Source organism: Trichosurus vulpecula, chromosome 9 (genome assembly GCF_011100635.1).
Source record: "Trichosurus vulpecula isolate mTriVul1 chromosome 9, mTriVul1.pri, whole genome shotgun sequence".
Lineage (NCBI taxonomy): Eukaryota > Metazoa > Chordata > Mammalia > Diprotodontia > Phalangeridae > Trichosurus > Trichosurus vulpecula.
Window position 1 is genome coordinate 200,357,451 of NC_050581.1, and position 72,089 is coordinate 200,429,539.

The following is a 72,089-nucleotide window of genomic DNA, read 5'->3' on the forward strand; positions in this document are numbered from 1 at the left end:
ACAACAGCTAGCAGCAGCAGCAGCAGCAGCAGCAGTGGAACAACTTTTCAGAAACAGGTTACAAGGGATTTAGCAGTGTCTATGGCAAAGGAGCAGATTGCTGTGAATATGATACTCCAGGAGGCAAAGGAGCTAGGATTACAACCAAGAGTAACCTACCCAGTGAAAGTGAGTAATATCTGACATGGGAAAAAATAAATATTTAATGAAATAGAGGACTTCCAAGCTTTCCTAATGAAAAGAACAGAGCTGAATGAAAAATTTGACATTCAAACACATGAATCAAGAGACGCATAAAAAGATAAAATATGAAAGAGTAATCATAAAGGACTCAATAATTTTTAAACCATTTGCATTTATATATGGGAACATGGTACATGTAACTTAAAAACTTTGTCATTATTAAGGTAGTTAAAAGGAGTTTACATAGACAGAGGGCATGGATGTGGGTTGATAATATAGGGATGATCCAAAAAAAATGAAGGAGTGAGAAAGAGGGAGGTACTGGGAGAAGGTGGAAGGGAGAGGTAGAATAGCGGAAATTTTTTCACATAAAAGAGGCGCATAAAGAACAAGTGTTGCCATGATGAGCTTAATGATCTTAGAACAACATGGACTAATTTGCATGAAATAATGAAGAAAGAAATTAACAGAAGCAAGAGAACATTGCGTATAATAACAGCAATACTGTTTTATGAACAACTTTGAGCAAATAATTCATTTGACTATTATAAATACCCAAATTAACTGCAAAGGATATGTGAAAGAAGATGTTATCTGCCTCCAGAGAAAGAACTGATAAATAAATGTTTGTATAAAATTCCATATTACATATACATGCATATTTACATGCATACATCTCTCTCTCTCTCTCTCTCTCTCTCTCTCTCTCTCTCTCTCTCTCTCTCTCTCTTACTGTGTGTGTGTGTGTGTGTGTGTGTGTGTGTGTGTGTGTGTGTGTGGTGTGTATGTCTAATGGGGGCAGAGAAGAGAAGAAGAAAAGGAAAAAAATACATAATAACTTTATTATATATTTAAAAGGAATAGAAAATTGTACATAATAGATTTGCAGTTTCATGCGTAATTATCTTTTTTTTAAATTTACCATGTTATGGAAATGCTTATTTTATTCCATAAATTAAGAATAAAATAAATTAAAAAAACTTTTTAAAGTTAAAAAAAGAAGTCAAAGCAATCTGTAGTCATATTAAAAAAATTCTCTAACTCACTGTTGATTAGCGAGAGGCAAATTAAAACAACACTGAGACACCACCTCACACCTATCAGAAATGACAAATGATGTCGGGGATGAGGGTAAAATGGGTACACTTATGAATTGTCAGTGGAGTAGTGAACTGGTCTAACCATTCTGAGGAGCAAATTGGAACTAGTCCAAAGGGCTATAAAATAGGACATACCCTTTGAAAAGCAATAGCTCTGCTAGATCTTTATTCCCAAAGACATCAAAGAAAAAGTAAAAGGACCCATGTGTACAAAAATATCTATAGCAGCTCTTTTCATGGTGGCAAAAAGTAGGAAATTGAGGGGATGCTCATCAACTGGGAAATGACTGAATAAGCTGTGGCATGATATTGGTGGAACCCTATTGTGTTTTGGGAAATGATGAGGGGGGTTGTTTCACAAAAATATGGCAAGACCTATATGAACTGATGCAAAGTTCAGTGAGAAGAACTAGAAGATCATTGTGTGCAGTAAAAGCAATGTTGTAATGATGATCATTTGTGAAAGATTTGGCTCCTCTGATCAATACCATTATCCAAGACAATTCCAAAGGACGCATGATGAAAAAAATGTAATCCACCTCCAGAGAGAGAACTGAAAAATTCTGAGTGCAAATTGATGTATAATTTTCTCTATTTTCTTGTTTTTTCAAAAATATCACTAATAAGGAAATAAGGTTTTCTATTATAATGGGTGGGAGAGAGGAAGATATTTTGGAACTCAAAATTTAAAAAGAAAAGAATGGTAAAAATAAGTAAATTTTTTAAAAAATATATGTTCAAAAATAAATGCAATTTAAAATTAAAAAATAAGATAAAATTATAAAAGAGAACTATTTTTCCATTTCTAATGTTAGTGCTTAATTTAATATAAATTAGTTTATCATCTGAAGAATGGTCTTTTCATTTCTATGATGTTTCTGATTTTTATTACTTTGCTTTTTAGAGTTTTAACATAAATGAGGCCTATGTTGTATTGAAGGCCTTTTCTTGCAGTGTTTTTAATTATTTAATTTGGTTCAATTACGTGGATTCTCTGTTTTTTTATTGCTGTTATTTATTATGCTAATTAATGTTCTAATGTTGAATCATTCTTTGATTCATGGTGGAAATTCAAGTTGGTCAAAATGAATAATTTTCATTATTCTGCTTTAATCTCTTATTACTATTTTATTGAATACTTTTGCATCCATGATCACTGGTTATATTAGTTTAAGTTTTTCTTTCTTTACTTTTCTTCAATCTGGTTTGTGAATCAAAGCTATGCTTCTCTTACAAGAATAGCTTTGTAGAGTTGTGAGAATTTATGCAGCATAGAGCTTATTTATTCTTTAAATGCTTAGTGGCATCAATCTATCTAGGCCTAGAGTTTGCCACCCTCTTCCAAAGGAGTTGATGGTGGCTTATAGAATTTGTTTTTTCTTTAGGTGGCTATCTATTCCTTGTTTTGCTGATTTTTATATTATCCCAGCACTTAGCCCAGTGCCTGGTACTTAGTAGGGACTTAGTAAATGAAGATTGAGTGATTGGTACTAACCCATTTCACTCCACTTCTTAGTTTATTGACATATTACTTGGCATAACAGTTTATCATCTTAAAAAAATAAAATTATTCATTTTAATGCTGTTTTCATTTTAATTTGACTGACTTTTACTTTTTTGATGAAGTATTTTGCTAGTATTTTGAAAAGGCCATTAAAATAAAATCTATTTCATATGTAATTTCTAAGATAGTCTCTTGGGTGGTCTTTGGGAATTATTAATTTGTGAGTTTTATGCATTTTAATTTGTGTGTTCTTTTAGTTATCTCTTTTTCTTTCTTACTAGCAGAAGTGCTTAGAGATAGAAAATATCAGTTAAGGATTGATATTTTATTTTTTGTTTCATTTTGTCTAGCTTTTTCTTTTAAGGACTTGGTTACTATGGCTTTTAGTGAAGATAGATTCAATGTTCATTTTTTTATTACCTATAATGTTTTCATCATTTTGTTGCCTTTCTGTTCAACTCTCTTGGTGGTATCTATAATGTCCTAATTTGAAGTTGTGATGGTTTCTCCTGCTTTTGGGGGACTCAGAGCTTAATAGATTCTATTCTAGCCCAGTTTTTGTAAACTGAATATCTAATATTCCTTGTAAGCAGCAAATTATTTGGTTTTGTTTTTGGATCAGTTTTATAATTGTCCCCTTTTTATTGTTTAATTGTTTAATTATATTGTTTAACTTAGTCCATTAACATTCAAATTTTGATTTTCTTCCATTATCACCTTCTTTTATTATCATGAGGTACTGTACTACCTTTAGTTTTTAATAGTCTAAACTTATCTCCTATCCTAAGGCAACCTCCCTTTGGCTCACATTGTATCTAATTTTGTACAAATTGCACATTATCTTCCTTTGTAATAACATCAAAGGATATTCCTTTAATCCTACTTTTACAAATATAATCCTGTGTTAGTTTTCTTTATACCATGTAGCACAATAATTCTTTCTGTTCTGCTTCCCACCCCTGTAAGGAAGGAATGCAGTGATAAAAAAGCTACAAAATGTTTTGTTATTGTTGTTATGATACATAGCTTTCCTCCCAACCTCATTTTATTAACAACTTTAACATTATTGATTTCATTTTTAGAGGAAAGAGATATTTTGTAGTAATAATGCTACCTTTCCTTGCTTCCCCCATCCGTCCATATCTTTTAAAAATCCAAGTTGGTTGAGAACTTCTCCATGAATTCATACTGATCTCTTTAGACAACTCTTCTTCTTTCTCCTCATTTGTTGGTTTCCATTCTTCCCCTTGTTTTCATTGCTTCTCAATAATTTCTTCTCTGGTATGTCTTGGTAAGTATTATTTGGATTTTTTTTCTGTCTTCTTGGTGATCAGCAATTCTCAGATTTTCTCACCAAGTTCCATTGCTTGTTTTATAGAGATCTGAAGTCTTCCAGGCTTGCCAAGTGGTTAAAAAAGTTTTGTTATGTGTCTTTAATTCATTAATTAAAAAAAATCTCCTTAGCCAGTCTGTCCTTGGAAAGGCCATTGATATATTTTTTGGTGTGATTTTACATTGTCTCTTCTACATTGGTCATTCTAATTCTGATGTCCATCTTCTGGTTTTCTTCCTTCAACAGCTTTTAAAATAATCTCATTGGTGCTAGATCTTTATTAATTGCTGCATTGAGATCCTCAAATGCCATGGAGGTTTTTGCCATGTGTCCCTTCTCTCCTCTAGAGACTCAACTGCATCTCCAATATTATTCTTCCCTTATAGAGATTTCTATATGCTTTCTTCATCCCTGAGTATTTGTTCTGTATGTTGGGATCTCTTTTATTTATTCATTTTTTAGTCTTGCTGTTGGTTTTCCTGTTTTTTTTTCCTATAGCAATTTCTTTCTCTTTCTCTTTTTATTGTGTTCTTTCATTACCTTTGGTGCATTTATCTCTGCTTTATTTTGAGGTGGCAAAGGGGAGCTGGGCTTAGCCATGAGCCCACACTCAGTCAGCTTGCCAAAACCCTCTGATCATCACCATTTCCTATAGAAATTATCTGATGTAAAACAGTCACTTCAGCAAGGAGGCCAGCGGAGCTGAGAAACCACCTCAGCCAGCCAGCATTGGATCTCTTTGCCACCAGAGAGGTGTGGCAGCCAATGGGAGGATCCGCATAGAATGCAGTCTTCATCCCAAACATTTCAAAAGAGGATATTAGAAGATTAGGTGCTAGATTGCCTCCCCAGAGGAAGAAGCAGTGAAGGAGAAAGTGAGCATGCAGAAAATCTGGTTTTAGTTAAACCTGATGACCTGGTGGAATTGGGAAGTAGAAAATCCACGTGCAATAGGCAGGTCTTCCAACAATTCTCTAGTGGTCTCCTCTGATCATTGGTACCAGGAGATCCAACATCTCTGTACTCAACACCTCAGTCAGTCCCTTCTACACTATGGTGTGTATGGTCTAGGTGTGGCATGAAAGATGAAGAAATCAGGAAGAAAGCTGGAGAGTACCAAATACAGATGGAAGAAATCCATATTGAAGTGGAATAAGGAAAATTAAAGATTACTTTCCAAGACATCCCAATGAGAGCAAGATTATAACAGTATGGAAATCATTATGCTGAGGTAGCTAGGTCATACAATGATAAAGTCTTGGATCTAGAAACAGAACAGTGATTTTTTCAGTCATATCTGAACATTTATGACCTCATCTTGGATTTTCTTGGCAAAGATATTGGAGTGATTTGCCATTTCTTTCTCTTTTTACATATGAGGAAACTGAGGCAAACAGGGTTATGTGACTTGCCCAGGTCACACAGCTAGTAAGTTTCTGAGGCTAGATTTGAACTCATGAAAAGGAGTTTTGCTGACTCCAGACATAGCACTCTTATCCACTGAACCATCTAGCTGCTCTAGAATCTAGATATTCTGAGATCAAATCCTGCTTTGGATAATTAATGGTGCTCATTAAGTCACTTGACCTCTTTTTGCCTCAGTTTGTTCATCTGTAGCCTGGGGGTGGGGATCATAGACTTACAACAAGGGTTTTTTTTTGAGCTGGATATTATTTTTTTAAGTGAGAAAGAAAATAGCAGTAACTGCTAAATGATACCTCCACTTTCCAAGTCCTATAGAATCTCCATAAGACAGGTCCACACATACTCTATTTGTGGCAAACTTGACAAAAATATAAGACCCATTTTCTTTGAATTTGAAAATCATCAAGTACCATGAACATTTCTATATACAAAGAAGGCCAGGAAAAAGAGGATTGTATGTAACACTGTGGCTCTGTTTCATTCAGCTTATTTTAAACATCCATTAAATTGAATATAAGAGTACTAACATTGCCTGGCTTGACTGCATCTCCTTCCTGATTTCTTTCCCTTCTCTTTTGTGCATTTTTAAATGTTTAATTGATGAAAAGTTGAGGAAAGAAGTTCTAGGCAAGTTTAATGATTATTTGGTTAACATTGCCACTGGAGTCAGGGAACCTGGCTTCTGAGCCCAACTGTGATGCTGATGATTTGGGGAACTTGGGCTGGGTAATTTAAGCTGCCTGAGTCCAAACTTCCTCATCTGAAAACAGGGTGGGAGGCAAATTAGATTGCCTCTGCAGCCCCTGCTACTCCAGGGCCGTAGTCCTACAGTATAGAAAGTTGTGTGCCTCTCCCTCTCTCTCTCTCTCTCTCTCTCTCTCTCTCTCTCTCTCTCTCTCTCTCCCCCCCCCCCTCTGTCGTCTGTCTGTATGTTTGTCTCTGTCTCTATCTTTGTCTCTCCCCTGTATGTATGTACATACATACAGGACATGCATGTACATATGGTACAAGACATTGAGGTCCTTTGTTTATCTGAATTACCAAGCATTCAGATTCTACTGAAGAGAGCCCACCTCCAATGGGCTGGCCACATTATTGAAATGCCAAACACATGATGACCTAAACGACTTATTTTACAAAGAACTCACACAAGGCAAGTGTTCACATGGCAGTCAGAAGAAGTGATACAAGGACACTCTCAATGTTTCCCTGGTGAACTTTGGAACCAACTGTGAGACATGGGAGATGCTGGCACAGGACCACCCAGCATGGCCTGCCCCTATCAAAGAAGGTGCTGTGCTCTCTGAGCAAAGCAGAATCACAGCAGGAAGGAAATGTGCTATGTACAAATCTAGAGACAACTTTATCCTAGATGTTCAAAAAGACTATTTGTGCTTGACCTGCGGTAGAGCCTTTTGAGCTGGTATTGGTCTGATCAGTCAAACACACTCTACCTTGACCCCAACGTGGTGATGTCATTGGTTCTCTTCCATTATGAAGAATGAACAACTATATGTACTATATTGTATGTATATATTATATACATAATAGGTATATATATATATATAAAGATCTCATTATATACAATTGTATTGTATATAATCTCTACATAAATATGTCTATTTCTAGAGATTTTATATATATTGTATTTATATACATATATTATGTCATATGTCAATATATAAAAAGAGATTATATATAATGTGTATATGTGTATATGTATATTTATATTATACATACACACACAGAGACAGAGAGACAGTGACAGAGAGTATGTATATCATTTGCTCATCTTCCAAATTCCAGGGGTGTTAGTTACTATCTCCATTTTTTATATGGGAAAACAGAGGTTTTGAGATAATATATGGTATGGCCACACCTAAGGAACATCAGAAGTGAGATCTGATCCCAGGTTTCTCTAGGCTCCAAGGCCAGCCCTCTTTCCCCTACACCACTTTGCCTTTCTGAGGACCCTCTTTGCATCTGTACAGTGATAATAATGGGCCATACACAGGGTCAGAAACCTAGAAATTGATCCTCTCCTCTCTGATCCATCATGGTGTTGGTTTGATGGGAGAGAGAGACCTATAAAAATCCTCTTGGCAGCCATATCTGGTTCCAGCTGGCCATCCTGGCAGAGGTTCTCCAAGTCATAGCCATTCAACGACCTTGCTACTCAGTCTCTTCCTGGAGGTTTGGCTTAAGTATGGGCAATATGGCACAGTGAGGCATGTCATGTATGTTTGAAAATATTAGGAAAAAATATGCAACATCTGGCTAAGGCAGGTCTACTAGAATTTTAGGAAAAGGAGAGTCATTGGTGTGCCTGCTGGTGGTATAGGAAGGCCTACAAAGAAGGTCAAGGAGAGGAGTTGTGGATTTCACTGGTTAAATGAACTCACAAATGAGGAAACTACCTTTATCAATATAGGTCGTCACCTTCTTTGCAATTTATGGTCTTTGAGAGTTGTCTAAAATAGGTCCTCAAGAGGTGATATGATGTGCCGAGGGTCAGGCAGTTAGTAAATGTCAGAGGCAGAGGCTTTGAAGCCAAGCTCTGAGGCTGCTCTCTAACCACTATTGCTCGCTGTGGTCAAAAATGAACAGAACCAGGAAACAGCAAGTGGAGCTCAGGCTGACTTGGCTTCAGACGCTGCAGGGGGGCATTTGAAGAGGCAGTGAGAATGAGCAATGGGACAGTGTTGCAATAAAGCCCAGCCATGAAATTCAGCCTCGTTCTTCCTTGGCTGCTCATCAGCTCCTCTGACAACCCAGAGATCTCTGTAGTTGGCCCTTGGTGAGGGCTAATGCCTCCTCCCCCAAGGATGACCCGTGCCTTCTGAAGCCAGATCCTTTCATTTGTCTCAGACTTCTGGAGGCAGGGTGTGCCTGGACCATGTGCACAGACACGTGTGATGCCTGTTTCGCCTCTTATTGACCAACCCAGATTCCACTGCTTGAGGGAAGCCACATTCCAAACCTTACTGGAAAGTGGGTCTATTAACAAAACATTCCTTTGTCCTTTTATGTGCACATCCCATCCCCATTAAAGACAAACCCACATGAGACAATTAACAAATGAGATTGCTTAGTGCAGTAAAGAGAGCCTGTCCCCACCCACCACTCCATCTTGCCTACACTTAGGCCAAACCTCCAGGAAGAGTCTGAGCAGTGAGATCACTGAGTGGCTGTGACCTAGAGAGACATTGCCAGGTTGGCCAGGACAGGCACCAAAGACTATGACTACACAAGGGATGTGGATGACTGGGAATACTCATCATGGAAAAGGGACAGAACTTTTCCAAAGATTTGGGCCACAGGTGCTAGAGAAGGCCCTCATGTGAGTTAAGAGACACTTGGGAAAAGATGATGACTTTTATTGACTGGATTATTTCTATACCCCATTTGGATGGATACTTTAAAGCTTTTTCATTGGAAGATGACACTCTGGAACCTATTTCTTTCTTTAAAAATATACATACATATATATATATATATATATATATATATATATATATATATGTATATATTCATGGGTTGTGGACAAAGAAATTGGGATGGGGATCAGGAAAACTGTCCTGACTTGTCTCAGAAACATTGAGGCTCTGTGACCTTGGGCAATACATTAAGTAATAGGTAAGTCCAGGACTTCTCATGGATGGATGCATGGGTCTGTTTACATACATAGTGCTTAAAACTTGCACATATGTGCATGTATTCATATCCAAATTTCTATGTGATTTACAACATATATTATGTATGTATGCATGTGTATCTGTCATGTGTGCACATTTGTGGTATGCTCATATGCACATGAATCGTGTGTATATATAGGCATTTGTGAATAATACAGACATATATGTGCAGAATCAAAATATATGTATAATCTACAGAGAGATGTCAATGGATGTGTGTGTGTGTGTGTGTGTGTGTGTGATATGGACAGAACAGCATCCCTATGAGGAGAGTCTGAGTCAAGACGACCTGGATTCCAGTGCCACGTCTGATGTATCCTTTTTCTGTGATCCTGAGCAGAATGTGTATCCTCTCTGAGCTCTGGAAAAATGTTAAGATTGTAATTTGCAGAGAAAACTCCAACCTGCATTGTTAGAGATTCCTCAATGGGATTCACTCATACAATTGAAACCTCCCATCTAGACTCAATATCCACAGATGTATAAGCAGATTGATTGCTTGCACAGAGACAGCAGGTATATTGCCTATGAGGATAATGAACCCATCTGTGAATCTTGGAAGTGCCAGGGACCTCAGGGATCATCTCATCTCACTTGCACTGGAATATAAAGCTCCTCCTCAAGCAGCCCAAGTAGACAGGCTTTTACTCATGGACTTCTCATAATGGGAAGCCTGCTACTTCTGGATGGAGCCCATCCTGCTTAAGGAGAGTTTTCATTGTATAAATTACATATTCTTTGAAAATCCTACCCATCTTCCCTCTGGGACCCACCAGAACAAGCATGAAACCCTTTCCAGTTGGCAAGCTTTCATTGAACTTCAAGACAATTATCCTGTTCTGAGAGGCTTTGAGGGCCCATGGAAAGACTTCTAGGGGAGGAGTCAGACAACTTGTCAATGTCCTTCCCAGATTGTGGTACCCCAAAGACACCCCAAATATCTAGATGTGGCCAAGAATTGCAGTGGCTTGTGATGACACAAAGTCCAGAGGGATGTGAAGGCACAAAGCCTCAATATCCTTAGACACTGCCACTTGGCATCAGCAAAACAGAGCCTGTCACCCTATTCCCAACCAGTTTTACACCTAAAACTCTGCTTTGGGCCAGAGGTCATTCCTTACAAGCATAATGTATCCATCATTCTACCTGCCCTGTTCCTTATCCATAGAGAAAATATGGTTTCCTGGAGCAAAATTATGTCTTCCAAAGACTGATTCCAGAGAGTCATTTTATTGTGATGCTTTAGTCTTCAGACCTAAAATGCTTGGAACTGTTCTGTGGGCCATGTGTCTGATTGTTAGCTGGTGCATGTCAGCTAGCAGCATGTAATCACCAGAAATTCTAGGTTAACCTTCTTTTTCGGTGAAAGGCCATTCCCTTTCATGGTACTGCTGAAGTGGAAGCTGAGATCCATTAAAATAGAAGGCTGTGGTCAGAGTTGACACCTTCCCCAATTGGATATAACCCAGTTCTTTAAGAAGAGAGTGTACTGATGTCAGGCTCTCAGTCAAAGAGTACTTAGCACTTACTATGTGCCAGACACTGTGGTACAAGTCAGGGACATGGAGAAAGGCAAAAAAAAAAATAGTCCCTGCCCTCAAGGAGCTGGAGACAACAAGACAATTGAACCATTGGAAGTAAATAGAAATATTCTTACTGAAATAATACTCAATCTAGAACAAGAGGATCTGGGAATCCCTGACTCCATATGTGACACTGGAAGAGCCTTTTCTCTTAGGGTTTCCATTTCCTCTTCCGTAGGATTTGGAAAGGGGAGAAGATGATATTGAAGTCCCTTTCCAGCTCTGGATTTGAGAAGCCAGGTACATGATTGACACACTTGTTGGCAATTATAAAGGACGTTAAGGTTGACAGATCCCTTTAGGTACATTATCTCTTTGGATCATAACAACACTATTATTGTCCCCACTTTACAGATGTTGCAACAATTTGGCTAACAGCTGCTGTGGGGGTGAAAGACCAACACAAGCCCAACAGCAAGAATGCTGCCAGCACAGGTTCTTTTGATCTGCTTGACTAAGGAAAGCAACGTTAAGGGATTAACAATCTCAGTTTAATAGAACATACAAATATCATTCACTTAGTTCAGGGGAAAAAGCCAGCACCCTGAACTTCAGAGCAAATACAAAGAAATTACAAACATCAACAGATGGACCTTGTCTAATTCAAATCTCAATGCATAGTTACCAGAGTTTAACAAAGTCCCAACATTCAGGTTTGCAAGCTGGAGGGCTCTTAACTGCAGCTGCCCAGAGTTTCCACATGAGCAGTCGGCCAAGAGTGAGATTCCCAAGCAAATAGCTCTGTTCTCTCTTTTTATACACTCTTTAGCCATCATCAAACATCATCTGAGTGACCAGAACTCAGGCTCCTACTATTGGCTCTGGTCTTAGCAACTCCCCTTAGGACCCTGAAGGCTTCACACTCACATAGGCTTAGAACCTAGTAGTTAGGGGTTTGGGCCTGGGGCTTTGCACCTAGTAAAGGCTCAATCTTACACTTAATTAATCATTCTAAAACAGTAAGAAAGTCCCAACTTAATTGCCAATACAACGGATGAGAAACCTGATTCCCAGACAGGTGACGTGTCCTTTGTCACCTAATGAAAGATCAAAAGTAATTATAAAAAATTGACTTAAACTGATTTTAGGAGTGCTGAAAATGACTTTTCAAGAAGTTCAAACTGCTACCATCAATTAACACATGTGGCCTGCCCATTTAGGGACTTATGAATATGTGGCCACTTAGTGAAAATTGGGGAGCTCCTCCTCCTCACAAGCCTGGGCCCAACCTACCAGAATGAGGTGTCAAAGAGGCATAGAGCTCATTGGAAACATCATGGAACTCGGAGTAACTGGGACCTGAGTCAGAATCCTGGTTCTGCCACTCATTGCTTGGGCAACCTTGGGCGAGGCACTGTACCTCTCTTGGCCTCACTTTCCTCATTTGCGAAATGAAGCTGATGGACTAGGCCCCTGAGGTACCTATCTGCTCAGCATCTGTGCTCATGTGATCATATTCATAAGACTGATACGTTCTCCCTATGCTAAGCACTTCTCACTGGAATGATAACAGCCTTTACTCCAGGTTTAGGGAAATAACTTTTATTTCTATTTTCTGAAGGAGGATGTAGTGAGATAAGGAGGACTCCCTCAAATCTCAACTTTTCATTCTAACTATGCAAATGCTTCAGCAACAGCTCCAGAGCACTAGATTAAAATGTTATTTGAATCGGCCATTATTCCCATATTTGGGAAAAGAGAACATTTCCACTGGATGCCCAAAACTCTGCGTTTCAGCAGGAATTAAGGTTAGGTCCTATTGGTGAGGTGGCCACTGCATAGACATCAGATTCTTGAGATCCCCAGTCAAAGTCCTTTATTCTGACAGAATTGTAAGGATGGAAAGACAAAGTCAACATGCCTGCTGATGGATATCCAAAATCTTCTGGCATGCACAAAACATCACTGGTGCCTCCAACCAGTAATAATGGTATTCAAGTAACTATTTTTTTCCATTGGACCTGTAGAAGAGGGAGTGATATATCATATATTTTTATAATCTCCCATCACCATCAGTACACTAGTGAGTAGAATGGAAAAGACCAGAAGACTGTTTGTGTCTGTTGCTTTTTTTCTAAATTGCCTCCTCTCTCCTTTCCATCTTCCATCTTTCCATCTTCAGGTGTTCACTGAAATCTCATTTTCTCCTGAAGGTGGCCCCTCTCCAAGGCTGTCTGCTCCTTTTCTCACACTCCCTGTCTAGGGCCAGGGAGAGGAATGGATGCTTCGAGACCATTCCTCCTTTGCCATCCCTCAGCAGCCACCTCTTCCTCTTCAAAAGTTCCTCCAATATAGTGGGAACACAGACACGCTAATGCATTGTTAGTGGAGGTGTAAATTGATAGAGTCATTCTAGAAAGCAATTTAGAAATATTTTTTTAAAAGTCTCCAAAATGTGCATGCTCATTTGACAAAAAACTACTGGGAAAACTGGAAAATAGTATGGCAGAAACTAAGCATAGACCAACATCTTACACCATATACTAAGATAAGGTCAAGACAGGTACAGGATTTAAACATAAAGAATGATACCATAAGCAAATTAGGATAGCAAGAAATAGTTTACCTGTCAGACTTATGGAGAAGGGCAGAACTTATGACCAATCCAGAGGTAGAGAACATTATGAAATGCAAAACATATAATTTTGATTACATTAAATTGAACAGTTTTTGCACAAAGTCAATACAGTCAAGATTGGAAGGGAAGCAGAAATCTGGGGAATGATTTTTACAGCCAGTGTCTCTGATAAAGGCCTCATTTCTAAAACAGATAGAGAACAGAGTAAAATTTATAAGAATACAAGTCATTCACCAATTGATAATTGGTTAAAGGATATGAACAGGCAGTTTGCAGATGAAGAAATTAAAGCTATCCGTAGTCACATGAAAAAAAAATGTTCTAAATCACTATTGGTTAGAGAAATGCAAATTAAAACAACTTTGAGGCACCACCTAACACATATCAGATTGGCTAATGTGAAAAAATATATATAATAAATATTGGAGAAGATATGGGAAAATTGGAACACTAATGCATTGTTGGTGGGGAAACAAAGTAGATGCCCATTGCTAGAAGAAGAGCACATTGTGGCATGTGAGTGTAACAATTATTGTAATGTAAGAAACGATGAGCATGAGGAATACAGAAAAGGATGAACAGAGTTACATGAACTGATACAAAGTGAAGTGAGCAGAGCCAATAAAACAGTGTACACAATAAATATACCGAAGGAGACAGGAAAAAATAACCACCACAAAACAATCAAAAGCAAATATTGTGAAATGATGAAAAACAACCTGGATCCCAAAGAAGACATATGAGAAGACTTTCCACTAGCTCCTTTGAAAAGATGGGATCATTAGGCATGTTTACAATATCATATTTCTTAATATGCTTATCAGTTCAATTTTTTTCTTTCCTTCTCCTCTTTTTTTCTTTGTATTAAAAAAGTGTTACCAGAGATGACAATCTGGGAATATAAGGGAGAGGGATGTAAGAGGAAATCAAGGTGATGCAAAACCAAAATATATCAGTAAGATCTATTAAAAAAATAAAAGCTCCCTCCATGCCATCCTGATCCTTGTCTCTTGCATCTCTGAATCTCCTCAGTAGCCCTTCCTCTGCTATAGTTCAGTAACTGGTTCATCATTATCTTCTTCACCCCAAGTTCTCTCCCTTTCTAATGCACCTGGAGCACTGTATTAAGTTCTAGGTTTAGAATAGGTATATTCATAGTTTGGGAAAGTTGTGAAAAATCTGGAGACCATCTGGGATTTGGAAAGGATCCTAAACTCATGGATTTCAAGCATGAAGGGACCCCAGAAGCCACCTAGTCAAACCCTCTTCTTCTTACAGAGGGGGAAACTGAGGCCCATAGTGGTGAAGTGGCTTGCCCAACATGACAAAAGTAGTGAGACAAGTGTGATCAAAATTCAAATAGACTGACTCTAAAGCTAGTGCCCTTTCCACAGCATCATACTGCCTCAATTCTATTCCATCTATAGAACTACTGAGGGAACTCAGCATATTTAGACTGAAGAAAACAAGTCATGGGGATCTTACAGTGTTTGAAGGGCTATTATGTGGAAGAAAGAATAGAATTAGGTTTTGCTTTGGTTTGGTTTTGGTTTCTTTCCAAGAGCTCAGAATCAGGGTTCACGTTGCAAGGAATCAAATTTAGACTTAAGAGTCAGGGGAAATAGCAAAAACCAAACCAACCAAGCAAATAAATTAAAAAGAAAATAAAGTGCTAAAGAATTAGAATTTTCTAAAATTAGCATGGGCCTCCTGAAGAAATGGTGGGTTCCCCCTCTTCAGAGGTCTTCAAGTAGAATAGATTTGAAACTTTGTTTGACTATGCTGTCAAGGGGATATTTTTTGGTTTGGGATTAGACCAGGTGGCTTTTGGGGCCCCTACCAATTAGAAAATTGAATGATTTGGTCAACACCTTGGCTTCCCAGTTCATCAACCTACCCATTTCCCTTGACTTCAGTTTGTCTACCACAACCCTTTTCCCATCTCCACCATGTACACACTCAAATGTATTCAGTCCCGACGCCAGAATTCCTTCTTATTATGTCTCTTCCTTCTATTGTTTCTCATCCCCACTACATTCTCTGCTCATATATTTCTGTCACTTCATTTCTCATGCAAATCATCATGGGTAATGCTCATAGCCTGTTTATAGCCATCATTCAATTCTCATTTGGGTCACCTCAAATTTGGTTTGCTATTTCACATAGTTACAGACCCAAGACATGAACATGAGTTCTAGTGGTTAAAAGCTGAATACAATTTCTCCTTCAGGTCTAATTTTGAAGCCTGTATCTTGGCAGAAGGTGCTCTTGGCATGTGGTTAGTTAATAAGGAAGGTATATCAATGCAGGAAGGTCTAGAGCATCCTAACACTCCTCATTTACAATGAGGATGTGCTACCTCCAATATGTTTGGGGTGTTCCAAATATCTCAGGCTCTTTTTCAAAATGTTTTCTGTTACACAAAATCTAAAACATGCCCTACCATGTTCTCTTCCCCTTAATTTTTAAACCCAGGGGTATTTTAAAAGAAAATAAAATCCATATGCTGCTGATTCATTTACACTTAAATCATTAAGAGACTGTTTTGTAAGAGCTTTTTGATGTCCAAGAAGTTTTTCTGGGGCCTTTTTATAAGCCATTTTAAGCTGGTCTCCCTTCCCCTTCCCTCCTCCTCTGAAAAATAAAAGTTGGAGAAGTTGGAGATTGCCAGGAGGAGATGATTGTGAACTCTAAAAAGTTTTATTTGGCCAACGACCCTCAGCCCACACATATCAGTTTAGCTCTGGATCTGGCACAATGGGTCTCCCTGCCCAGAATTCAGATGCTGTATTGCTTGATGCATCTCTTCTCCATGCTTTCTACATTGTAGCATTCTTACACATTCACACAGCTAGTCTTCATTTACTTCCATGTCCCAGTGCATGAGACACCTTAGAAGGAAAAATGACAGGGTTAGAAAGGCATAGCCTGCCAAGAGGTTTAATCCAATGATGTCAGCCTCTTTTGGATCTCCTAGGCAAATGACAAAATTTTACTGTCTTCTGTCCCTTCCAGAAAACCTGTCACCATGTGTCATCCCTTAGTTTTTAACACCCCTGAATCCTGCAGGGACTGTGTGTGTGTGTGTGTGTGTGTGTGTGTGTGTGTGTGTGTGTGTGTGTAACACCCCAGAAGTGCCCATTATTTGTCTCACTTGAGACCTTTGACACTAGACTTGAATGTCAAAAACATGTCAGCGGCTTCAAGCCAGACTGAACCTGGTTCACTAGCTGCTCTAACTCATTGTTACAATTTGATGTGAGCATCTACCTAAAACCATCGACAAGCATTATTTGTAATGGGGATAAGCTAGACGCATTCCCAATAAGATCAGGGGTGAAACAAGGATGTCCATTATCACCCCTGTTATTTAATTTGGTACTACAAACGTTAGCTGTAGCAATAAGAGAAGAAAAGGAAATTGAAGGGATTAGAATAGGAAAAGAAGAAACTAAATTATCACTTTTTGCAGATGATATGATGATTTATCTAGAGAATCCTAGAGAATCAAGTAAAAAACTACTTGAAATAATAAACAACTTTAGCAAAGTTGCAGGATATAAAATAAACCCACACAAATCCTCAGCATTCCTATACATTACTGACAAAGCCCAACAGCAAGAGATAGAAAGAGAAATTCCATTTGAAGTTACTGATGGCACTATAAAATATTTGGGAGTCTATTTGCCAAGACAAACCCAGGGCCTATATGAAAATAACTATGAAACACTCTTCACGCGAATAAAATCAGATCTAAATAAATGGAAAAATATCAGTTGCTCATGGTTAGGCCGAGATAATATAATAAAAATGACAATCTTACCTAAATTAATCTGTCTATTCAGTGCCATACCAATCGAACTACCAAAAAATTATTTTACTGAGCTGGACAAAATAATAACAAAATTCATTTGGAAAAACAAGAGATCTAGAGTATCTAAGGTATTAATGAAAAGACATGCTAGAGAAGGTGGCTTAGCCACACCAGATATTAAACTGTACTACAGAGCAGCAGTCATCAAAACTGCCTGGTACTGGTTAAGAAACAGGGGTGTGGATCAGTGGAATAGGATAGGTACACAAGTAGGAGAAATCAACAAGTTTAGCAATCTACTCTTCGATAAACCCAAAGAGGCCAGCTTCTGGGCTAATAATTCACTATTTCACAAAAACTGTTGGGAAAATTGGAAAATGGTAGGGCAAAAACTGGGCATAGACCAATATCTTACACTATATACCAAAATAAAGTCAAAATGGGTTCATGATTTAGGAGTAAAAGCTGATACTATAAGTAATTTGGGAAAGCAAGGAATAGTTTACTTATCAGATTTATGGAAAAGTAAAGAATTCATGACCCAACAAGAGAGAGAGAGCATTACAAAATGCAAAATGGATAATTTTGATTATGTCAAATTGAAATGTTTTTGTACAAAAAAAGCCAATGCAACAAGAATTAGGAGGGAAGCAGAAAATTGGGAGAAAATCTTTGCAACTAGTATCTCTGATAAAGGCCTCATTTCTAAAATATACAGGGAACTGGGCCAAATATATAGGAATACAAGCCATTCCCCAATTGAGAAATGGTCAAAGGATATGAACAGGCAGTTTTCAGAGGAAGAAATTAAAGCTATCTATAGGCATATGAAAAAATGCTCTGGATCACTACTGATTAGAGAAATGCAAATCAAAACAACTCTTAGATACCACATCTCTCCTGTCAGATTGGCTAAAATAACAAAACAGGAAAATGATAAATGCTGGAAAGGATGTGGGGAAATTGGAACATTGTTGCATTGCTGGTGGAGTTGTGAGCTGATCCAGCCATTTTGGAGAGCAGTTTGGAACTATGCCCAAAGGGCTATAGATATGTTCATACCCTTTGACCCAGCAATACCACTTCTAGGGTTGTATCCCAAAGAAATCACACAAGCAGGAAAAGGACCCATATGTACAAGGATATTTATAGCAGCTCTTTTTGTGGTAGCCAAGAATTGGAAATCAAAGGGATGCCCATCAATTGGGGAATGGCTGAACAAGCTGTGGTATATGAAGGTGATGGAATACTATTGTGCCATAAGAAATGAGGATGATGCAGACTTCGTAACAACCTGGAAAAACCTACACGACATAATGCTGAGTGAGCGGAGCAGAGCCAGGAGAACGTTGTGCACAGCCACAGATATATGGATTCCGTGAGGACCAACCCTGACATACTGCGCTCTTCTCAGCAACCTAAGGGGCAAGGACAACTCCAGGGGACTCAAGATGGAGAACACTGTCTTCATCCAGAGAAAGAACCCTGAAGTTTGAATACAGATCGAGGCGCACTACATGCTCGCCTTTTTTTTGCTTCTCTTTTGTTTTTGTTTTTGGGTTGTTTTTTTTTTTTTGGTTCTGTTTCTTCTTTCTCATGATTCATTCCATTGGTCAAAATTCTTCTCCACAACTTGACTAGTGCATAAATTAATTCAATGCAAAGTTATACATGACAGTTATATGAGATTCCATGCCGTCTTGGGGAGGGAGGGGGGAGGGAGGGGAGAAAATCTGGAACTCAAAACTATGTAGAACCATGTGTGGTAAACTAAAAATAAATAAAAAAAATTAATTAAAAAAAAGAATGAAACACAAAATAAAAAAAGTAAAAAAAACAAAACAATTTGATGTGAAATGGAAGACTCAAGAAATCATCTGGATAATTGTGCCAGAAAAAAGCTATTTCTGTTTAAACATTGAGGTCATGATGGGTAAAGTTTTCTTGGGGAGTGGGGAGGAGCTGGAATTATCTGGATATAAGTTTCTCACTTTTCTTTGCTCATTTAGAGACAGAAGGTAAATTTTCTGAAATATTTTGGAATCCATCCATCCATCCGTCCATCCATCCATCCATCTATCTAGCTATCCATCTATTTGTCTATCATCTCTCTATTTCAAAGTTTGATGCCTCTTTGTGGTTTCCATCATAGTCAATTGTGGGCACACATACCTCCTCACTCCTGTCCAGGGACTCTCCCCCTTTGCAACAAAGAGAAACAGTTAGAGATAACCAAATGACACAGTATCTGCAATGATATGCCCATGGCATTCTGCTCTCAGACTGCCTGGTTCTCCAAGGAAAAGAGGGTGGCACAATCCCTCATTCCTTTTCTGGGACAAATAATAGCACAACAACACAAAGAGCAATAAAGACGACAACAATAGCGAGTAACAACAGCTTACATTTATGTGGTGTTTTATGGTCAACACAACCACACACACACACACACACACACACACATTTTAACTTTTCCATGACCCTGGGAGGGAGGGGCTATTATCTTTCCATTTTTGCAGATAAGGAAACTGAAGTGAGAGAGGTTAAGCGACTCATCTGTAGTCATACAGCTAATAAATATCTGAAGTAAGATTTGAACCCAAGCCCTCATGACTCCAAGTCTTGCAGTGTTCATGCTAAGATCGAACATTGTAATGACCCAAGGAGCATCTTCATTTTATTGTTCTTTCTGCTGATGTTGTTGTAGTCATTTTCCTTAATGTTTTCCTGGTTCTACTTACTTTGCATCAGTTCATACAAGTCTTCTATGGTTTCTCTAAATTCTGAAATTTTTTTTCCAGAATTTCTTCTGGAATTTTTCTTCCCTGGAAGTTTTAAAAAGACTCAACAATAGTCCATTCGATTCATATTACATGATTTGTTCAGCCAGCCTTTAGCTGATGGACGGGTACTTGGAGCCTCTGTTTTGAATCAGACCTATAATTTCATCCAGTGTGCCAAACTCTCAGCAAGGAAACTCCTTCTTGCCTGTGCTGGTTGGTACCTGCTCTGCAGCTTACAGTCGTAGAGAAGAGGCTCTTAACCTCTGTTTCCCAGATCTTGCAGGAGTTTTTGAATATTTTAGGGGGAGGGGTCTGTCAGCTTTTGGGGGGAAATTCATTTTCACTTTCACCAACCTCTAACCAAAAGTTAACATTTCTTTACATTTTGAATGCAGGCAGCAAACCACAGTTGTCTATGAACTTGACAAAATCGCCACAGGGCCCGGGACACAGAAATAGACTAAGAACCCCCAGCTTCGAAAGGTCTCCCTGGGGAGCTAAGAACCTAAGTGACATTACTTAAGGTAACATAGCCGCTGTGTGGCTGACAGAAGTGGGACTCAAACCCAGGCCTTCCTAACTCTGAGACTACCTCTTTGTCCGCCACATCATGTGGGTACCCCTACACCCACACTTTCCCCCTTAGATCTTTGCTGCTTCACAAAGATGCACTACTACGTAAGCACCACTTCCCATGAGGAATGTTTGGCTTTATTCACACACCTCAGAATGGCCACCCCTTTGGAAAGACAATTTGCATTTTCATGCACATTACTGCAGCCTAGAAAAGTTGGAAGACATGTTTCTTCTAATAGGTATCCCATTCCAATACAAAATTTTAAGAATGAAGTGTTTACAATAACTCTTCTTCATGAATCATCAGATCAATGGAGAAGGAGCCCTAAGCATAATGTAGCCTGTTCCTGAAAATCCAGAAACTCAAGCTTTCCCTCATGGCTCCTATGTTCTTTTAAGTCCAAAAATGCTCAGTGAAGATTCTCAGAGCATATGTGTACCATATCCATCTTCAGTGTATATGGAGATAAGTGAATATATCCTCTGGTATTCTGGCATGGTAAAAATCCTTTACAAAAAACACTCAATGTCATTGGGACATTATTAACACACCTTCTCTGTCTTTAAATCTTTTTCTTTTCATCATCAGAGATAATAAAAAGCCTGATTTGGGGATCATAACTTCTGCTTTGAGTATCTCAAACTTCCACCCTTCAGAATGTCCCTCAGGGGAATCGGTAGCCAGCAGTGACCAGATGTGTTCAACCCATGGCAATTCTAGTGAATATCAGCAGCAAAGTACTAATTAATCACTTGCTGCCCTAATCCCCCCAGTTCTTTCATGGGTTAACTCTGTCTCTGAGGCATGGAGTGTAAAGGCACATATACTGAGTCTTCTCAATAAACAACAGAATCTCAGCATTAGAGAGGACCTTGGGTTCCACTGAATCCAGGCCACGCTCGTACAGGAGTCCCTCGTACGATATGAAATGAGATCAAAAGTGAGAGAGATTTCTCTGTGACTGATAGACATGAGCCAATGGTAAGAAACTCATTATTGGAGGCAGAATGGAAGAGTCCTGGCCCTGGAGTCAGAGGGCCTGGAGTTCAAATCCTCTTTATGCTTACCACTTACGAAGCCTCAGGAAAAAGCTTTGCATGTTTCACAGTGGATGAAGCATTGTAGTTAGATTCAGGAAGACCTGAGTTTGGATCTAGCCTCAGTAACTTCCTATTTTTGTTGGAAATTGGATGAGTCACTTAAACACTCTTAGCCATGGTTCCCTCATCTTCCAAGTGGGGATCATAATATGTCTCATCTCCCAGGGTTGGTGAAAACATCAAATGAGAAAATACTTGGCAAGTGGTTCAAGAACTTTGAAGTTCTATATAAACACTAGCTACTGTTTTTAGTATTAAGCTCCCTGAGCCTCAGTTTCCTCCTCTGTAAGATGAGTGGGTTGGGTTAGATGGCCTCTGAGGCCCCTTCTGGCTCTAGATCTATGAATGTATGACTTCTCTGGATAATCCTTTCCACTTTGGACAGCTCCAGTTAGCAAGTTTTTCTTTTTCTAAAGTGAAATCTGACAGCTTCCATCTCTTGCTGCTGGTTCTGCCCTCTGGGGTTAAGGAGAAAAAAAGCTTAGTCCTATTCAACATGACAGCCCTTTGAACACTTCAAGATATCTCTCATGACTCTGATTATGCCTTCTTAGGGACTCATGCCCCTAGTTCTCCCAAATGGTGTTCATATGACATAGTGTCCAGTCTCCTTACATTCCTCCATCCCCTATGGATCTTCTGCAATTTATTAGCATCTTCTCAAAAATGCAGAGCATTGGATATAATTCACCAGAAGTTATCTGCCCAAGGTAAGACTCTGATTTGGCACCTAGATTACTTTTTTTACTTCTCTAGGGCAAACAACTCTACTATCTTCATTCAATCACCTTATGGCACTGTAAAGAACGATTCCATATAACCAAAGAGTTTTCTCTAAGGCTCTCTTCTTTCTTCATCTCTTCTTCTCCTAGACATACAACTGTCATTTTGGAGCAGGCAACTCAGATGAGCTTATCCACTTCAGTATCCTGGGACATCCTACTGGACACCTGTACTCATATATCTCATTACCATAATCTGTAACTCAATATGTCCAAAATAGAACTCACTATCTTCATTATAGAATAGGTGGTGACCTTGGTGCTTTTTTATTCCTAACCCCTTGTTTTACAGATGAAAGAAAGTACAATGGTAGTGAGCTATGCACAGACCAAAAAAAAATGTTGAAAAGGGATAATTTATAATTCTTGGTTACCAAATGACCTTTTTCTTCTTCCTTAGGGTCCTCATGAAATTCCCCTTATGTTGTAGCTCTCTGCTAGGTTCTAAGAGTTGGTTCTTTTATAGAATCTATAAGCAGAATTCTGGGGGAGGGTCTAAGAGGATAACTCCACTCTCTGAAACTGCTTCCTCCTTCAGGGAGCTGTCTTCCTGTAACCCTACGCATCTGTTTATCCTTCTGTGTTTCCTTCTGTGTCCAGTTGAATGAATTGTCTCCTACTGGGCCCTTTCTTTCTTATCATCTGATCAATAATGGGTTGAGGGAGGAGGAAACAGGATAAGCCCCTCTCTCTCCTCCTATGAGAAGTTCCTTCTTAGCGGCTTGGCTCAAACTAGAAACTCTATCTCTATGGTATAAATCCTTTTGGACTTCAGAACTGCTGAAATTTTTCTGCTATTTAAAGTTCCAACAGGTGTGGTTAGCCAATCATACACAGCGCCATCCATATTTGTATTGTATTGTATCAACTTAGCATTGTACATATCACTTCTCATAAAATGCAAGCTTCCTGAGGAGAGAGACTGTCTCACTTTATTTTTTATCCCTAGCAATGAATGCATTCTCTGGCACATAGCAGGGACTTGCTAAAGAATGATTCCAGTGAATTTGGTTTGATGTCATTTTGGAGAACCCCATGTTCTATCTACTCTAAGAGAAGGCTTCCAAGAGGGGGAGGGGAGGGATTACTCCAACCATTCTTTGGCAAAATCTCCATTAAAAACTGATTGATTATCGATTTTTTACACCTTTAATCCCAATTGTTCTGACATTTCACAAACAGATTTTCAGAAAGATATATTGGGGGACAAAGAAAAGTTCAAAATCAGAGATTTTCTGTTAACCAAAAGATTGCCAGTTAGTTGAAGGAGCACATCTTCAGTTTTTTATTTAGGGTCATATCATTTTTTTAATCTAATGTTGGACTCAACTATTATGTAAAGAAGTTCAATGTGAAGGTAAATGTAGAACCTCCATTGGATTACATGCCTTCTTGGGGGGAGGGTGGAGGAGAGGGAGGGAGAAAAAATTTGGAACCCAAAAACCTGTGGAACTGAGTGTTGTAAACTAAAAATAAATAAATAAATAAATGAATCTAATGTTGGAGGCATTTATTAAATACCTACTGGGTATATGGCCCTTCATTGAACATCCTGAATCAGCTTTGCTTGACTAGCCTGACCTAATAAGGCAGGGCTACCAGCAGTGGATGAGCATTTCAGAAAGGGAGATTTCCACTTAATAAGAGGGAGGGGGAGGAGTGTGTTTAATGCTGGTATCATAGCTATCATAGATTGATAAATAATAAATAAGACATCATGGTGATATATTATAAATAATCAACAGTATGAATGTAAATTGTGAGGTTATGTATCATATCATATTGTATTGAATTATATCATATTGTATCATGCACTGCTGTATCACATTGTTTCATCATATCATATTTTATCATATTATATTATTTCATTTCCAAATAACTCCACCTTATTAGCCTTCTATTGTCACAAAGGAACAGAAAAAAATATTAAATAGAACCAAGGGATAATTCATTCATATCTGATGGTGTATATAAGTAATGTTCTATTCCAATAGTTTCCTACCTCTCATATAAAAGAGGGAAGATTGATTTCTTCACTTCTTTTCTTTGTATATCTTCCTATCTTCTTATCAGACCCAGACTGGTACCTGATAAGGACACAATGGTAAGCTTTCTTTTAGTTTGTTCCATTGCCCTTTTCATTTGCACTGTTGCGGTCATTTCAGATAGTTCTGCTTAATTTACTCTTTTCAGTTAATACAAATCTTCTCATGTTTCTCTCAATTCCTCATATTGTTTATTTTCTATGGTGCATACAGTTCCATCCTATTCATGTGCTGCTATTCATTGAGCCATTCTCCCAATTGATGGGCACGAACCTTTGTTTTTAGTTCCTTACTACTCCAAAAATGTTCTGAGGTGAACATTTTGGAGGTAGAGAGGACCTTTATTTCTATCCTTGACCACCCAGACATACACGCCCAACACTGGGGTCTCTGGATCAGAGGGCATGAACAGTTTAGTCATTTTCTATACAATTTCAATTATTTTCCAGAATTGTTCTCACCTCTATCATTAGGGTATTATGCCTATCTCCAAAGCTCCTCTACCATTGACAGTTGTCCTTTATTAGACTTTTATCTATTTGTGAGGTATGACATGAAACCTCAGAGATACTTTAATTTGCATTTGTCTTATTATCAATGATTTGGAACATACTTTCCTATGGTTGTTAATAGCTCTTCTCTACTTTTATTTAGGGTCACATCACTTTTTTTAATCTAATGTTGGACTTGACTCTTATGTAAATAAGTTCAATGTGAAGGTAAATGTAGAACCTCCATTGGATTACATGCCATCTTGGGTGGGGAGGGGAGAGGAGAGGGAGGGAGAGAAAATTCAGAACCCAAAAACCTGTGGAACTCAATGTTGTAAACTAAAAATAAAAAAAATAGTTTTTATTTTGAGCACTGTTAAACCATTTTGACTACTGATCCTTTGGAAAAAGGCTCTTGATCTTATATATTGGTCCAAAGTCTATATACAGCTTAGATAAGAAACTTCTATCAGAGATACTTGATACAAATATGACTCTCCTTACATACCTCATCTCCCCCCTGACAGTGGACAGTTTCTCTCTTTATCCTAGTTGCACTGATTTTGTTTGTGCAAAAGCTTTTATATTTCATGCAACCAAAATTATCTATTTTACCCACACATGGCTTACATCTCTGTCCCCTTATTCTCTACACATATTTATGAAAGCAAAGGCCCTTAACATCTTTGACTTAGATTATTTCAATAGCCTCCTAACTTCTTTCCAAAACTCTGTCCTCTTCACACACACACACACACTGTAATCTCTGTCATTTCATTATTATGTTCACAGGCACTCTGGTAGCTCCTTTTTGCTATCAAGTGAATTTGCATGCCAATCAAGGCTTTCTACAATGTGATTCCATCCAATACTTCCAGACATAGTACCTCAATTAATGTGCTCTATACTCCAACTAAATAAGTCTCCTGTTTAGCTTGCTAAATATGCTCACATTTCCTCCCATGTTGCACCTCAATTTTTTACCAATTGTATCCCTATCAGCCCTTTAAAGTACAGCTAAAATGTTACCTTGTCCATGAATACTTTCTTGATCTTTCTCCCTCGTATTTATTCTTAATGATAGTCTGCTTTCCTCCAGATCTCATAAAACACTTTGTTTCACTTCTCTTAAAGTTATTTATCAAGGAACACGATAAATTACGCTTAATTGGTGTTTGTATTCATCCTTTTCCTACAAGACTGTAAGCTCCATGAGGTCAAGGACCACGTTTCTTTCAAATTTTGTGATTTCCCCTGGCAGCTTTCTCAGCACACATAGTAGCCACTTAATAAATCTTTGCCTAATGAATTAAAAAAGTATCTTAACAAGCTTAGAAATATCTGTTGCCCATAGCTTAGGACCAAATGGAATATTAATAGCCAAACTCAATGTCAAATACCACAACCTAAATATGTCAACATATTGGGTTTATGAGAATCTATGACATGCTAATTGTCCATGACTTTGATCCTTTTGGGGGTATCCTGGAAGGAAAATGGCCGGTCATTATGTTGGTACTTGAGAGGGAACCTCAGCACCCTAAGAGTTAAAGAAGGCAAGTCATTCAAAAATGGGGGAGAAAAGGCACAGAGAAATTCTGTTTGAGTCTGGTGAAGATTAACAGACCACCACAAAAAAGCCCCAAAGCATCCTTCAAACCTCTGAAAAAATGTACTAAAAATGTTACCATGGAAACAACCAATTAAAGGAACCAATAAAAAAGGACAACTATCTGTACCTCAACCCAACTACACAAACAAATAGTAAAAACAGCCTCATAAATCAATTGCAATCTGAACCCGAGTGGCGTAGGAGTGGGGGTTAAAAATCTCTTAGCCACAAAAAAATAAAACAAAATATTGGTTAAGGAGACAAAAAAGGCAACAGCACCAAAAGAAGAAGGCACCAGGAGGCTCTACTGGAAATCGCAGCCATACTGCAACTCCAATGTACATTTCCTGCTTGGAGGCTCAATGGCCAGGATTATTAATGGCCAGCAAGGACTTCCATTCTAAGCTCTGGAGTTTGAATTCAGGCCAACACATTGGTGTCCATGGGATCTCGTTCCTTCCTTTCTGAATGATTAGGAACCTACAACCAGATCTAGGTGGATTATAACATCGGGTCTCAGTTTTGTCTGTGAATACCAAAAGATGATGGATATACCATTCCTCCATTCTCTTCTTCCTTGCCATCAATTTATATGGTGTCACCACAATAGAGGTAGAAATGCTCAATGAGTACGATTCCAATTACCCTAACAGATGGGGAAGATGGATCTGAATCTCCCTAGCCTGAACCTTGCTAGTTCCAGAGGCTGCTGACACTTTGGCAGGATGAGGCATGCTCATGGACATTTCAATGGGCAAGTGAGTTGGCTGAAAGGGATGTAGGGGAGGAGAGGAGTAGCTTTAGAAGCCCCCAAATGTCTCTAGGCCTTGTTTGAAAGACACCGCCCCCTCTCTGTTTATCGACTATAGCTTTTGTATTGGATGTTTTGTTTCTCTCTTTAAAATGTTATCCATTGTTTGTAATGAGATCCTCAAATGTCTTCATTCACGTTTCTCCCCATTTGAATCATGAACTCAGTTCCCCAAGGGATTTGACTGGACCAGGGAAATTTGTAACTCTCCGGTGCCTACAACACTGCTATGAACATGGAAGGCACATGAGGAAGATGTGTTGCTCACTTGGCTAGCCCTATCTGAGAAGAGTCAAAGAAAACACTGTGTGCTATCAGCAGCAACTGAAGGAGGAGAAGCTCTGTGCCCCCAAAAAGAGAAGGGAGACCTCAATCCCTTCCAAAGGTCTTGGTCTGGTTGGCCCATGCATGTGAAAACTGATGTTGTTTCCAACAGTTTTAGCATTTCATGGATGAGCAGAGAATTTTTTAGGATCCTTGGTTGGATGGAATGAAAGGAAAATCCCTTACTATTAAAAAGAATATCTGGAGTTCTGATAGGTTTCCAGAAGGCCCCTTAAGGTCTTCCATATATACCAACTCTTGCCCCATCCAGCTTATTCTATTCCAGCCTCATTCCAGCTCCAACCAACCCTGATGCCCTGTTTGAATTAGAGATGATGCAGAATTATTATGTTTAATGTCTCTACAATTCCTTTGTGTTTTGAACCCCCTGGAAGCTTCTGCCTTGGTGCACACAAGCAGGGTCTGGTTGCCTATTGTACTTGGGATGGAATGTGATATATTTAGTGACATAGGGACTTGTCATGCTTGTGTTCTTTGAGCCTCTAGGGCAAAGGACATTTTGTCAGCTTCTTGGACCAAGCCACAGTTGGGGGAGAGAGCCGATAAACATAACTTTTCCTTGAAGTTCCCAAGGGAGCAAGGCCTTATGAAATTGTTTGGTAGAAACCTGAGGTTCCAAAACAGATGTCATTCTGAGGACCCGAAGCTTTTTGCCTTTGTGGTAGGAGGCCAACTAAGTCCCCGAGAGGGTGGAGTTCTCCTTTTCCCCTTTGTTTACCCATTGTGGGATTGGAAACATTATGAGGGCACTAGTCTATTAAAAATAATGGAAAACCTCAGCTGGTTAGATGCTCAGTCAGCTGGTTTACAGAAAGGGCGGGAGGACTTGTTTTGCTAACTTGGTCCCCACTTGAAACTCACAGGTTGGGAATTCTGGATCAAGGCAGGACTGAGGGGCCTTGGATGGCTTACCACTGGTGGAATTAGACTTCCTGTTTTTAAGGGAAAGTCTTAAGAAATCTTATTCAAAAGGATTCTGAGATCAAATGGCTGGTTGAATAATGATATTCTGATGATTTAAGTGGAAATGCGGTAGCAACATATGAAATAAATTGTAAGCAATTTTTTTAAATGATGGCTGGAATTAAGTACTCAGGAAAGCACACATTTCATTTAACTGGGCTCAGGGTTAATATTTTTTTAATGGTTTAAACATTTGAAATGAAGTTTTATTTGACGAATCACTCACAGTAGTGACCAATTGAAAACACAAAACCTCCTTGCCAGAGCGCAGTAAAGCAGGATGCAGTGAAACAAAGCTGGCTGAGCCAGCAGTGACTTTTTCTAGAGCGAGCCTAAGATCACGAAAAAGTGAACATTTACTTGCCTTTAGCGCTCATGCAAACACGCCCAATCTCAGCAGATGCTCTAGTTAATGGGAATGATTAGACCCAAATATTGCTATTGTTAAAACAAAGACTGTTCTCCACTGTCTTAGAAGAGAACTGTTTACATCATCCTCATCTCCCTCCTCAGAGAACATAAGCTCTTTGAGGGAAAGGATAACCTATTCTCTTCTTTTCCTTTGTGAACCCAACTACTAGTCTAGTGCCTGGCAGAAATTAAATGCTAAACCAATGTAGCAGTACTTATAATGAGTAAGACATTGAGCTTAGCATTGGGGATATGAAGACAGAGGATGAAATAACCCCTACTTTCAATGAGCCTTTTTTTAACCTTCAAATGTGATGATAGCAAGTACATTAGTCAATACAGAAGAAACATGAAAAGAATAAATATATATATACAAACTCATTAAATATGTTAGAGGGAGGGCACTGGGAGCTGGAGGATCAGGAGAGATTTCATTCAGAAAACAGTACTTGAAGCCAAGGTGAGATCTGGGAGGTGGAAATGCACACATGACAAGAATTGGGGATGGCCAGGCCGAACCCACAGATACTGGAAGCTCCTGTGGTGTGTTCAAGGAGCAGAGAAAAGGCCAGATTAGCTGATTACAGTGCATGTAAAAGAGGGGATTTTCTACTGAGGCTAGAAAGGTAAGTAGGGGTCAGATTATGAAGGGCTTTCAAAACTAAACAGAGAAGTTCACATTGGATTCTAAGGGTACTAGAAGTCACTAGAGTTTATTGTGTAGCATAATGACTTGGTCAGGTCTGCACAGAAAGAAAATCACTTTGAAAATTGAGTGCAAGCTAGATGGGGGTGTGGAGAAACTTGAGAAAGGAAGACCAATTGGTGGGTCATGGCATTAAGGGGAGGGGTAACAAGGTACTGAATTATGGTCATAGTTGTGTGAGTAGAGAAAGGGATTGGAATCAACAGACATTGTGGAGATAAAATTAGAAATATTGGTAACTAATTGCCTATGTCAATCAGTCAGTCCAATGTGCCAGGCTCTGTGCTAAGCTATGTGGGGTGAAGGGACTGAGGAATACAAAGGAGAGAAAGGCCAAAGATACTGGGAAATGGCAGGGCCTTCAAGAGAAAGAGGGCATTTTGAAATGAGTTGAATGATGGGGCAAAGCTCTTCTGTCCTCAGACACTTACTATTTATGTGACCCTGGGCAAGTCACTTAACCTTTATGTGCCTCAGTTTCCTTATCTATAAAATAGGGATAATAATAGCAGCTACCTCTTAAGGTTGTTGTGAGGATCAAATGAGTTAATACCTAGAAAGTTCTTAGCACAAATATAGAAGCACTTAGGGCTCAGAACATAGTAGGCGCTATAAACCTCTTGGCTCTTACTGTTACTGTCATCATTATTGGAGTTAGGTAAGCCGGCAGTGTTTGGGGGACATCTGATTTCACATGCTCAATTGGCAGTTGTGGACATGAGACTAAATCTCAGACGAAAGACTGGGGCTGTATATGTAAATCTGGGAGATGACGAGTCACCAAGAGAGAGGGTATAGAAGGGGAAGAAGCCCCGAATTGAGTACTGACATACACCCACAGGAAGAAGGGCAGAATGCAAATGATAAGCTAGCAAAGGGGATGGACAAGGAATAGCCAGATATGTATGAGATGAATTAGGAGAGAGTATTATCCGAAAAACCCAGAGGAAGGTATGTAGGAAGTGCCAAACGCTTCTGAGAGTTCAAGGAGAAGGAAGACTGAGAAAGGAGCATTGATTCGATAAGTAAGAGGTTATTGGTAACCTTGGGAAGAATGATTGAAGTGAAGTGATGACATCGGAAATGAGATTGCAACGGGCTGAGGAGTGAGAAGAGAGAAAATGGCAGCAATGAATGGAGGTGGCTTGATCAAGGAGTTTGACTGAGAAAGGGAGGACAGAGGACATCAGTCACCTGGCATTTATTAAACACCTGTTGTGTTCCAAGAACTGTGCTAAGCACTAGGGATACAAAGGGAACAGCTGAAACAGGTAGATAGCTAGATAGCCAGATAGAGATAGAAATATATTTATCTAACTATCTATCTAGCTATGTGATGTCAAGAAGCTCCAAGCCCAGTAGGAAGACTTAGGTATGTTTGAAGACATTATCACGAGAATAAAATGGTGAAATATTGAAGGAGAGAGAGAGAGAGAGAGAGAGAGAGAGAGAGAGAGAGAGAGAGAGAGGGAGAGAGAGAGAGAGAGAGCAGGGGGAGGGAGGGAGAGACAGAGAGACAGAAAGATGGGGGAGAGATAGGGGGGAGAGAAAGAGAGACTGAGAGAGACAGAGACAGAGAGAGACAGAGACAGAGAAAAAGAGAGACAGAGAGACAGAGAGAGGTGATGATAGGTTGTAATCTGCTGGAGAAAATAGGGAGAGATGAGATCAAGCTAACCTGTAGATGATTTGGCCTTGGCAAGGAGGAGTGCCAACACATTTCAGAGACTGGAGCAAATGAAAAAGTTGAGGGAGGAGTTGTCAAGGGGTTTTGAGAGGACGAGAAAGAAGTCAGGTGTTTCTCATATATAGCCATCTCATCAAAGATGTTAAAATCCCTTGATTAATTGGAAAGAATGCAAGCTACAGGCTGGAATGACTTATGTTGCACAGGCAGTACATTGCGATTGGCTGAAGACACTGTCACATCTTGTGGTTTTAGATAAAATAGGAAAAACCAAAATAAAGGAAAAGCTTCCTAACATTGTCTGGTCAGCACAGTAAGAGAGAGGATTCGGGCCAGTGCCCATTCCACCCCCACCCTCAGTCATGGGATGACCATGTGAACTTCAACGAGCCAGAGGATTTGGACAGGCCATCTGCATCCTAGCAGGATCTTTGACCATCTGACGGCAGTGTCTGCAGCAGGGCAGGGACAATCTAGATACACCAGCAAAGGGATTTTCAAGACCCCACTAGGAACCCCAAAGAAAGCTATATCACATCCAAGGGGAGTGCTGTGAGGACTTCCCAAAGCAACTAAGAACAAAATAACTTTCAAGAGCTGTAAGTCACCCCTTTGTCACATATCCGTTATACTTTTCCCCTGGACTTTACTTGTCCTGGCGGGAAGACATACACCTAGTTCAGAGGGGATGCTCTGTAGAAACTTCTCCCACTCTACAGCCTTAACAAGCATTAGTCTGTCTGGATAATTATTAGCAATTGATAATCAGTGTGGGGTGAATAAGGGCAAGGATTCATGAGCTATAGTATTAAGAGAAAACAATACCCCTAATACCTCAATATAAATCTTAGAATGCGGGGGGGAGAAATAGCAGTTGCTCTTTGGGCCCCTGACCTACCTGTGTGAGTGAGCCCAGAGACTGCCACAGCTGGAACAAGGATTGACTTAGTTCACTTGACCCCAGGAAGGAGAACCAATAGCAATGGAAGGAATTGGGAGGAAATGGATTCATATTAGGAAGCAATTCTTAACAATCCATGCTCTCCACGAATGTAGCGGGCTGACTTGGGAAAAAGAAATATATATCAGGGCTTTGCATTGCTTAAATCACCACTATTTTTATTGGCAGTTACTAAGATCCTCCTCCTGAGCTGCAGTGGCTGACCCTATTGCTTGATTTGGCATTGAACTCAGGGGGCTTCCTTTGAGGAAGATGGCCTGAATTGAAAGGCCCAGGTGAATACCAGTCTTCCACTTTTCACCTCATCCTCTGAAACAAGGGAAAGAGGGCTGGAGGGGTGATTGATCAATCAAAGTTCATTGAGTCAGGCCTGGCCCTCCAAAGGCAAAAGTGGAGCAGAACCTGCCATCAAGGAACTTATAGTCTAATGGGGAGACAATATGGACATAAATAGGTAGAAGACACATATCAAGTGTTTACAACATCATCTTAGAAAAAAGAGCTCAGAGGAGAGGAAATGGGGCAGTTTATAACAGGATTCAGTCTTCTCAGTATTACACATCTCAATTCCAGAGCTACTCTTTCAATCCCCATTAACACTGGCAGGCTGGGCTCCCAGGGAATCATGACCTCTTCCCCTTGGGATTTTATGGTTAATCTTGAGAAGCTAGAGGGACAATGGGAGGAGGTAGGGATATCTACCTATTAACTGTGTAGTTATATCTATATTTCTACCTATTTATAGCTATAACTCATAAGCCCCCACCAGTGTGCTACCCCCACGATTATCAGTGATCTTAACCAAATTTAATTAGTTTTTAGAAAAGGATATTTACTAAGATGGTATCATAAGAACAGTCGGTAGAAAACACCCTCCCAAAATGTTTGTAACATACACCCAACAAGTACATAGAAAGTCCAGAAGAAAGTGAATTCAAGCTAGAGGGCACAGTATGGCAAAGGGGGAAATCACAGCTCCTGGAAATCCTTTTTTACTGAAGTTGTTAAGAAGTTCCCTTTAGGTATGCGATAGATTTTCTGCTAGGTTCTTTTTTTTTAGTTTAAATTTATTTATTTAACATATATAGTTTTCAGCATTGATTTTCACAACAGTTTGAATTACAAATTTTCTCCCCATTTCTACCCTCCCCCCACTCCAAGATGGCATATATTCTGGTTGTCCTGTTCCCCAGTCAGCCCTCCCCTCTATCACCCCCCTCCCCTCTCATCCCCTTTTCCCTTCCTTTCTTGTAGGGCAAGATAAATTTCTATGCCCCATTGCCTGTGTATCTTATTTTTTAGTTGCATGCAAAAACTTTTTTTTTGTTTTTGAACATCTGTTTTTAAAACTTTGAGGTACAAATTCTCTCCCCTCTTCCCTTCCCACCCACCCTCCCTAAGAAGTCGAGCAATTCAACCTAGGCCACATGTGTATCATTATGTATCACCCTTCCACACTACTCATGTTGTGAAAGACTAACTTCATTTTGCTCCTTCCCAACCCATCCCGCTGTATTGAATTTTCTCCCTTGACCCTATCCCCTTTCCAAAGTGTTTGTTTTAATTACCTCCACCCCCATCTGCCCTCCCCTCTCTCATCCCCCCCATTTTATTTTATTTTTTTTTATCTTCCTCCCTCTTCTTTCCTGTGGGGTAAGATACCCAACAGAGTATGTATGGTATTCCCTCCTCAGGCCAAATCTGATGAGAGCAAGGTTCACTCATTCCCCCCTCACCTGCCCTCTCCCCTTCTCCCACAGAACTGCTTCCTCTTTCCACCTTTATGCAAGATAATCCATCCCATTCTATCTCTCCCTATCTCCCTCTCTCAGTATGTTGCTCTCTCATCCCTTAATTTCATTTTATTTCTTTTAGATATCTTCCCTTCATCTTCAACTCATCCTGTGTCTACTATCTCTCTATTACATATATATATATATATATACATACATATACACATATATATATATATACATACATACATATACACATAGATATATACATGCATACACATTCATCCATATATATATATATATATATATATATATATATATATATATATATATATATATATATATATATATACAGAACATGTATATATGCATATTCCCTTCAGCTACCCTAATACTGAGGTCTCATGAATCATACATGTCATCTTTCCATGTAGGAATGTAAACAAAACAGTTCAACTTTAGTAAGTCCCTTGCAATTTCTGTTTCTTGATTACCTTTTCATGCTTCTCTTGGTTCTTGTGTTTGAAAGTCAAATTTTCTATTCAGTTCTGGTCTTTTCACTGAGAAAGCTTGAAAGTCCTCTATTTTATTGAAAATCCATATTTTGCCTTGGAGCATGATACTCAGTTTTTCTGGGCAGGTGATTCTAGGTTTTAACCCTAGCTCCATTGACCTCTGGAATATCGCATTCCAAGCCCTTCAATCTCTTAATGTAGAAGCTGCCAGATCCTGGGTTATTCTGATTGGGTTTCCACAATACTCAAATTGTTTCTTTCTGGCTGCTTGCAGTATTTTCTCCTTGATCTGGGAGCTCTGGAATTTGGCGACAATATTCCTAGGAGATTTCTTTTTGGGATCTATTTGAGGAGGTGATCGATGGATTCTTTCAATTTCTATTTTGCCCTGTGGCTCTAGAATATCAGGGCAGTTCTCCTTGATAATTTCTTGAAAGATGATATCTAGGCTCTTTTTTTGATCATGGCTTTCAGGTAGTCCAATAATTTTTAAATTCTCTCTCCTGGATCTATTTTCCAGGTCAGTGGTTTTTCCTATGAGATATTTCACATTGTCTTCCATTTTTTCATTCCTTTGGTTCTGTTTTATAATATCCTGATTTCTCATAAAGTCACTAGCTTCCACTTGCTCCAATCTAATTTTTAAAGTAGTATTTTCTTCAGTGGTCTTTTGGACCTCCTTTTCCATTTGGCTAATTCTGCCTTTCAAGGCGTTCTTCTCCTCATTGGCTTTTTGGAGCTCTTTTGCCATTTGAGTTAGTCTATTTTTTAAGGTGTTTTCTTCAGTGTATTTTTCAGTATTTTTTTGGGTCTCCTTTAGCAAGTCATTGACTTGTTTTTCATGGTTTTCTCGCCTCCTTCTCATTTCTCTTCCCAATTTTTTCTCTACTTCTCTAACTTGCTTTTCCAAATCATTTTTGAGCTCTTCAATGGCCTGGGACCAGTTCATGTTTTTCTTGAAGGCTTTTGTTGTAGGCTCTATGACTTTGTTGTCTTCTTTGGGCTGTATGTTTTGGTCTTCTTTGTCACCAAAGAAAGAATCCAAAGTCTGAGACTGAATCTGGGTGTGCTTTCGCTGCCTGGCCATATTCCCAACCAACTAACTTGACCCTTGAGTTTTTCAGCTGGGTATGACTGCTTGTAGACTAACGAGTTCTATGTTCCACGTTTGGGGGGGAGGTGCCAGCTCTGCCACACCAGCACTCCTCCTTCCCCAAGGACTCCCAGCCTGGGCTGGGCTTAGATCTTTAGCAGGCTGTGCACTCCTGCTCTGATCCGCCACTTAATTCTTCCCACCAGGTGGGCCTGGGGCCGGAAGCAGCAGCAACTGTAGCTGCCCCACCTCTGCTGCCCCTGGGGCTGGAAGCTGAACGGCGAACTCCTTCCACTCCCACAGCTTTTTCCACTAACCTTCTCCGCAGTCTTTGGTGTTTGTGGGTTGAGGAGTCTGGTAACTGCCGCAGCTCACATAATCAGGGCGCTAGGGGCCCCATCCGCCCGACTCCAAGTTTGGTTGTTCCGCGCCACTCAGACTGGGCTCTGCTCCACTCCGTTCCCAGCTCCCAGCTCCGTGTGGGATAGACCTCACCCAGAGACCATCCAGGCTGTCCTGAGTTGGAGCCCTGCTTCACTCTGCTGTTCTGTGGGTTCTGCTGTTCCAGAATTGGTTCAGAGCCATTTTTTATAGGTTTTTGGAGGGACTCGGTACGGAGCTCACAGTAGTCCCTGCTTACCAGCTGCCATCTTGGCTCCGCCCCCTGCTAGGTTCTTTTTATAACCTTGAATCTGCTTTTCCTCATCTTTCCCAGTCTTTCCTTGGTTTTTGTTGTAAATGCTGACACAAACCACTGCCATCTTGGAACACTGCTAGGACCCCAATGGCAAAAATAAGTCTTCAAGCCTCCAGAGGTCATAAGGCCATCCCCCAAACAGAGTCTGTAAGGGAGAGGAGAAGCCCAAGGCTCTACCACTCTCCTCTCCACTCCCTTAAGAAATTCCTTTTTAAAGTTTGGATGGAATGCTTTCTCAGGGCTTACTGTTCCCTTGAATCTCAGATTCCAACTTGATCGTTGGCTTTATATTTCCCCTGCAAGGCATGACTAAGACCTTCAACCAGTCTTATCAGACTTCCTATCATGCTTAGGGAGAAATTCAATCCTTTTTCACACCTAATAACACTCAAGAACGTTCTCACCTGATCAATGTATTAAGGCCAAGTGGGATAGAGCAATTTCTACCCCATCCATACATCAGTAAAGGAAGAGGATACATCTTCTGCTGAGATGAGGGGGTAGAAGGGTTGGGGTGTTGAGAAGAGAATATTTGGAAGATTGCTGATACATGCAAAGAATCTGTAAGAAGGGAAGATGGCCATGCATTCCTGAAGAACCAGTAGAGGTCACTTGGCATAAATGGGAAGTGGACCCACCTCTGATGGTTTTGTGATATTTTCTAGCAGCCCACATTCTGTCATGAGTAGGGCACAGCAGAGTTACCCAGTGTTAGGGATGAACAGGGCTGGAAGAATTGAAGGTCACAGAAGATGTGGGAATGAATCAAGGGTGGATGCAAATCCATCATCCTGGAACATACTGGAGCACATGAATATAACTGTCATGGATCAAAAATGAACCTTGAAAACTGACATGTGAAAGGTGACCAGTGTTGGGGGTTGGGAATGTCATCTGCCTACTTCATCCACATACATTTGAGGAAGTCATTTCTAATACTTTGATAAGGAGACAAAAGAAAGAAGGACCTAGAATTGGCAGGACCCTGAAAAATAGTTTCATACAATGCTTCCTCTCATTTTGCTGATGGGGAAACTGAGTCCCAGAGAAAGAAAGTGACTTGGTAGTAAACAGCAAATCCAAAATTTAAAACTCCTTTGACTTTGAAAGCCAATATTTCATTCCGGTTTGTTTTTCCAATGTACCACACTGCCCCTAGAAACCTAGGCTTCAGTCCTGAATCCCTCAGTCATTAATACATATTTGTGGGTCATATTCCTAAATGTTCTGTCCTCTGGCTTCCTTATCTATGAAATGCAGGTATTCCTTCTTATATTATCTACCATACAGTATTGCTGTGATGAAAAACTGTAAAACTTTAAAGTGGTAAAGGAATACGCATTATGAGATGGAGGTCTTTGCTCAAGGTTTCCCAAGTGCTTGCCAACAATCTGCAGAAGTGGGAAAGTTAGTATAAACTGAGCTCCATGTTTTCCAGTCTCTTTAGCTTCTGGGGAAAAGTCTGGACTCGGATACATGGAGAACATGAGTATTTCACTGTTGAATTTAATCTCTGGACACCTCAAAGTTGGAGATCCAAGAAAAAGTCCTAAAATGGCAGTCAGCCTTCCCTCCATCTTGTCCCAGTCTCATTTCTTATGTTTTCCTTTTTTAAAAATCCCAAACTGGAGAGCATGATACAGATAAAAGTTTCTGGGCTATTCGGGACCTCCTGCCCATAGTGCTTCAGTTGGACACCCACTCCATCTTGAGAAAGAGAGGTGGAAATGAAATGGGATAAAAGAGTGGAACTGATTTCCACATTAACACTGCCCCCTTGCACCAGCACAGTCCCTGCTAAAGTGTTTGTTGTGGTGTAGACATGTGCTTTGTCTTAAGTGGTTCTGGTGGAGAAGCAAAATTCCATCTGGTTTGTATGAGTTAAGGATATTTGAGATTTCCTTTAGTACTCACTCCCCCCCCCATATCCACATCCCTGTCTATCGCCTGATATTATCCAATCTCCCCCCCTTTAACATTGTCCAGATACTCTCCCCTCTGTGTGTGTGTGGCCTGATGATCCTTCATGTCCTTGTGAGTCCGTGTCCTCTGGTTTGATATCATTTCGGGAGTGTTTCATCTTTGGCAGGGAGCTCCTTTGTATCCCACACTTCCAAGATCATCCTGAGCCTGGGTGTTGTCATCTTTTGACTTCACACAAATTGAGAATCCTCCTCCACAAAGATCACTGATGCTGTGAACAGAAGCCAAAAATAAAAAAAAATCACAAATACCAACATCTACAAAGGAGAGCTTCCTTAGAACTTCTTGGCCTGAGAGATCAGCTCCATATGTCAGAGAACATTTATATGGCTCCTGTTTTAACATTTTAAAGAAACTGAGTCTGACAAACTTGTTTCATCATTCATTTTATCACTATCACAGAATCTCCAATTTGTAAGCAACCAGAGATGAACAAATTCAAACTCTACCTGAACAGCAAAGAATTCTTACTTTAGTATCCTTCCAGATGGTCAACCAGTCCCTATTGTAATACTTCCTGTGATAGGTAACTCACTACCTCTTGAGTCAGCCTATTCTACTTTGGGATAACAAGCATCATCAGGAAGTTAAACTTGAAAGTAAAAAGTGCTTTTTATCTCTAATATCAAGTACCATGCTTGGTATAGAGTAGGTGCTTAATAAATGTTTAATTTATGGAGTGGCTAAAGTTCTTAAGACTTAATATACCTCTCAATTAATTTTACCCATTGCCCTTAGTTCTGCTCTCTGGGGCCAAGTAGAACAAAGCAAATCTTTCTTTCATGTAAGACACTTCAAATAACTAGCCAGCTTCAGGGTCCTTCCCCATCCCTAGATCTATACCCATCCTTAGTCTTCTCTTCTATAGAGCAACCATCCTGATTCCTTCCAACAATACTCATCTGATATGATGTTGTCTCCATCATCATTAAGACTGCTCTTCTCCAGGAGTAGTCCCCCTTGTCAATGGTTTTGCCAATCTAGGGCCACTGGAACTGACCACAGCACTGTAGATGTGCTCAGAATATGGCAGAGCCCAATTGGATGTTTCCTTTCCTTGTTCTGGACACTTTGCCTCTGCAGCCCAAGACACCCTGTTTTGGTTGTTAGTACCACATGCACTGCTGAGGCATTCGGAAATTCCAGTGTATAATGACTCTCAGATCTTCCTCATATGAAGTGCTGTTTAGCCACATCTTTGCTGGAGAGTAACTGGAGAAAATTCACAGGTGGGCATTCTCAAGCAATTAATGACCAAACATTTATTAAGCACCAGCCATGTATTAATTCCAATGCTAGGCATTGAATGGAGAATTACAAGTTGTCTATGAAACATGGCAAAGGATTTGGGGATGTTTAACTTATAGCAGAGAAGGCTCAGAGCAGATGAGGCCAAGAAATGTCTACAGCTATTTCGTAGGACTATAGACTTTGAACTGAGAGGAGGCTTCAAGGCCATCTTGTTTAACCTTTGCATTTTATAGGGATAGAAATGGAGACTTGAAGAGTTTGGGACTTACCCAGAGTCACACAGCCATTAAGTGTCAAGGATAGAATTTGAATGGAGATCTTCAAAACCAACACTTTCTCCACTATGGCATCCTAAAAGGTTGGAATGTAGAAATGGGAAGAGACTTTATTTGGCCCCAGAGGAAAGAATCAGGAATAATGGGTACAAGTTGAATAGATATAGATTTAGGCTGAATGTCTGTCAGGAGAAAAATCAACAAAACTTCTTAACAAGCAGAGCTCTTCATATGCAGGATGGGCTTCATTGGGAGGTGCTAAGTTTCCCTTTCTTGGAGATCTTCAACCAGGAGCTATGCTGCTCATCATGGCGGCTCGTGGGGATTCTTTTGGAGGTGTGATTTTGGCCAGATCATTATCAAGGTCTCTGATTCTGTGTGAATTCTTCCCAACTTTGGTGACATTCAATTCAAGTCAACAAAGATTTATTAGATGTTTACTAAGGTCAAGACATCGCGATAAGTACTGGGGGTAATAATCCTAATAGGAATGATAGTACTGAAATACAAGATGAAGAGTTCCTGCTCTCAAGAAACTTCCCTTCTACCGAAGCACGCCAACGCTAATCAGTCAAGCATTCATTGAACACCTACTATGTGCTGTGTGAGGTACTGAACTAAGATTAGGTGTCCCAAAGATAAAACTGCAAGAGGTCTCCCCCTCACAAGGCTTGCATTCTAAGCTTCTTAAAGTAATACGTGTTCATATAAACAAACTTAGACTACATACAATGGACACACAAAGGAATTTCAGGGAATACTATGATTATACAAGTATAACAGAGTGAAGCTGGGAAGTAAAGAAGACTCAGCAAAGGGCAGATGGATGGCTATGGGAATGTGAAGGGGCATGGGAGCACTGACTATGAGGAACACTATGGGGGCCTTCAGTTAACAAGGGATCTGAACCTTGAAAGAAGAAATTCCTATTCATGAGGTATTGGCAGAGTGCTGGTGGTGGTCACAAGTTAAAATCATATGGCGGAATGGTTGGAGGTATTCTAATCCCTGTACAGGTCTGAGGTCAATTAGAAATGGAGCTGATCAGAGTAGCTGAGAAGTATTCCATACACGCCTTTTTCCAAGTCACTGAAAAAAAAGACCAAGAATAAAACACTCAATTAAAGATGTAGTGGAAGGTTGACATCAATCTATTAATAACAACTTTCAGGGTCTGGTCATCCAGAACTAACTGAGAATCTACTGTCCATAAGATATTACGACAAATTTAATTGACTGGCCAAAATGTGCCAACATGCTGCCTTTGATGTTTTACTAATGTCTACTAACCTTGAGAAGAAAAACTTGCAAATTCATTTGGTTGAAAATAATCTCACATCCATTTAAAGTTACTGTAGACACTATAAAATATTTTGGAGTCTATCCGCCAAGACAAGCCCAGGGCCTGTATGAACATAATTATGAAACACTTTTCACACAAATAAAGTCTGATCTAAATAAATAGAAAAACATCAGTTGCTCGTGGCTGGGCTGAGCTAATATAATAAAAATGAAATTTTACCTAAATTAATTTACTTACTTAGTGCCATACCAATCAAACTACCAAAGGATTATTTTAAAGAGCTGGATAAAATAATAACAAAATTCATCTGGAAGAACAAAAGGTCCACAATACCAAGGGAATTAATGAAAAGAAATGCCAGGGAAGATAGCCTAGACATACCAGATATTAAACTGCACTATAAAGCAGCAGTTATCAAAACTACCTGGTACTGGCTAAGAAACAGAGTGGTGGATCTGCAGAATAGGTTAGGTACATAAGATGCAGGAGTCAACGACTATAGCCATCTACTCTTTGATAAACCTGAAGAATCCAGCTTGTGGGATAAGAATTCACTATTTCACAAAAACTGCAGGGAAAATTGGAAAGTGGTATGGCAGAAACTGGGCATAGACCAGTATCTTACACTGTATACCAAAATAAAGTCAAAATGGGTTCATGATTTAGGAATAAAGGCTGATACTATAAACAATTTAGGAGAGCAAGGAATAGTTTACCTGTCAGATTTATGGAAAAGAAAAGAATTCATGACCCAACAAGAGATAGAGAGCATTACAAAATGTAAAATGGGTAATTTTGATTATGTTAAATTAAAACATTTTTGTATAAACAAAGCCAATGCAACAAAGATTAGGAGGTAAGCAGAAAATTGGGAGAAAATCTTTACAGCCAGTGTCTCTGATAAAGGCCTCATCTCTAAAATATATAGGGAACTGAGCCAGATTTATAGGAATACAAGTCATTCCCCAATTGAGAAATGTTCAAAGGATGTAAACAGGCAGTTTTCAGAGGAAGAAATTAAAGATATCTATAGGCATATGAAAAAATGCTCTAAATCACTACAAAATAGAGAAATAGAAATCAAAACACCTTTTAGGTACAACACCTCTCCTGTCAGATTGGCTAACATGACAAAACAGGAAAATGATAGATGCTGGAGAGGATGTGGGAAAACTGGAACACTTTTACATTGTTGGTAGAGTTGTGAACTGATCCAGCCATTCTGGAGAGCAATTTCAAATTATGCCCAAAGGCTATAAAAATGTGCATACCCTTTGACCCAACAATACCACTTCTAGGGCTGTATCCCTAGATGGACACCATCCTAGCAAAGACATGTAAATCAAGAGGATGTCCATCAATTGAGGAATGGCTAAACAAGTTGTGGTGTATGAATGTACTGGAATACTATTGTGCTATAAGAAATGGGGACTTCATAATTACCTGGAACGACCTACATGATCTGATGCTGAGTGAGAGGAGCAGAACCAGGAGAACATTGCACACAACCACAGTCATATTGCTTCTGTGAGGACTAACTTTGATAGACTTGGCTCTTCTCAGCAATATAAGGTTCAAAGACAGCTCCAAAGGATTCAAAACCAGAGAAGGAACTATGGAGTCTGAATGCAGATTGAGGCAAACTATTTGCTTTCTTTTTTTTCCTTCTTTTTTTGGGTTCGTTTCTTCCTTCTCACGATCCATTCCATTGGTCATAATTCTTCTTCACTGCTTGACTCTGTGTAAATGAGTTCAATGTGAAGGTTTATGTAGAACATACATGGGATTCCATAGACGGTAGTCTTGTGGGGAAAGAGGGTAGGGGAGGGAGGGGAAGAAGACTGGGAACTCAAAACCTTGTGGAAGTGAGTGTTGTAAACCAAAAACAAAAAATCTAATTAAAAAGGATCTCACATGACGGATTCTTGATGAATATGTGTCGATTCTTATTGTTCATTTATTTTGTTTGTTTGTTATTATTGGAGTCTGCATCTCCCTACTCTACCCAGCCTGGAAATACAGCAGCCATTCACAGGCCTGACCACATGCCTCATCAGTACAGAACCTTTGTCCTTCATTTCCAACCTGGGCTGGTGGACCATCCCTAAGGTAACCTGCTGGCTCCCCATTTCTGGGGTGCATGAGTGCTAGGGTTAGGACAGACTCGGTTCACTTAGCCCACCACAGCAGCAAACCCCTTGACTCCAGAGATGCACCAGGACCAGCCTCCCTTGAATGAAGAATTAGAGTAACCTATCACCATGTCTGGCTAGTTTTCATTCTCAGTGCTCCCAGACCATCCTGTGAATAACAATATTCTAAAATGTTTCCAAAAATTGGTCAAGCTGCCTTTTCATTTGAGGACTTCACAGTGTGTTTTTGTTGTTGCTTTTGAAATGAAAATTGGGATGACATGCCCTCAGCAGCCACGACTTTCATAGGTGACTCTCTTCTTGGATTTTGCCTCCAAATCACTTCCCTTATTCTGGACAACATAATCTCAGGGTAGCAGTCTGAGAAGTCATTAGGTGCCTGAGCTGCCACATCCCACCATTGATTCATCTCAAACATGCAGGGCTCTCAAAACTTAAGTTTGCTTTCAGATGAACTATTGCCTAACTGCTTCTTCCATTTGGTAGTGGTCAAATCAGATTTGGTACCTAATAGCAAGATTTCACATTTGTCTCTATACAGTTGCATCTATTAAAATCCAATCTAATATTCTAACCTGTTAAATACATTTTGTCATTCAGTGTGTTAGTTATCATCCTTCCTAGTTTTGTGTCCTCCGCAAATTGGGTGAATCTATCACGTTGACTCAATGACTTCATTCGATTCATTGGGAGAAATATCGAATGTCACTGGGTTTAATACAAAGTCCTGAAGAACTCCACTGGAGACAGACTTCCAAGTGAACATGAGACTAATCTGATTCTGGCCGCTGAACCAATTCCAAATCCATCCAATGTTATTCTCATCTCACCCACATCTCTTCTTTTCTGAAAGGCATCATAAGGTACTTTACCAAATTTGCTAAAATCTAAGCAAACTACAAAGAATACTTGGTAAAGCACTTGGCACGGTGCCTCACACACAGTAGGTGCTTTATAAATGGCTGTTTCATTCTGCCTTCCCCACATCAGAAGAGTTTTCATCAAAGGCAGCTAGAGTTTCTCTTTACTTACATTGGCTATGAATTCCCCCTTAGCCATTTTTGTCCTGACCCTTCCCATCTAAAGATCACTCTCTATGACAGAAGACAGGAGCTAAACGGGAAATCCACAGTTTGAGCTTTGCTCTTTTTGTCAGTTCTCATCATCCCATTGACCCCCAGCACCACGTCCTGTGCCTTCTTTGATTACTCCCTTTCTTTAACTTCAAGCCAAATCAAATCACTGTCGTGGCCTGCGTCGGCTCACCAGGGCTTCACATCTCCTGGCCCCATTCTTACAATGCTGTGTCATGCTTCTGCATGCGGCTTCCTTCACCTGCTCTTAGATCTCCCAGAGTGCATCAGACAGAAAACTTTTAGTCTTTTACTTAGTCAGTTTCCTGTGCACCTATCTGTTTATTCAAATGCTTCCCATCTTTTCTGCTCATCAGATCTATTTTGATTTTTGTCAGTCAATAAACATTTATTAATCATTGAATATTCTCTAGGTGTGCTACTAAGAACAAAGGAAAACCAGAAGAAAATGGACCCTACCCTCAAGAAGCTCACATTCTAATGAGCACATGCCAGAGAAGGTGTGCACTCAAGATATATTCATGATGAATTTAGGATTTCGTTAAGTGTTTTCTAGACCTCCTGAGCTAACTTCCATCAGTGTATTTTATTGCATAAGACACTACCTAGCCTTGGTTTGCACTCCATTAGAGTTTCCTCTGCCTCGCTGTACCTTTTCTTCTTTTATTTTCATTTCCCTTTGAAGACCTACTTCTACTTTTTCAAGACAGAAGAGAGCAAAGACTTAGAGCTTATGTTAACTTAGGTATCATCTAGTCCAAATCCAGATTTTGAATAAGAGAAAAGAGGCCCAGAGAGGTTGTGCCTTCCTGAGGTCACACAGGAAGTCAGTGGCAGATATTAAATTCAAGGCTTCTACATTTTCCCAAATAATCTGGGGAACACAAAGGTGTCCATCCTACTCCTTAATAAACAAATCAGCTTGTATTTCATGCAGATGCAAGTGTTCTTTGCTACCAGCAGAAAATAGCAGGAAAAAAGAATATATAGCAGAGCATAGACCTACTTCACATCAGTCAAAGGGTCACATTTGAGGACCTAGAAGGTCACATGTGGTCCCAAGGCTGCATGTTCCCCACCCCTGGCCATAGCCTATAGAAACCACTGAAAAATTCCCTCTGCCCTTCACACTTGCATAAACAGATATCCTCCATTCTCTGTCCCCTTTGAGGTTCATTCTCCTGTCTACCATAAAATTCATCTGGAAGGACATTGTTATGTTTAATTTGCATGTATCTTTCTACTAGTGATTTGGAGGATGCTCCCATATGGTCATTCATAGTTTGTAATCCTTTTGATAACTTTGTGTTCATCCTGTCTCTTTGGACTTCATCTCCTCCTCTTCTTCCTCACCAGTTGCACTCTGCCCTGAAGCCCTGCTAGCCTAATGCATGAGTACCTGCTTGGACCACCATTTCCTGTAGGGAGCCCTAGCCATACTTCTCTTCACTCACAACCTGACTCTTCCTACTTCTCCCCCTCCTCACTGGCTACCTGTCCCTTACTTCCTATGACTGCTCCTTCCTTCTTTCCAGCTCCTCACTTTGGAGTTGTCTTTCTCAATTAGAATAGAAGTTCTTTGAGGTCAAGGACTGTCTGGCTTGCTTGTATTCATATCTACAAAAGCAACTAATAAATACTTTATCTAATCTAATATCCTCTGGCTTTTAGTATTGTATATAAATATCTACTCTCTAAATATTTTGGGTTGTAGACTACTCCTCCTTTAGAATGTCATCTTTTAACCTTCTCACCAGGCCCCAGAGGGGGCTGCTGATTTGGTACCTTTACAGCAGCTAAGCTTAGAGAGGCTCCTTACCAGAGGTGTTTTTTGGGGCGGGGCGGGGTGTGGAGAATGAGAAAGATACAGTTGACAGAGAGTATCCACTCTGCAGCAGAAGGATGTGATGAGCTCAAGAGGGAAACTACATGAAGGAACTTTCAGATGTTTAAAAGAGTAAGTTCTGTGACCCTGCTAGTAACCTTACAACGTCTGCTGGTCAACTCAACATTCAACAAATATAGATTAAACTCCTGCTATGGACCAGGAACTATGCTAGGCTTTAGATATAGGAGAAGAAATAAAGTAGTTCCTGCCCTTTAGCAAATTCCATTCTATCAGGGGATAGAACATGTACACATGTAGGTACATACAAGACAATACAAAGCAAACATACAAAGTAGCCTTGGAGAAGATAGCAAGATAGAAGCTTGGGGGGCCAAGAAATGAGTCCCACTGATGGAAGCATAGAGGGAAGCCAGAGATTTCAAGAGGTATAGGAGAGGAAAGAGAATTCCAGGCATGGGGGAGGGGTGGAGAGGGGACAGCCAGTTCAAAGGAGATAGAGTATCATGTGTCAGTCACAGTAAATAGGCTAATATGGCTGGACCATACAGTGCATGGCAGGAAACAGCTTGTAGTGAGCAGTGGTTGGCCCCCACCAGACGTTTGTATGTTATCTTGGATCAATTTCATCCTACGCCTTCCCTATAGAGAGTTCCACTGGCCTGAATATAATCTTTTGGGATAAAGATTAAGGAAGTAAAAACCAAAACTATTTTAAGACCCTTCCTATCAGCTCCCTTATCATTTCACTTTTGACTTATGTAACTTGAGAATTTTCAAATCTCTGCTCATCTCTCCCAGAAATGGAATTTCCCTTTTGACTTTTCTGAATTTGTCCTGATAAACGCTTGCTGTTTCTTTATATTTCTTGATCAGAATCAGTTCAAGCTCTTAAATGCCACAACATTAACCCTTTGCGTTGGCCTCCATGCTGGATATTCTAACTTGGTTTCATTTATAGGTGCGACTCTCATCACCTCTTGTCAGGCCTGTTGTAAAGCCTCCCAGTAAGTATCCCTCCTTCCAGTCTTTCCCTTTTCCAATTCATTCTCCACTCAGCTCTCTGACCCTGGCATTCTTCTCTGCCATGTGCTCTGGTGAGGATTCTCCATGAACTTCATTGGTCCATGGGGAACAGTCCTCCCTATGACCTGATATGAAGCCTCCCACTCTGGAGAGAACTGTCAGAATTTGCCCTCCACTGGCCAAGTTTTCAACTTATGGACACCTCCGTGTCTCCAGGGAGCACCTTGGAAGATCTTTTAATTGGGTAGTCAATCATCAAACACTTTTTTAGGGCCCATTATGTGTTTGGCACTGTACTGGGCTCTGGAGATACACAGACAAAAGGAAGTGACTCCTGTCTTCAACCAGTGTACGTCATCAGGAGAAGATGACGTATACATAGATACATATAAATACGTGTGAGACATATACAAGACAGGCGAATGGTAACTCTTAATGGACCACACTCCCAGCTGAGTGAAAAGGAAAGTCTTCATGCAGAAGATGGTGCTGGAGCTAAAACCTGTAGGAAATAAAGGACTCTAAGAAGAAGATATAAGGAGGGAGAAGAAGTCTCGGCATGGATAGACAGCAGGAAAGCACGGGGATGGACAAGGGAGAGGAATCCATCAATCATTAAGTATTTGTTAAATAGAAAAAAATAAGACAGTCTCAAGGAGAATGTCCCTGAAGTTCCCCGAAGAAAGCTGAGCCTCCACTTCCCTGCTACCCACTAATCGCCCACCCACACGTTCCCCCAGTGCTCAGATTTGGAGCTCCTTTCTGCAGTGAGTTTTGGCTGCCTCAGTAGTATCAACCAGTCATTCGACAACCATTTATTACAATTGGCTTATTATTTAGTGATTTCTGCTGCTTTTTAACCTCTACCCACCCCAGGTGTTGCTGAGAGCCCCTTATAATCTAGCCCATTGGTGCAAGTTTAAAATGGAAAGTACAAGACATTTATTTCCATGTGCCATAGTAGATTGAGTCCTAGGCTTGGATTCAGGAATATTTGCTTTGGAATCTCACCTCAGCCTCTGACTTGTGAGACCTTGGGCCAATCATTTCCCCTCTCTGGACTTCATTTTCTACATCTGTAAAATGGGAATACCAAAGCCCATAGCACCCACCTCACGAGACTGTTGTGAGGGTTACATGAGCTAATGAGTAGACAGATCCTTCTCAAACCCTCCAAGACCTTCAGGTATGTTGGCTACTGCAGCCATACTTATTTTTTAAAACAGACATTACTTTCAAGTAGAATCATAGGTGGTCTCCTATTCTCTGTCTCTCTGTCTCTCTTTCTGTCTCTGTCTCTCTCTGTCTCTGTCTCTCTCTGTCTCTGTCTCCCTCTTTGTTTCTCTGTCTCTGTCTCTCTCTGTCTCTGTCTCTCTCTGTTTCTCTGTCTCTCTGTCTCTATCTCTATTTCTGTTTCTCTGTCTCTGTCTCTCTCTGTGTCTCTCTGTCTCTGTCTCTTTCTGTGTTTCTCTGTCTCTCTCTCTCTCTGTTTCTCTGTCTCTCTGTCTCTGTTTCTCTGTCTCTCTCAGTCTCTGTCTTTCTGTCTCTCTGTCTCTCTGTTTCTCTGTCTCTCTGTCTCTCTGTTTCTCTGTCTTTCTGTCTCTGTCTCTCTCTCTGTTTCTCTGTCTCTCTCTGTTTGTCTCTCTGTCTCTGTTTCTCTGTATCTCTCTGTTTCTGTCTCTCTCAGTCTCTGTCTTTCTGTCTCTCTGTCTCTCTGTTTCTCTGTCTCTCTATCTGTCTCTGTCTCTCTATCTGTCTCTGTCTCTGTCTCTGCCTCTCTCTCTTTCTCTCTTCCTGTTTAAGCACATATTGCATTTCTATGGTGCTGTTAAGTTTCCACAGTGCGTTCACATCTATTCACATCTGATCCTGAAGGACAGAGCCTATCTTCGGCCTCTCTTTCTAGTCTAGCATTAAGCCCAGTGCCTGATGCATACTGGGTGTTTAATAAATGCTTCTTGACTGTCTCTGCTACCCTAGCCCCATGAGATTGGCAGCTCATGTTCTCCTTCACCTCTGGCTGAACAATAACTCGCCCTGATGTGGGGGCACCTCTGGGTGTGCTTTGTGCTTTACAGAGATGGCTTCATTTGAGCCTCCATATGGCTAAAGGCAAATGGTACAGGTATCATTGTCCCATTTTACAGATGAGGAAACTGTGATTGTGAAAGGTGGAGTGACTGGCCCAGGGTCACACCGCTCCTCTTTATTAGAGTCTGTATAAGAATCAGGTCTACCTGACTCCAAGTCCAGTAGTCTAGTCACTGTCCTGCCAGAGCTGCTGAAAGCCACATAGCAGTATGAAGAAATGGGAACATGTGGTGCTGGATCATGGGATGGTGAGGGACTGAGTTCAGAGTTCTAGCCTTTCATCTGTTACTAGCTGCCTGTGTGCTCTCTGGGGCAGATTGTGTCCCTCTGTCTGGGCCTCTATTGCTTCTTCTGTAAGGGCCTTGGCTGCCTTGGGCCCTTCCAGTTCTGAAGCTTCCTGGCTCCAGAAAAGGTCTTTTGAGTCTCAACCCTAGGTTCTTTGCCCCCAAACCCACTGCCCTCTCTAAAAGCTGGGAAAGACCAGGCTATTGCTTGGCAATGCTATGGGAGCTGGTGCTGATACCCAAATGGCAGGGAGCTTTGAAAGCAGAACCTCAGATCCATTTCTGGGGTTCCAGTAGTACATTGGTCAGGGTACACAAGTTAGAGTGGGAAACAATCCCCATTAAGTGGCCTGGTGCTTATCTCATTGATGGAAAGATGGACAGGAGAATTAGGAAGACACCTGAGGAAGGAAACTGTGGATGGTAGATAAGGTGACCCAGAACTGGAGGAGTCTGATTGAATAGGTCCAGCCCAGCCCAGCTCTCCCCAGTGCAGCCTGATGTTGGAGGCTGTAGGTAAAGGGCTTGCTGTGGCTCCAGCCTACCTGCCCATGCTCATTTTCCCATTCTCCCCTTCACACCTACTATGTGGGCAAATCACCTCACCTCAGTTTCCTTCGCTGTAGAATGGAGCCTTTGAGGTCCCTTCTAGTTCTAGAGCTGAGATTGAGAAGAATTTCCTTGCTTAAAGCAGTATACATGCACACACATACATACATGCATGCATACATACATACATATATACATGTGCCAGTTGTGTGTTATACGTGCATAAGCATGAACATGTGTGCTCATGCCTATCGACATGCACACGCATGGACACACACATGAATGTTTTTTCTGGTCTGCTTCAGCCCACCTCCCTGCACCCCAATGCCTGTAGAATGATAGCCCTAACAATTAGCAGCAATAAAGAAAGCCGCATTTACATAGCACTGTGACATTGGCAATGCACTCCCAATATCTCGTTCGATCCTCTCAACACCTCTAGGACATAGGCGTGATTAGCATCCCCATTTCACAGATGGGGAGAGTAAGACAGACGGAGGTTAAGTGCCTTGCTAAGGGTTACAGAACTGGTAAGTGTCTGAAGCTAAATCTGAACTCAGATCTTCCTGATTGCAGGCCCGACACTCCATCCAACATAAAAGTTGAATTCTGAAATCAAAACCCATAGGCCTCTGGATCATTTTGTTTTCCATCAGGCACTCACTAAGGTGTGCTCCAGGGCCAAGGGAAGCCGCACACTCAGCCATGGGATGCTAGGCGCCTCTGACACTTTATGGCCGTATACATCCCAACTTCTCCCAGCCTCAATGTCCCCACCTGAAGTAGGAGGCTCACAATAACTGGAGCAGTTACCACACCAAGCTCCTGGAGGGTGAAGAGAAAATGGCATCTGTGAAGTACCCTGGGTGCAAGGCTTCCCTCGTTCTTTTCCAGCCACTGTAGACATAGGACCAGAAGGTGAAGGCTCCCATTCTGTGGCACTGAGGGTTCAGCCCACATCCAATTTCTGGAGATTTGAGCATATTACCCCGATTCTGGGAAAGTTCACATGTTCTCTCCTGCCCTGCCCTTTGGTCTAGGCCTGAGGCCTTTGTGTTCACTACTCTGTGGGTGTCTCCCAGTTTCCCTATCTCTCCCCGTCAGATACCACGCACTTTTCTAGGTGTTACACAGGCCCAGTTTATCTCTTTCCAGCTCTGTTTCATCTAGGCCCCTCAGAGGTCTGGCTCCTGGACAGCTTTCCTCTCACAGGAGCATCAGATGCTATTGGGTGGGTGTCACCATGGGCAAGGTGCATGGCACAGAGTGGAGCCATTGAGTGGGGGAGAAAGGGTCTCATTGAAGGCAATCAGGGCCCTGTCCCAGCCCCCCAGCCCTAGCTTTAGTCCTGCTTATTTAGTCTAGAAGAATGTAAGAGTGTTGGAGCAGACACACTGGCGTCCCCTTGCATTCCTCCAGGGTAAATAATTTATCAGGACTGATGCTGATTAAGTGTAAATGGGAAGGGTGTCAGGAGCCCAGGTGACCGGGTGGTGTGTGGTGCCTTTCACCTCCAAGGATCCAGGGTCAAGTGTCAGCCCTGGACACTCTCCAAGTGCCTTTTGCAGGAGGGCTCAAGGGGCCTTCTTGTTTGGGAACAGAGATCTTTTGTTAAAGCCTATACACACACACACACACACACACACACACACACACACACACATGTACACAGAGCTGTCTAGCTGTGCCACCTACAGTCACACCCTGAATTCAGAGTGTGCTATGGGGGCAATGTCTGGTCATTGGCTAGGGAGGCCCACATGCCTGCAGCCCTGTCATGGCCCCATAGAACCCATGGGATGGGGGGGTAAGCAGGAGTGCCATATTCTCATGGCGTGTGTGTTGAGGGCAAGGGGAAAGGGCCATGGTATCATTGTGCTGTGCAGCAACAAGAGGCAACATGAGATGGATGTCTGATGAATGGTTCCTTCAGATTAATAATAATCTGCCAGGGATACGGGGGTTTTATCTGGGTCATGTTGGGGGGAGGGTTAAGGGGGGGTGGTGCGGTGGTGCATGGATTATGTCTGTAATGGCCAGGACATGAGCAGCCTTCCTACCACCCAGGTTCCAAATCTGGGAGACATCCTCAGTCTTCCCTCTGCCTCATCCCCTCCCCCCAGTAATTGTTCTTTCTATTCCAATGCCATCTCTGGAATATGACCACTCCTCACCAGACTCACAGCCACCCCAATTCTCCTTGAGCCCTGGACACCTCTCACCTAGACTATTCCAAAAGCCTCTCCATTGGTCTCCCTGCCTCCAGTTCCTGCCCTCTCCATGTGTCCACAAAACAGTTGCTAGATTGGGTGACTGCCCTGCACATAGCTCTAGAGACTCTTTGGGGCCTCTAAGATCAAATGCAAAGCCCATTGTCTTGATATTTAAAGCCCATCAAAATCAGGCCTTAGCCTACCTTTCCAAGACTGAAGTTCCTTGTAGTCCACTTGCTGAGCCCCACAGAAAAATTCTATTTCTGGACTCCATGTCTTGGCCTATGCTGCACCCCATGTCCAGAGTACATTTCCCCATCATCAGCTCCTTTTTGAATCTATGACGTGTTCACCTACATACACACACACACACACACACACACACACACACACATCTATATCTGTATCCATAGCGATATCTCCCACCTTCGGCCTCAGTGTCTTTATTGGTAAGTACTCTAGGTGGCCCAGTAGAGCCTAGTCAGTCTCCAGTCATGGTTCCTTTTACTCCCTGGCCATCTTCCCATCACCTCCATCCCCTGTCTCCCCAATCCTTCACTTTCTAGAGCTGGAATCATAACCAAAGCAACCTTAACCTTGCTACTAAGGAAAAACATAGTGTGTCACCTTACTCAGGTTCTGGCCTCCCTTCCTGTGACTCTCCAAACCCAAATCCTCCCCTCCCAGTTGTCCCAGTGTAAGCCTCTAGAAGTTAGAGACTGCCTTCAGTTTTGTGTCTGCGCACTCAGAACATAGAACAATGCTTGTCAAGCACAGTTAAAGCACTTAACTGACTTTTTGTTCATTCATTCAAATCTAGGCTCCACAACCTGGGGGAGAGCACAGCCTACCTCACCTCTTGGGGCCATAGCTGATGCTATAAAATGAGGAGGATGAATGACATCACTTAAGAGGTCTCCTCCTGCTCCAAACCCATGCTTCTTGATGATTGGGAATTCAAGTTTCATGCTTATGAGTCCTGGCTCCCCTGCTGTACCTTAAGATGCAATAGGGGAAGGAACATATCTTCTGTCCCTTAATAGCTATCCAATAGTAGGTATTGAATAAATGTTAAAAATAAGTGGTCATTCTTTTGCTTTTGTGCTCTGAAACCAGGATTATTTTTATATTTCATTTATTTTTTTAATTCAATTTAATTTTTTTGCTAAATGCAGAGTTTATGGGAGGAGTCTCTCCAGAGCCAGAGGGGATGGTGGGGAGCCACAATGGGCCTAGAAAGGAAACAGGAGGATCACCCTTTAGTCTCCAGTAAAGTGTGGTAAACATTACCAACTATCCTGGACTATTTGCCCTCAAAGCAATTTCTCCTTTCCTTCTGCAGAAAAAGCATAGAACATTCAAGCCAGATGATGCCCCAGCTTCAGGGTTGCTCCCATTGTGGCCATGATCCAACATACTGCTACTGAATCATGTCCTTGAGCCCCCAAACTGGCCCCAGGCATTCTCTGACTTTGCTCTAGGAATGTCCAGAGCCTGGGGGGGTGGGATTTGACTGTCAAGTTTGCTCCAGCAGATCTGCTCAGGCTCTTCAGAATTCCCCAATCGTCCAAGGCTAATGGTGTTGGTTTCCATAATAAAGAGATAAGTATGTTCTTCTCAGGCCCTTGGTCAGTAAAGGTAGTGGGGGAAGGGGGGAAATCAATCTACGCAACCTCCTGCTTTTAATTTGTGCTAAAGGTGCATACATATTCCTTCCGCCTCTTGTGTGGGCACCCCACATTCCTAAAACCTTGAACTCTGAGATACACTGCAACATGGCTGTGATAGAAGAACAGGCCAGCCAGGGAAGATGCCTATGCTAACTGAGAGACTTCACCTAGAAGTGAATGAGGGTGCCGTCCTCTTAGCCAGCTGACAGAATGCGTCTACACAAATCAATGAGTTAGCCACATTGGAATGAATCAATAAGGATCACACACCAAAGGGAGACCCAAGCTGACAACAGAAGCCAGTTGGATACTTGAAAGATATTCTAGACAGGTTCCCCGTTCAGGCATAGGTGGGATGACATGGCCATGGGAATCTCTTCCGAATTCGAGATTTGATGCTCAAACTCTGCTTTTCAGCCCAGTTATGCTAAGAAGCTGAGCAGTAAAGGTAAACAATCTAGAAAAAACCAGAGAACTCTGAATGCCCAATCTTGATTTCAGAGGATTCCACCCTCCCCCTCCTCAGCAAAGAGACAGGTGGTGTACTGCTGGTGCAGGATGCAACATCCATTGTCAGACATGGCAAATGCTTCTATTGGTTTTTATTAACTGCTTCTTTGTTATGGGGGAAGGCGTCTACTGGTGGAGCAGAAGAGGAAATCATTGGAAAATAACTCTCTGTTTCTATTCTCCCTCTCTCTCTCCCTCCCCCTCCTCCTCTCTTTCTCTCTCTCTCTCTCTCTCTCTCTCTCTCTCTCTCTCTCTCTCTCTCCCTCTCTCCCCCCCTCTCTCTTTCCTCTTTCTCTCTCTCTCCTCTTTCCTTTCTTTCTCTCTGATTTTCTCTCTCTCTCTAAACATCTATACTTCATATGGTAGAGATATTACTGGCTTTGGGATTGAAAACCAGCCTTTCTGATCTATGACAAGTCAGTCCCCCTCTTTCGGCCTGGATTTCCTTATTTATAAAATGAAGGGGTTGGAGTGTAAGGGCCTTTCCCATTCTACAGTGTTTTGATCTGGGTTCAGATCCTGCTTCTGTCACCTTCCACAAGTCACTAATCTTTTTTTTAAATTTTTTTATTTTTAGTTTACCACACATGCTTCTACATAATTTTGAGTTCCAGATTTTCTCCCCTTCCTCCCCCCTCCCTCCCCAAGACGGCATGGAAGCTCATATAACTACCATGTATAACCTTGCATTGAATTAATTTATACACTAGTCAAGTTGTGGAGAATAATTATGACCAGTGGAATGATTCATGAGAATGAAGAGACAGAACCAAAAAAAAAACCCCAAGAGCAAAAACAAAAGGGAAGAAAAAAGGCGAGCATGCAGTGTGCCTCAATCTGTATTCAAACTTCACAGTTCTTTCTCTAGATGTAGATAGCATTCTCCATCGTGAGTCCCCTGGAGTTGTCCTTGCACCTTGCGTTGCTGAGAAGAGCGAAGTCTGTCAGGGTTGGTCCTCACGGAATCCATATATCTGTGGTTGTGTACAATGTTCTCCTGGCTCTGCTCTGCTCACTCAGCATTATGTCGTGTAGGTTTTTCCAGGTTGTTACGAAGTCCATATCATCCCCATTTCTTATGGCACAATAGTATTTCATTACCTTCATATACCACAGCTTGTTCAGCCATTCCCCAATTGATGGGCATCCCTTTGATTTCCAATTCTTGGCTACCACAAAGAGAGCTGCTATAAATATCCTTGTACATATGGGTCCCTTTCCCTCTTGTGTGATTTCCTTGGGATACAACCCTAGAAGTGGTATTTCTGGGTCAAAGGGTATGAACATTCCTATGGCCCTTTGGGCATAGTTCCAAATTACTCTCCAAAATGGCTGGATCATCTCACAACTCCACCAGCAATGTAACAATGCTCCAATTTTTCCACATCCTTTCCAGCATTTATCATCCTCCTGCTTTGTTATTTTAGCCAATCTTACAAGGGAGATGTGGTATCTAAGAGTTGTTTTGATTTGCATTTCTCTAATCAGTAGTGATCCAGAGCATTTTTTCCTATGCCTGTAGATAGCTTTAATTTCTTCCTCTGAAAACTGCCTGTTCATATCCTTTGACCATTTCTCAATTGGGGAATGGCTTGTATTCCTATATATTTGGCTCAGTTCCCTGTATATTTTAGAAATGAGGCCTTTATCAGAGATACTAGTTGCAAAGATTTTCTCCCAATTTTCTGCTTCCCTCGTAATTTTTGTTGCATTGGATTTTTTTGTACAAAAACATTTCAATTTGACATAATCACAATTATCCATTTTGCATTTTGTAATGCTCTCTATCTCTTTTAGGGTCATGAATTCTTTTCTTTTCCATAAATGTGATAAGTAAACTATTCCTTGCTCTCCCAAATTACTTATAGTATCAGCCTTTACTCCTAGATCATGAACCCATTTTGACTTTATTCTGATATGTGGTGTAAGATATTGGTCTATGCCCAGTTTCTGCCCTACCCTTTTCCAATTTTCCCTGCAGTTTTTGTGAAATAGTGAATTCTTGGCCCAGAAGCTGGCCTGTTTCGGTTTATCAAAGAGTAGATTGCTATAGTTGTTGACTTCTCCATCTTGTGTCCTTATCCTATTCCACTGATCGACACCCCTATTTCTTAGCCAGTACCAGGTAGTTTTGATGACTGCTGCTCTGTAGTACAGTTTAATATCTGGTATGGCTAGGCCACCTTCTCTAGCATTTCTTTTCATTAATACCCTAGATATTCTAGACCTCTTGTTTTCCCAAATGAATTTTGTTATTATTTTGTCCAGCTCAGTAAAATAGTTTTTTGGTAGTTCGATTCTTGTGGCACTGAACAGATAGATTAATTTAGGTAAAATTGTCATTTTTATTATATTAGCTCAGCCTAACCATGAGCAACTGATATTTTTCCATTTATTTAGATCTGCCTTTATTCGCGTGAAAAGTGTGTCATAGTTATGTTCATATAGGCTCTGGGTTTGTCTTGGCAAATAGACTCCCAAATATTTTATAGTGTCTACAGTAACTTTGAATGGAATTTCTCTTTCTATCTCTTGCTGTTGGGCTTTGTCAGTAATGTATAGGAATGCTGAGGACTTATGTGGGTTTATTTTATATCCTGCAACTTTGCTAAAGTTGTTTATTATTTCAAGTAGTTTTTTACTTGGTTCACTAGGATTCTCTAAATAAATCATCATATCATCTGCAAAAAGTGATAATTTAGTTTCTTCTTTTCCTATTCTAATTCCTTCAATTTCTTTTTCTTCTCTTATTGCTACAGCTAAAGTTTCTAGTACCAAATTGAATAATAGGGCTGATAATGGACATCCTTGTTTCACCCCTGATCTTATTGGGAATGCATCTAGCTTATCCTCATTACAAATAATGCTTGACGATGGTTTTAGGTAGATGCTATTTATAATTTTAAGGAAGGTTCCCCTTATTCCTATGCTTTCTAGTGTTTTTAATAGGAATGGGTGTTGTACTTTGTCAAAGGCTTTTTCTACATCTATTGAGATGATCATATGGTTTCTGCTAGTTTTGTTGTTGATATGGTCAATTATGCTAGTAGTTTTCCTAATATTGAACCAGCCTTGCATTCCTGGAATAAATCCTACCTGGTCATAGTGTATTATTCTCGTGATGAGTTGCTGCAATCTTTTTGCTAATATTTTATTTAAAATTTTTGCATCAATATTCATTAGAGAAATTGGTCTATAATTTTCTTTCTCTGTTTTGACTCTACCTGGTTTGGGTATTAGTACCATAATTGTGTCATAAAAAGAATTAGGTAGGAATCCTTCTTCACCTATTTTCCCAAATAGTCTACAAAGTATTGGAATTAGTTGTTCTTTAAATGTTTCATAGAATTAACATGTAAAACCATCTGTCCCTGGAGATTTTTTCCTAGGGAGTTCATTGATGGCATGCTCAATTTCTTTTTCTTAGATAGGGTTATTTAGAAATTTTACTTCCTTTTCTGTTAACCTGGGCAGTTTATGTTTTTGTAGATATTCATCCATATCTCTAAGGTTGCCAAATTTATGGGCATACAGTTGGGCAAAATAATTCCTAATTATTGTTTTGATTTCCTCTTCATTAGAGATGAACTCATCCTTTTCATTTTTGATACTGGTAATTTGATTTTCTTCTTTCTTTTTTTATTTTTTTAAATCAAATTGGCCAAAGGTTTATCAATTTTATTGATTTTTTCATAAAACCAGCTCTTTGTTTTATTTATTAATTCAATAGTTTTCTTGGTTTCAATTTTATTAATCTCTCCTTTGATTTTCAGTATTTCTAATTTGGTATTTAATTGGGGGTTTTCAATTTGTTCTTTTTCTAGCTTTTTCAGCTGTATGCCCAGATCATTGATCTCCTTTTTCCCTATTTTATTCATGTAAGCATTTAGGGATATGAAACTTCCCCTAAGAACTGCTTTTGCTACATCCCATAAGTTTTGGTATGTTGTTTCATTATTGTCATTCTCTTGAATGAAGTTATTAATTGTTTCTCTGATTTGTTTTTTTGGCCCACTCATTCTTTAGAATTAGATAATTTAGTTTCCAATTAGTTTTTAGCTTATTTTTCCATGGTTCTTCATTAAAAATGATTCTTATTGCACCATGATCTGAAAAGGATGCTTCGACTACTTCTGCCTTTCTGCACTGGATTGTGAGGTTTTTATGCCCTAGTACATGGTCAATTTTTGAGTATGTGCCATGTACTGCTGAGAAGAAAGTATATTCCTTTTTATCCCCATTCATTTTTCTCCAGAGGTCTATCATATGTGCCTTTTCTAAAATTCTGTTTACCTCCTTAACTTTTTTCTCATTTATTTTGAGGTTAGATTTATCAAGTTCAGAAAGGGGGAGGTTGAGGTCTCCCAATATTATAGTTTTGCTGTCTATTTCTTCCTGTAACTCCCTTAACTTCTCCTCCAAGAATTTGTATGCCTTACCACTTGGTGCATATATGTTAAGGAATGATATTGCTTCATTGTTTATGGTGCCTTTTAGCAGGATATAATGTCCTTCCTTATCTCTTTTAATTAAATCTATCTTTACTTTTGCTTTGTCTGAGATTAGGATTGCTACACCTGCTTTTTTTTTACTTTAGCTGAGGGACAGTATATTTTACTCCAGCCTTTTACCTTTACCCTATGTGTATCCCTCTGTTTCAAATGCGTTTCTTGTAAACAGCATATTGTAGGATTATGGTTTGTAATTCATTCTGCTATCTGCTTCTGTTTTGTGAGAGCGTTCATCCCCTTCATGTTCAGAGTTATGATTTCTATCTGTGTCTTTTTCTCCATCCCAGTTCCCCCTGTTTATGCTTTTATTTCTCCCTTTCCCCTTCTCCTCCTCAAGAAAATTTTGCTTTTGACTGCCGCCTTCCTCAGTTTACCCTCCTTCCTTATTCTCCTCCATTATCTTACCGTTTCCCACTTGCTACTTCTCCCCTCCCTTCTGACCACCCCCTCCCTTTTCCCCCCTTCCCCTCCTACTTCCCGTAGGACAAGTTAGATTTCTAAACTTATCGGGGTATGTTATTCCCTTCTTGAACTAGATCAGATGACAGTAAAGCTCAAATACTGCTCTTCTCCCTCCCTTCTTTCTCTCTACTATAATATGTTTTTGTGCCACTTCATTTGGTGTAATTTACCCTTTTCTCCTTCCTCCTTACCTCTTCTCTCATAGCCTTCCCTTCATATCTCTTATATTTTTTATCTTTATATCAGTTAATTTATACAGGCATTTACAACCTATGTATATCCCTTTGAATTGTCATAATAGCTATACCATTCTCAAGACTGACATATATATGTATACATATAAAACATACATAAGATGATAAAATCCCACATAAAGATGCAAACAACCTGCCCTTATTGGTTAGTAAGGTTTGTGGGGTTTTTCCCCCTGGTTACCTTTTTATGTCTGTCTTGAGTTTTGTATTTGGAGATCAAATTTTCCATTGAGTTCTGGCCTTTTCATCAGGAAGGTCTGGAATTTCCTTATTTCATTGAATGTCCATCTCCTTGCCTGAAAACGTATGCTTAGTTTTGCTGGGTAGTTGATCCTTGGTTGTAGTCCCAGTTCCTTTGCCCTTCAGAATATCATATTCCAATTTCTTCTGTCTTTTAATGTAGAAGCTGAGGGATCCTGCATGATCCTGACTTAGTTCCACGATATGTGAATTTCTTCTTTTTGGCTGCTTGTAGTATTTTGTCCTTGAGTTTATAGTTCTGAAATTTGGCTATAATATTTCTTGGTGTTTTCAGTTTGGGATCTCTTTCAGGGGGTGATCAGTGAATTCTTTCAATGACTATTTGCCCTCAGGTTCTAGGACCTCTGTGCAGGTGTCTTTGATAATTTCTTCAAAGATACTGTCAAGGCTCCTTTTTTCATCGTGGATTTCTGGTAGATCAATAACTCTTAAATTGTCTCTCCTGGATCTATTTTCCAGGTCAGTTGTTTTCCCAATCACATATTTCAATTTTTTTTCTATTTTTTTCATTCTTAACGTTTTGCTTTACTACTTCTTGGTGCCTCATAGGTTCACTAGCGTCCACTTGGCCAACTCTAATTTTTAATGAGTTAGTGTTTTCATTTTGCTTTTGAGTTCCTTTTCCAATTGGTTGATTTTACCTCTCAGGGTGTCATTTTCTCTCTTTAGATTCTGAATCTCCATAGCCATTTCACCAGTCTTATTCTTTAGGGACCTGATTTCATCAGTAGATTTTTTTCCATATTTTCTTTTATCTCCCTAATTTGGTTTTTAAAATCCTCCTTTAGCTCTTCCAGCAACGCTTTTTGGGCTGGAGACCAGTTCACATTACCTTTTGAGGTATCAGACACATCTATAGTATCATTACTGTCCTCTTCCATATTGGTATTTTGATCCTGCCTGTCTCCATAAAAAGAATCTATTGTCCTCGGTTTTTTTGTGTTCTTCTTCATGTTGGTTTGCTTTTTGCTGGCGTTACAATGAATTTCTACCTTTGGGCCTCAGGGCTTTCTGTCCCAGCTTTCTCATTCTGGGGGTTGTGAGTCTAGAATTATAACCTTCAGTTTCCTGAGGTGTGGGGGAGGGGTCTGCCTCCCTGGAGTCTCACTCCCTATGGGTGCTCTCCAGCACTTGCTTTTCAGCAATGGTCTCAGCTGTTTGTTGTTTGAGCTGATGTCTGGCACTTCCCCTGGGGGAGCAAGATTACGTCTGGGCTCCTGGTGTTGACCCCTGCCAACTGCCCCTCTGGGACTAATGCACTTGTACTATTTGACCACTGAAGCCCCACTTCTTTCTCCTCTGTTCCAGTGCTCTTTTTCTTTTCCCCGAGTAATTCTCTGGGTGGGGAGGGGAGGGATTAGAGCTGTTTACCTGTCCATTATGTCTCCCAGAAGTTCGAGACACCGAGTTTCTGGGCTGCAAGCGTTAGGAGTTGATGTTTCATGGCCGGTGGCATTGCGCTGCCTCTCCTCGATTCCACAGACTGCCGTCCTGTGTTGGGAGGCCTGGGGATCTCCGCCGGTTTCGGGCGCCCAGCTTTCTCCCAGCCTGTCTCCCACTGGATTTCCCAGCCAGCCGCTTCCACTTTGGTCTGGAGCAGCTCCGCACGCCGCACTCCAAGCCCTCTCTGAGCCTACAGATTTGTGCCTTCATCCTTCAGACTCTCCCAGCTCAGAAATCCGCCCCACTCAGACTGTTCGAGGTTTCTGACTCTCTCAAATCTGCTCAAATTCACTTTTTTATGGGAATCTGACTGACCTTATGAGAGAGCTCCGGTAGGATGCTGCCTTCATGCGGCCATCTTGGCTCCGCCCACAAGTCACTAATCTTGTGAGTAAAATAGGAGAGGTCCTCTAGGACAACAGAGGCATCATCACCTCTGCCAACAAAATCAAGGTGATCCCTATCTTCCATGACTTCAGTTTCCATGTCATTAATGTAAGGATAGACTCAATGGCCTCTTGTGTCTCTTCCAACTCTTAGTCTTTGCTTTTAGGATCCCATAGAGCTGATGCAGATTTCCCACCAGTATTCTAGTCCTGCATCCTTAGGTTCCTATTAGCCAGTCACTCAGAATCCCCCAGAGACATCTCAAACAGACCATGGAAGCTTTGGGGCACAATGGGAAAAATGCTAGATCTGGAGTCAGAAAACCCGAGTTCCAATTCTGACCCTGATAACCTGTGAACAAGCTAACACCAGCCCCCAGCTTCAGGAGGTTTTTTTTCCTAGATCACATCTAAGTCACTCCCAGCTCTAGGCACTATGAACCCAGAATCCTCATGTACCAGTTTGAGAAATGAAAGCAAACAATAAAACAGTCTCCACAAGGCTATTGGAAAGAAAGTGCTGGGGCTGGGGTCAGGTTCTGGACAGAGGCTCCTGGTAAGGAGTTCTCTACTAAAGCAGATCAATACCTGCTCTCCAGCTTCTGGCCTTCAAGCTCTGCAGCCTAGGACTAAGACAACTTAAGTGACTTGTCCACGGTCCTATAGCTAACACGATAGAAGTACTGAGGTATTTTTGCATTTTTTCTTGCATCTGGTCCCCATCTCCCCAAGGGCCTCAGTGACTTTCTCCAGGTTTCACCAGGAGGCAGAGATCATGTGAGGACCTGTACTGAGGGTGGCTCCTCATGGGTGGTCCCTCCAACAATTGAGGGCTGCAGGGTTTGCCATTAATGGACCTGGTGGGAAATGGGCGTTTCAAAGGTCAATGACACTGGGACGCTTTGTGAAACCCACGCCTCCAGCTGTGCTGGAGGGATCTGTTCTGGCAGGCTAGCTTGCCTGGCCTGCCCTCTGAGATGGGGCAGGGGTGCAGGAGAGTCACATTTGGTCTAGGCTTCCTGCCCAGAGGGCCTCTCCCTGGAAGCCAGGGCCTGGAGCTGCCTGAGCTCTCATCCAAGAGGCTGCTGCTGCTGCTGCTACTGCTCCTGCTCTTACTTCTGCTGCTGCTGTTCTTCCTCCGGCTCCTTCTCCTCCTGCTCCTGCTGCTGCTCCTGTTCCTGCTGCTGCTCCTTCTCCTCCTGCTCCTGCTGCTGCTCCTGTTCCTGCTGCTGCTCCTGCTCCTCCTGCTCCTGTTCCTGTACCTGCTCCAGCTGTTACTGCTGCTCCTTCTCCTCCTGCTGCTCCTGCTCCTCCTGCTCCTGCTCCTGCTCCTCCTCCTGCTGCTGCTGCTCCTCCTCCTCCTGCTGCTGCTGCTGCTCCTCCTGCTCCTTCTCTTCCTGCTGCTGCTGCTCCTGTTCCTGTCATCTGGGCTTGTTTTCCCACATTGACTTTAGGTGTTTTGGTCAAGGACTAGCTGGAAAGTTTAGGTGACTTATCCAGGGTCACACAGCCACTAAGTGTAGGAGGCAGCATTTTAATATAGGTAATCCCATACACACAGATCACATCTGTTCCATGTAGACATTCATATCCATGCATGTGTACTCATGTACACAAACATATGTGGGTAAGCGCATACGAATTTCCGAGAAAGCATCACACAGTTCCCAGGTGACACAAATCTAGAAGGGGGAGATGGGGATGGTTACTTTTGGGAAGGCAGTTTCGATTGAGGGGGTGAGTGAAGGCACTAGTTTCCAAGGGATTCTGAAGAGAAGGGGTGGTTTAGGATGGGAGGCCATGGCCAGACACTTCTTTCTCTAGAAGTCTGGCAGGAGAAGACAGACAGTGCCGTGGCCTGATGATCTTTATGACTCCAAACTTGGCTTGCTGGGATTGCTGGCCTCTCTCTTTTTTATTTTATCCCAGTTTTGTCTAAGGACAATCTCAGTGTATTTGTGGGTAGAAGGGGAAGAAGTCAGTGAAGAGGAAAGAGGGAAAGGGTGAATGAAGGTAGAAAGCCAACAGGGGATACTTCCTCAAATGGCATCCCAAAGGTGGCAGGAGAATATGAGAATCAATCACGGACAGAAATGTACTAAGTGCTAACCAGTGACAAGCACATGCACACATGTACATGTGTGTGTATGGACGTATGTGTGTACACATGTGTGTATAAAGAGAAAGAATGAAACTGAGCCTTCCCTGAGACAACATATATATACAACATATAACAACATACAAACATATTGAAAGAAAAGTTGTAAAAGAAAACAAGTTGCTTGTCAGGGAGGGAGGACTCTGATTCTCTGACCGCCAACATCATAGGAGAACAACTAGCAAGCAAACTCCAATTCATTGGGAGGGGGAAAAGCTTGAGCTGGAAGACAGTGACTGAGTTTCATCTGTAAGGAAGAGAGGAGGGCTTGGAAATGCAGGTGAGGAGGATGCATTCTAGGCAGGAGGACCAGCCAGAGCAAAGGTCCAGTTGGGTTAGCTAGGAGCAGGGCTACCTGGCCCCGTGAGAGCCGGCTGAAGAAGAGAACAGGTACATGAAAGCATAGGAGTATTGAGAAATATTAGTGCCAAACTGGAGGGAGGGGGCATTGGCGTGATGGCCTCAATTTTCCCAAGGAAGTAAAAGGTCAGGCATCTGCTGTACACATGTAGGGGTGAGCTGGGAGTCTCACTGGGGCCTCATGAGGTGAAAGGGTATTGCAAATGCTACGCGCCCATGAACATGGATAGAAGTCCATAGTGTGGATTTGTTTTTCCTTCTCAACTTCAGGACACAGTGTAACTCAGCCTGAAACAAAAGGATCTCATTTTATTCTTTTGATTGCCCACAGTGAAATGGGAAGTTGGGGGAGAGCCCTGGTTTCCACTAAGTCAAGATGGCTCTCCTCCTTCTACCTCCCCCAGATCTAAGCCAGTTGCTTTCCCATCCCACTTTTAAAGTGGTCTGAGTGAAGGAGAAAGAAAGCAAAACATGGATGGAAGCCGCCTCCTTGGGTTGGCTGCTCCTACTCTTCTGAAAGCACCCAGGGGTCTCTTTTTCCTGGGAACTTGTCAGAGCTCTTAAATGATCTGTCTAATGGGAAGGCAACTAAACTGGAATCTGGGAGGTCTGCAAGCTGGGCTGGCTGACATTCCTAAGGTCAGGAGAAACATGGCGGCAGGGGACAAGATGGGTGCCCTAGTGTAGGCAGTAAAAGAAGGGGAGTCATCCATCAAAAAACAAGATCTCATCCCCCAAATTGGGCCAAATGTAAACCAGTTGTGCCAGTTGGAGAAGAAGGATCCAATTATCTGGTTATTTATGAGGGGAGACTAAAGGGGCCTTAAGCCATGTTCTGGGATTTCCAGGCATGTTCTCCTATGACGATGATGGGAGAAACCCTATGGAAATCACAAATCAACTAATTTCATGGTAAGAAGATCTGATTTCATGGCTGCTTACATTCATAGGAATGTCATGTTGGAGCTAGGAGTAGCTTGGAGCAATGGAGGCCACCCCTTAGCATTCCCCAGTAGGCTTTGTCAATCCTTGAGAATTTCCCAGATTCTAGGTTATACAACCATCAGGAAGGGGGAGGGGAAAGGGGAAGGGGTGGAAGGAAAGAAGGATTTTTAGAATGTCTGCTGTATGTGCATCACTGTGCTAAGCATTTTACAAATATCTCATTGGATCCTCACAACAATTCTGGAATGTAGGGTCTGTTATCATCTCCGTTTTACAGTTGAGGAAACTGAGGCAAAAGAGGTTAAGTAACTTGCCCAGGATCACACAGTTAATAAATATCTGAGGCAGGATTTGAACTCAGGTCATCCTGACTCTGGACCCAGTTCTCTATTCACTGTAGCACCACCTAGGTCAAGCCCAGCTTCTCACACATATTGGCTGCCTGACTTTGGACAAGTCAAACAAACTCTTACTGCCTCCCAAGCAACTTGGTAAGATTCTAAATTGTTATAGATATGCTGCAGGGAAAGAACATTCCACATTGGGAGTTCCATATAAGGAATAACTCTCAGGGTTCACCTATAGATAAATGTAAACATATGTACTATAATGTGTATTCATATACAATTATAACACATTATATAATGCTTCTATGTGTATATATACTATTAAGGAAAACTCTGGTAAGAATCTTGCCAGCAGTGACTGAGAGACCCCCTTGTGATCATCACAGGACAGTCTATTTCCATTACCTATACAGAGATGAACAGTGGAGGTGTCCTTTAACTCCTGGGGGATAACCTCCTCTTGCCATATAACCTGGAAAGTTTCAGGCAGCTTTCATATGAGCAATGGACCCCCCACCTTGTAAATCTCAGCTGGGATGGAATCAGCACCAGGTGCTTTGCCACAGAAGAGGAGCCAATGGCATTCAAAACCTCTTCTTCATTTGGAAATTTGTCTAGAGAGGGATTGACTTTGACCTGAGGTAAATTGGTCAATGGTTTCATCATTGATTGATGATAATCTGTTGAGAACACTATGGGAGTTTTCAACTCTTCCAACTATAAGACTATTTTATGGAGAACTCACAAAGAGTGAGTGCTTACATGGTGGTCAGAAGAAGCTATACAAGGACACTTTCAAGGTCTCTCTTAACTTTGGAATTGATTGCATTGGGACATGGGAGACACTGGCACAAGACCACCCAGCATGATGTGCCATGATCAGAGAAGGTGCTGCAAATTAAAACAGCTCTGAGGTACTACATCATACCTATCAGATTGGCTAATATGACAAAAAAGGAAAATGATAGATGTTGAAAAAGTTGTAGGAAAATTGCAACACTAATGTTTTGGTGTTGGAGTTGTGGACTGATCCAACCATTCTGGAGAACAATTTGTAACTATGCCCAAAGGGCTATAAAACCCTTTGATCCAGCAATATCACTACTAGGTCTGTATCCCAAAGAGCTCATTAACAAGTGAAAAGGACCCACATGTACAAAAATATTTATAGCAGCTTTTGTGTGGTGGCAAAAATTGGAAATTGAGGGGATGCCCATCAATTGGGGAATGGCTGAACAAATCATGGTACATGAATGTAATGGAATACTATTGTTCCATAAAAATGATGAGCTGGAGGATTTTAGAAAAACTTGGAAAGATTTACATGAACTGATGCCGAGTGAAATAAGCAGAACCAAAAGAATGTTGTACACAGTAACAGCAACATTGTGTGAGACCAACTTTGATAGACTTAGCTCTTTTTAGCAATGCAATGAGCTAAGACAGTTCCAAAAAGCGAATGATGGGAAATGCTATCCACATCCAGAGAAAGAACAGTGGAGTCTGAAAGCGGATCAAAGCAGACTATTTTATATTTTTTGTTTTTTTTTCTTTCTTGTGGTTTTCCCCTTTTGTTCTTCTTCTTTCACAACATGACTAATGTGGAAATATTTTTAATATGATTGTACATGTATAACCTATATCAGATTGCATGCCATCTTGGGGAGGGGCAGGTGAGGAAGAGAGAAAATTTAGAACACAAAATCTTATAAAAGTGAATGTTGAAAACTAAAAATAAATAAAGTTGGAAAAAAGAGAAGGTTCTATGCTTTCTGAGCAAAGCAGAATTGATGTACCTCCAAAAAAAACCGCCCATGAGATGCACAAATGTAGAGAATCTACCCCAAATGTTCACATAGACTATTTGTGCCCGACCTGTGGAGAGCCTTCCAAGCTCCTATGGGTCTGATCAGCCACAGTTGGACATAAAGTAACTTGACTCTATCATAATGATGTCATTTTGTTCTTCTTTGAGAATGAAAGACAACAACCATGTGGAGTATCTGTGTGTATGTGTAAATATACACGTATATATACACATATATGGATACATTGATGCAAACATACCCATTACATGTAATATGTGCAGTTATATCTATATTTTATGTGATTATATATTAGTTTTTAAATATATTGCTTAATATAGTAATTAATATATGTGCATTTACATATATATATATATATATATATATCGTATATGTATATATAATTTGAAGTAGTCTCTATTTAGAAGAAGTGTGATGTGGGTCATGTAATGCTGGACTTGGTGCCAGGAAGATGTGTGTTCAAATCCTGACTCAGGTACTTTCTAGCTAAGGGAACCTGGATACGTTATTTAACCTCTCTGGGCCTCAGTTTCTTCATCTGCAACATGAGGTTGCCCCTGCTGATGGATCTCTTCCAAGTCCAAATCAATGATTTTATGAGATGTGCATTTAAGGTTATATATGTATGTGTGTAATGGCCTGGATTTGTGATTTCTTTAGTATCGTGAAAACTCCCCATTAAAAACTCCCTGTACCAAAGCTGGGGGATGACCGACCTGGGGCCTTGACAAGTGTATTTGTCAGAAGTGGAATTTGACCTTGAACCTAGGTCTTTGTGACGCTGAGGCCAGCCTTCCCACTGCTAATCCACACTGGCTCCCATATGCTTGTGCATATATTGAGTGTGGAAATATTCACTAGGCAGCATTTCAATGATACTCTTCAGAAATGTGTACTATGGTTTGGAAATGGTTCATCCCACGATAGCACCTCTTTGGGGGAGCTTAGTTGTCCAGTTTAGGCTGACAAGCAGAGTGAGTGGTCAGACAAGTATGTCATACAAAAAAAAGTTGACTAGATTAGATTTGTTTAGCCTGGAAAAGAGGAAACTGAAGGGATACGTGATAGCTCTTTTCAAATATTTACAGAGGGAGAGGCTTATTCACACACAGAAGGAAGTAAATGTGTTCCCTTTCATTCCAGAGGGTGTGCTCATGATCATAGAAGCAAGCAAATTTGGAGCTAAATGGACCTTCCCAGAACCTCTAGCTCTGCCCAGTCCCAAACAGGAATCCAGTCTGCCATCGTCCCAACAAGAGTCATCTAATCATCAGTAATCGGGAACTTCCTGCTGCCTTAAAAGATTCACTCAGGAGAGCTTTACAATTTTAACATTTGTCCTTATTTAGGCCAATGTGTCCATGTGGATACAAACACATATATCAGCATAAATCTTTAATACGAAACCTAAAAAGTGCATAGAAATTCAGGAGAAATGGAATGTGTGCATGTGTACTTCGAAGCAATCATTCTCAGGAGCCAGCCTATAGGGTACATGTGTGAAATTGATTTAATGGGAAGTGAGTATAGAAAAGCAAGTCAGAGCCATATTGTGGTGGGATTTCAACGCCAAGGAGTGGTGTTAAATAGGAAAACAGCAACAACATAAACTTAGTAACTATCAATAAAAACATTGGTATAAACGTACAAAACAAATGCAAAGTCTTACTCCAAATTCCTAAAATGAAGAAAAATAATCACCAGAGGCCAGATAAGCAAAGGGAAGGCTTTGTTTCTTTCTCTCTTTCCAGGCCTCTGAGGGGCCCTGGCTTCCCTTACTTCCTTTTTCTTCCTTTCCTTTCTCTTCCTTCCTCGTTTGTTCCTTCTCTTTTCCTTGTCCCTCCTTCTGTCTTTGCCTCCTTCTCTCAGTCTCTCCCCACTTTGGTTGTAGTTGTGATCATCATATGTATACTTCAGTCTCTGACTATTTCACTCTGTATCGTCTAGATTGGTCTCTCCATATTACTTTGTATACTTCATATAATTGTACAGCACCAAGGCCTTTGCATTCCTATGCCATCTTGTATTCAAGAATTCCCCAATTCGTGGGCAGGCTATGTCTGAGTTTTTGTTATTGCAAATGGAAGAGCTGTCAATTTCGTTGGCTTTTGTATGCATGCATTTCAGATTTTTCCGATGTTTTGGGACTAGAAGTTTTATTTAAAGTTTTTCTTTTAATTTATTCAATCAGTATTTATTATTATCAAATTATTATTTAAGGTTTTGAGTTCCACACTGTATCCTTCCCTCCCCTCTCCCCTGCCTGAGACAGTGAGCAATCAGAGATAGATTATGCACATGCAATTCTCTAACACATTTTCATCTTAATGCGACTAGAATTCTAATCACTGAATTTCTAGCTCTGAAGATAAGGAGTTTTGTGACTCCTTGCTTGGTGATATTTGCAGCAGCCTCAAGTTTCATTAATGGCATCTTGGAGTACCTGTTTACTTGCCATGCCATCAACATTGGTTGGTAGAATACGTGTGTGTGTGTGTACGTGTGTATGTATGTATGTATATATGTATAAATCTAAATATTTATCTATATATGTATATATTTGCTATGATACCTTTGGTAATGTTCATATCCTTAGGTTATCATTATTTGTATCTCTCTGATCATTAAGGCTAAGGAGCTTAAATGGGCAATGCGAACCACTGAAGCTTTTCAAGCAGAGCCCATGGGATGTGGTCCTCTCTTTCCCCCGAAAATGATTTGAGCAGCAGCATGAAGCACAGATTGGAGAGGTGAAAGGCTTACAATTACAAAACCAGTGGTGAACAGGACTTGTGCTCTATGACAGAACAGTCTGGAGGCTTAATGGATGAATTGACGAAGTGGGTGTCCTAGGTCTTGTATTATTCAACAATTTTTGATGAATGATATAGACGTAGGCATAGATGCCATGTGTACCAATATTTAGGTAGGTCACACAGCCTGTGAAGGGTTGGCTAACTCAGATGATGATAGAATTCAGATCCAAAAAAGGTTTTGACAGTTGGGATATAATCTTTTGCAATGGGGAAAATAAGGATAAATATCAAATCCTGTATTTGTTTAAAAAAAGACAAACAAAACATAGCAATAGAGGCCAAGAGAGGTGGCTAAACGTTAGTACACGTGAGTAAGTCTTGAGGGTTTTATTGGACAGAAAGCTCAACATAAGTTAGTAGCATGATATGACAGCTTGACATGATTTGAAGCTGCTTTAATAAAAGTACAGTGCCTTGGACAAGACAGGTTACCATGCCTATGCACTCTACTCTGATCAGACCATACCTGACATATGGTGTTCGGTCCCGTGAGTCATATTTTAGGAAAGAGATTGGCAAAAAGGTGTGAATACACAGGGAGATGTTGAAGATGTTGAGCCTGAGGAATTCTGCCTATGGCATCCTAACACCCAAGCCACAGGTAGATACATTAAAAGAACAGGGTTTGTGTAGCCTAAAAAAGAGAAGACTGGTGGTGAGAGTAGTGGTACCGGTCTTCAAGTCTTTAAAAGGGCTGTTATGTGAAAGGGGTATTAGACTCACCTACTTGTCCCTCCCAAGGCAGAACTAGGAGCAATGGATCAAATTGGAAAGAGACAGAGTTTGTCTCCACATGAGAATGCCCTTCTTTAGAACTGGAGCTCTCTCAAAGTGGAATGCAGCAACTCAAATGATAGGGAGTCTGTAATCACTAGAGGTCTTCTGACTACAATCTCATCTGTTGGATTTATTGCAATGGGGATTCTTGCTGAGTTCTGCTGAGATGATTCCTGGATTTTCTTAAAATTCAGATATTTTTTGTAGTCCAGCCTAGCAGCAATGAGGGCATGAACTCAAGCAAAAACAACGTGAGTGGAAAGAAAGGGGCAATAAACTGTAACAAAGATGATTGGATAGCTAGCGAAACTGAGCTGAAATTGTGGGAGAACTCACTTTTTACCTGGGACTTTGGGCTTCCCTTCTCTGGGCCTCAACTTTCTCATGTATAAAACAAGGACTTGGACTAGGACTGCATTGTCTCTATGTCTAATTTTTAGATCTAACATTCCAGGATTCTCAGAGTGTAGATAAGAGACAGTACTGATGTGGAAATCACAAGACAAAGCAACAGATTCACTGTGAGAGGGAAAGGAAAATGAGCAAAATGACTCTAGGTTGGAGGCTAAGTGACTACGAGGAGGATGGTGGCACAGAGAAAGAGGGACACTTCTTTTCTGAGTTCAATGTGTCAATGGGCCTTCCAGATAAAGAAGCTCAGCAGGTAGATAGAGAAATAAGATTCGATTCCAGGGGAATGATCCAGACTGAATTGGGAGGTTTGGGGGATTTGACCCACAAGGGTGAGAAATAGCACTGGATTGAAAG